The sequence below is a fragment of the Arachis hypogaea genome, chromosome 1, assembly GCF_003086295.3.
Source record: "Arachis hypogaea cultivar Tifrunner chromosome 1, arahy.Tifrunner.gnm2.J5K5, whole genome shotgun sequence".
Classification (NCBI taxonomy): domain Eukaryota; kingdom Viridiplantae; phylum Streptophyta; class Magnoliopsida; order Fabales; family Fabaceae; genus Arachis; species Arachis hypogaea.
In genome coordinates, this window is record NC_092036.1 from 7,736,492 (window position 1) to 7,808,580 (window position 72,089).

Genomic DNA, 72,089 nt, shown 5'->3' on the forward strand with positions numbered 1-72,089 from the left:
TGCATACTAAAAATTAATTCATATATTTGTGTATAAATAAATATATTGTTTAACTTATTTTTAATATGTATTTTATATTACATGTATTTTATATCAATGATTAAGGCATACTTGATATATACCTATACACACTAGTTAAGGAATAATGATCAAAAGTCTTTAAAAATTTACAAGTACATTAATTTGATCTCCAAAAGATTCACACCTCCAATTTGTGTCTAAAAACATCGGATTGATCATTCTGATGGTTAAATAACAACACATTAGCAATCAATTCAAAGCTTTTGATCTTAGATACCATTTTCACTATTAATCCATAATATATACCCAATATTCAGTGAGAAAGCAAACATAAATCGCAAAATTATACTATGCTGTGTCATAAATCATTTCATGCGACAAACAAATAGAGCAATAATAGAGTGTACCAAGCTCCAAAAGGCCAAAAGAAACTACCAATGAACGAAGACTTTCCTCAATTCCAAAATATTATTGATCAATAAATAATTCGCACATAAATGTAATTTACACTTAAAAAACAAAGGCTCTCAAATCTGAATGGTACTTCATGAGTTCAAAAATGCATATCTTCAGGTTTTAACAAAGATTTGGATAAAACTCGGATGACATTTTAAATGAAGCTGGATCTTTTATGGCTTGCAGAGTTTCAGGCAGTGCAACATCATCTTCAAACTTTGTGTTGCAGCCCCATAACCGAATGAGAAGTCGCCGACACTTCGGAGACGACTGTCTGAAATATGTCCGGTACCACTCAACAACATCTTGCTTGCTTATGTTCTTCAATTCTTCTGCTTCCTTCTTTGATATATCAAAGATATACCTGAAAATCAATATTATTTGTTATCATTTTCTTCAAGGTTGGTCTTCCTTACTCATCATCCACAAACTTATTATATAACTAAATGTAAAATAACCTTTTATCAACAATCTGACTCCACAATCGATTGCTTTCGTAGTTAAGCGAATGATCTTTCTCGAGCAGTTTTGCCATTAACCCACTTTTGTAATTCTCAAAGGAATCATCATCAAGCCCATCCTGCAGTCAGATAAATTCCTTAGAACACAGGTCTTTTAATTTGGAAAATAGTGGGGTGTGTTTACAATTTCTTGAGCACCCAAATCATGTCAAATTTAATGCAATTCATGAGGGAGCCATTAGTCTTAGAACAATGAGATAGAAGGAACCAGGAATACTAACCAACAATTCTTCAACGCCATCTATGAAGTTGTCAATTCTACCTTGCACATAAATTGGGTCGTACTCAGATGATTGAACACAGAAACAAAACCCAAAAATACGGTACGTTAACCGTAGGCTACATTCGACAACATAACCAAGCTGCTCTTTTGTCCTGTATCCAGATACACACAAATAAATAAACAAATGAAGATAAATAAAGAAACAAATATAAATACAACCCATAAAAAGCCATGGAAAGTGAAAGCATATTTTCGTTAACAAATGTTAGACGGTCAAATGCAAGAAACTAAAATAGCATTCAATAGTCACCTCAGCTGATTGAAAAGCGGCTCATCCACAATTTCTTCAAAAAGATCAATTAAAGCTTTCAATTTGATTGATCCCAACCCAAGATCTTGCTCAATTTGAAAATATAGCTGCATGAATACCAAATTAAGAAACAGGAGAAGTTTGTTAGAAATTTCAAAAAACAATTATCCATGAAAAACGACAAACAAAAATAATCCAACTGAAATTACCTCAACCACAGAATTCTTTTCTGACTTGTTCTTTACACTAACATCTCTAACTAGATTGGCACTGGATGGAAGGCAAATAACGCGTTCAGCGTGCCTCAGCTCAATGGGAAGTGGATTTACTATAAAGTTCGTCTTAAATATATTTGATATGTTAATTGCTTCTTCTTCTGAAATATTTCCATGGCATAGACCCTCAATGTATAGCTGTCCAAAGTTGATGTAAAGGAATAAATTTCAAACAATTTATTGATATAAACTAGAGAACTATAATATATCATGGAACTCATGTTTAAAAACCAAGTAATTAAAAACTAATAAACAAAGAACAAGCTACCAAGAAGTAGCTATTTTCTTGTAAATGTAAGCATTATCAAGCTGAGACATGAGATTCTCATACACACAAACAGAACAAGTGCATCAAACAAAGTAGTTATATTAAGTTTAGGGTTTAGGGTTTAAGGATATAATAACACTTCCCATGCATGTATTTTTTGAAAACATTATTCTTTTTTACAAGAAATAAAATAAAATAAAACTAGACAATAAAAGACTGTAAAATAGTCCAAACAATAACATATAAGATTAAATACTTCATGCCTACCTCGGAGCGAAGTTCAGGGATAAATGCAATCAAATCATCAAGAAATAAATCATTTAGATGATGCAGCTTCTCCTCAATGTCATAAAAGCTCTGGCACAAAACTTGCAATCTCAAATATGCCGAATGACTTAAAGGCTTCATGTTGGTATTCTTCAAAGTTCTCTTCATGTCTTCTTTTATAACCTGAACAATAATGATTGGTTCATTATAATCAACAAAGCAAACAGAACTATGAAACAGGGCAAAAAGGATAACATAGACATTTTGATAAGAGATAAAAGGAAATATGTGATGTACCTCAAATCGATCGCCAGTAGGAATAAAGGATCTAGCTACTGATAAAACTTTAGATAAGAGAATGGGAAGCTTCTCATTGAAACCATAGACCTTCAGTTCCAGTTTGTCGCCAACATAGGAGACAGAAGTTTCTAACTTTGCAATACTAGCCTGCACACATAGACACGTGTTGTATAAAGTCCTTTAAAAATAAGATTGAAGTAACTACATTCACCAACAGTTTCTTAGATTGCCTAAGATGATTTAATTTTAACTCGAGCCAACTCTTATGATACAAAATTTGCACATATAAACTAGCAGATGATATTTTGGAAAGCTGGAATGAAAAAAAAAAAAAAACAAAGTAATTAGTTAGGAGTTTGAATAGTCAGTTAAGAGTGGAAGCCTCTCTCTTATAAAGATACCTTTTTCTCAATTAATCAGTTTACATGCTTAAGGTATGAAGCTATGTAGTAAATAGAATTACCTAGTGAATCTATTCAGAAACAAAAACGTACAAAGGACAGAAATCCTCCAAACAAGAGAGAAGTAAACAAATAACCGAAACAACAGAAAATTTCTGAATGAGCAACATGTTTTGATGGAGGATATATAATATAGACGAATGGCTCTACTTTTAGTGTCAAGCAAGACAGACGATTAACCTGATATATGACTTCATTCAACTCATCTTTAAGAAGAAGAATGAACAATTCAGACAATACACAACTCCGGGCATTAGCATATCCACCCTTCAAGTTAATCCGAAAATATGTATTGGCACGAGGAACTTTGAAAGTACTATCCAACTTGTACCAGAATTTGATCAATGCTTCATCAACTATACATCTAGGAGAAGTTGAATTTGCAAACTCATCACATGTGTCACCAGAACGTATAGAAAAATCACTTGGAATGAACTCATTTTTTGATGGAAGATGTAGTGAGGCCTCAATTTCTGGAGGATTTCTCCATAACTCCATTAAATCTTGAGCAATGTCTTCTTCAACATAACGTGAACCAAACCAAGGTTCACATTGGACATCTGCAAAGTAGCACCATCAAGTTGTTCAATCATCATGATGGAAATATAACTTCCAGATATATTTTGTTAACAATTGAGTTTAGTTATCAATTCCCAATGGTTCAACATAACAGATTAACAGTGAAAGAAATAAATAGAAGTGCCAACTAGCCACAGGTGAAAAGATAACTCACCTTCCGACTTGAGGAACAACTTCGAAACAACATCTACTCTCATGTTTTCTGGAATGAAGAAACCAAGAAGTTGCTTTATCAATTGTTCGTCCCAAGTCTGGTAAACATATTCACCATATATGACATGCTCTGGCGGATAAAAGAGTAAATTTTCTGCACAAAAAAAAATTCAAATAAGCCAGAAAAATATAACAAATCTGCATAGGAAGTATCTAAACTTTCAAAATATATTGTAATTGGGTTGAAAGCATAACAAATAAATATTCAGTTTTTGCTATAAACAAAAACTGACAGCAATTTTTTTTAATCTTCTATCATATGTTGCATTTTCTCTATATCCTATTGATTAACAAACGACTTAAGAAAACAACTCCAAGCAGATAAATTAGAAACCTGAGAGTTCAGCAGCATAATCATCTTGTGGTTGCTCTTCTGCAAATCTAAAATCCATTTTTCCAATGCTTTGAAGTTCTTTGAATATCCATTCTTGTGGAGGAATTTGATGCAATAACTTCAGGTATTGATAGACAAAGCCAATGATATCAAAGATCTGGGAAGTGAAATCAAAGTTAAGCCATATTGAAGAGAAGTAATTTGTAGAAACTGGAAAGCATAAGCTGATCTGAATGATCACACAAGTTAATTTACTCATCAACTGGTCAATACTGTTTTCACACTAGTCTATTGACTGAAAAATTTTAATCCAATATAATAATAATAATAAAGCTGAAATTGAAATAAATCTTATGTTTGAGGGCCCACTAAACACACTACTTGCTCTTACTCTCTTCTATCTGAAAGGCCATACAAGTGATGAGATTATGATCACCTTTTCAACACCAGAGTCAGTGAGGTTTATGGACACAACAAAGATATAAGCTATAGTTGACCGATAAGTTCCTTCATCCCCAACACCGGCAGAGAGAGATGTAGCCCAACCTTTAGCCTTGAGAAAGGAAAGCAAGCTTCCCTTGCCCTCTGAAAGGTTGATTATGTTATTGTTAATGAAAGCCGCACAAGAAAATGTCCAGACTTAGATTTTAGATAAAAATATAGATTGACAAAATGAGAAGTAAAACTTCCATTGGAAAACAAAAGTAGAGACCATAAAAAGGAAATTGTGATGAAAGAATGAGAAAAACATATCATCAAAATCATATACCAAAACCACTTTCCATTGCATGTAAAGTGGTTAAGCTCTTAAACATAGTAACTTCTACAGATATGAAAAAAATCCTATTGCAGAAAACAAATTTTCATAATAATTTTAAGTTGGAACAAAAACTGATGAAGATGTATATACACAAACAGAAGACTGGCTTTTGCTTAAGATGCAAAAAAAATACATGACAACAGATACAAGCATATACAAAGTTATAAAGTATGCAGTCTTAACTGTCAAGTATCACTGTATCAGCTATTCATCCATAATGAGATATCTTACCATGCCCAAGAAGATGAGCTAAATAATCCTGCGGTTTCTTCAAATACTCCTGGTGTAGACAGGGAAGTGTCCACAATAAGTCGAGGATATGAACATCTTTGACAGCTTCTAGCCAGTAAACTTTACCAGATTTCCAAATAGGACCTTCTGCACTGAACTTGGGGTTCACTTGAGGACCCTTTCTGATAGCACCAAATAATTCCGCAACCCAACTCTCAAGCACATCAAGAGGGTCTACACATTTATACATAAAGCACATCACTATAAAGAATAAACATACCAGCATATATTGGTCTCAATCCTAATCCTGGCGTGAGTTGTTAAAACAAATAAATCTCATTTTTGTAGAAGATAAATCTATGATGAATCTAATCTTGAGACTAGTATAATTATTTCTCAACTATTAATAAATGGATAAGTGGGAATGGAAAAAAAAAAAAACTAAGCACCTTATTATTGCTGGAAGAAAAACATTACTAAAATAAAATTGTAAAACTTTAAATTGAATAATGGTGTAGGTAAGTAGGAATTCACCTCCACCAATAACAACAAGCTTCATTAATCCACCATGGTAATAATCTTTGTATAGTTTGAATATTTGCTCCCGCAAATTAACACCCTTCTCCATAGCATCAACCAAGCTCTTCTTATTGCCTTCATGTACATGGAAAAGAAATGAAATAGTAATTTACTTATACAAAGAAATCTAAATATCTAATTGACCATGTAATAGATGAACAACACTTTTACGGCATACCCCAAAAGAATCTGTTTAAAGGATGACCAACAGCAGAAGTATGGCATTGAAGTTGTTGAAGACGGCAAGCATCGCTTTGCAAAGCCTGGTTAAATTCTATGTTCAGTTTTGTATACCATTATGGTATACCAAACACATTATCAGCAAATTGCAGATAAGGAAATCTGAGCGCTTTCTAGAATCATAATTAAAGTGAAAATCTGCATAATTGGATTATAATGAGACATACCTGAATCTACTGCCTGTACTTCTCGCTCCATGGCCTCCATTTTTACAAGAGGTGAAATAAAGAACTGAGAAAATCTGATAAGAGAAGAAAGACCAAAAGAAAAGTTTAAAAAGAAGTCTAGCATACCTATCAAGAGGATTGAAAATTCCAAGGACCTCATAAAATTATCAAAATTGAATCATTAGATTCATTTAGCTATGTTTAAGTGCAATAAAAACAACGAATATTGATAATAAAAATATTATAACCCAAATCACCAGAAAATGTTTTACCAAGAAAAATGAGATGAATAAAATCATCAGTATGTAGAATAAAGATCACTAGATTTTATGTCTATAGTCTTGTATTTTAACAAACATTGAGGAGGGATATCGATTCTTATGTCCGTCTATAGCAAGTCTTGTGGGATAGGATTAGGTGTTTTGTTTAGAGGGGTAATCTCTTTGATATGTAGAGAGTAGAGTAGAGAACTTTGTACTTTTGATGCACTCTGTTAATCTCAATTTTTTCATTGAGGATATCTTGTCCTCTACCCTCTATGTAATGTTTTGTTTTATGTTTTCAAACAAATGATGTCAACAATTTGATAGGATTTGAATCCTCTAAATTTTGGATTTTACTTTAGAGGGTAAAGTGTGATCTCTCATCATTTATTTCATAGGTGGGACAAAGAGAAAATATGAGAGAGAAACTATTCAAGGGTGAAAGATCACACTTTATTCTCTAAAGTGAAAATTCAAAATTTAGAGGATCCAAATTCAATTTGATAAATAGTAGAGGATTCTTTAACAGAAATGTCCTGTTAACTTCTATTAAACTGCATTTGCTAAAAGCTATGCATGATCAACAGATACAATATGGATTCACGCACAGTTCACAACCAATGCATGATCAACATATACAATATGGATTTACATACAATTCACAACCAGCATCACAAGATGAAATTCAAGTTCAAATTTTAAGGTAAGAATTGGGAAGAGCCTTTATGCAAAAATGGATGCATAACAAAGTGCAATAGACAGGACTTTTCATGTCCTCACAACAGAAAGCAAGATTTACCTTCTCAAGGCACCCTTCAAAAACTCTGGCTTTACTTCAAAATGGTAGCATGTATGTTCAGTCTCTGTATATGCATTTGAGGAGCCACCGTGCTTGGATAAATAGCTATCATACTAGCAATAAAAACAGTCAAGCTGCTAGGCAAATTAACTGCACGTTGTAGTCTTGGAACAAATTACAAGGTGTACGCTTACGTTACATTCAAAGAAATGAATCAAATTAATGCTAATTAATTTTGGCCTTTTTAAGTTTGATGAAAGTACAAAAAAGGGACTATGCTACGTGTCACCAAAATCAGCCACTAAAGTCAGTCACCAGTATAAAATACATGCCGGAATACAAATACAGGTTGAAAATAAATTAAATCACAGATGTATTTATACACAAATACATTGGTGGCTAATTTTAGTGGCTGATTTTGGTGTATGAATAGCATTTTTGAAAAAAAAGAAGCTAAGATTAAAAACACTTCATGGATAGCCTTTTTTGGGATTGTTTTTTTTCTCTTATAATGAGGATTTTTTATTTATTCATCATCCTGTCTTAATGATATTCTTCATTTATTAAAAATAAATAAATGAAGTTGGCTGAGCTGGGCCAAGTTGCAAAAAATGCTTGAGGGATCATTTAGACCAAAAACATGAGGGATAGAATATATTGAAGCTTGAGGGATCACTTAGACAAAAAAGAAAAAAAAAACATGAGGGGAAAAAGCCCCAAAGGACATAATTTTGAATTTCACACGAATTTTTTATTTATTCGTTGATGCTTTGGAAAGAACCCTAACAGACAATGTGGTATTCATTTAATTAATGCGACAATTGCTTACAGCCAAAATCCTGCATGCCCTGATATATATATATACAATACATTCTTCCACCCAAGGCTTCATATAAGCGCAAAATAAAGGGAAAATAAAAAAGGACATTATAATGCAAAATTAACATTAATTCTACAATATTATGTCATAACAGGCAACAACAAGTCTTTACGCTACAGTTCTATCTCCTCTAAACCAATTTTCTTAACCAACACAAACATATTCTAGATAAAATTATTTGATCCTTTAGTTCGGCAAAATCATAAATGCATACTTCCCCAAATATAGGGAGGAAACGAGATAAATTCAAATGCATGACAAGACAAGACCCAAACTGACCTCGTTTTCATCCGGGAATTCTTCACTCCCCATGAAGAGCATGTGCTCTGTAAACCAATTACAGAAATGGTAACTTCAAGAAATCAAAAAGCTTCCTCTTAGGAGCTAGGACGTCTCTAGAAGGAACTGGTTAAAAGAATGAAATGTTTTACAAATATAATGTAAAATATAACTTCCAAACCTAGAAAATGTGCCAGTCCCTGTGCTTCAAAAGGATCCGAAAAGCTGCCAATTCCTACACACATGGCTGCTGCCGCCTGCTACAACAAAAATCACAAGTCTTACCGCATTCATATTGAAGTACAAAACCATGATATACACAAGTAACACAACTCAGCATCATATCAAGCGATAAAAGTGCTTATTTTTTAGAGTAAAAGAGCATTGCAACAAACTCGACCATAAACTTTTACACAAGTATGCATGCCACAATCTCAATTGATAATCCATCCTTCAAATAACCTTTAATCTAGAGTTCTAGACCCTTTGGTATTAAGCATTATAGATCATAATCAGATATTTCACACATAAATCATACCCTAACCTTGCCAACTACTTTCCCTATATAAAGTAAAAAGTAACAATCCACTAACCTAGTTCAAGAACCAAGCAATAAAATTGAAATAGGAAGGACAATGAAAATTTCAAAAGTTGCAGCAATTTTCAACTTCATATAAGCAAAAACCTTTTTAGTCTGAGCAGCAGCATCCTTATTCCCATCTATATCCATTCCAGTTTCTTCTCCTTCCTCTTCTTCTTCTTCTTCTTCATCATCTTCTTCGTCTTCTTCATCTTCATCATCATCATCATCTTCTTCTTCATCTTCATCTTCTTCATCATCTGCTTCATCTTCATCTTGGAGAGGACCTTGAGGGAAAATCTCGGGATCGTGAACAATCAAAGCTTGAAGTCCGTTAGAGAGGTGTAAGAGGCGGTAAAAACGACGGTCGTTAGGGGACTTGAAAACGACGTCGTCAGAAGAGAAAGTTACAAGAGCAGGATTAGAAGCTTCGATGACCATTGTATGAATGTTGGTGGTTCGTGGTTTGAGTTGGTTGGAATTGGAACAGAAAGAACGAAGAAAGGAAGAAGCAGTGTGAAATGGTGAGAGTGAAAGAGAAGTAGTCTTTAAGCTCAGAACCCGCAACTCGCAACCCCAAAATGTGTTATAAGCCAGTGCAGCGGCTCTTGGGCTTCTCTTTTTTCCCTCTACTCGGTGTTAATAGGCCTGAGGCACCAAGCAAGGCCATGTTTGGATAATTATATCCTAATCCTAAATCCTAAATTTTTTAATTTGGATGCCAAAACTATACCCAATTACTTGTATGATATGAAAATTCTAAGTAATAATTTAATTAAAAACTAAAATAGATAATTAATTTAATATGAAAAACCAATCTTTTTGTCATTTTGAGCTTTTTTTTATTACAAATTAGTAGTAAATCTATGCATTTATACGATTTCAAAACAGATCTCTTTTTTCAATTTAAAGAATAACTATAGTATTATTGTAATCAATTTATATTTTATATGTAACAAATCTAATTAGTGTGCAAATAGCATTGTTTCAATTCACTTTTTTCTATAAAAATTAGTTAAATCAAATTAGAGATATTTAACCTTTGCAATTCAAATGGGAGAAGGAATCCATCTTTTGCATATATACTATTATATCTTGAGTAAAATATTTCTCACATAATAAAAATAATAATATAATTAAACTTAAACTATTGTATTTTTTCAAGATAACTTTAATCCTTTTTACTATTTCAAAGTATTTAAAGAGATTGAAAACAAAAAAAGCATAAAAAATTTAAAACGGAAAAATAAATTTCTTAATATCTTTACACGATAATTTGACTGTTTCTAAAAACATATATAATTGTTTACATATTATCTTTAACTATTGCACATTGTGGTAGTGTTTGTTTTGAGGTATTGAGACAGAAATTGGGAGACTGAGACTCAGTATCATGCTTGTTGGTTCAGAGACTTGTACTAAAATTTCTGTCTCCGTCTTCAAAATTTCAATATTTCAGTACCTTCAAAAAATAGAAACGTATGAGACTAAAATTTTTAGAGATGGAGACTAAAACTTTAATAATATTTTATACCTAAAATACCTTCATTTCAATTAATTAATTTCAATTTTACCCTTTGTACAAATTAAATTAGAATTTCATTCTTATTTTAATTTATGTCTCCTATTTTACACCAAATATAATACTGATATTTATTTCAATCTCTGTCTTTTAGGTAGCGTTTGTTTTGAGGTACTGGGACAGAGACTGAGAGACGGAGACTCAGTATCATGTTTGTTGACTTAGAAATTGGTACTAAAATTTCTATCTCTGTACCTAAAATTTCAGTATTTCACTACCTCCAAAAAGTGAGGACACAGGAGAGTGAAATTTTTAGAGACAGAAACTGAAATTTTAATAACATTTTATACCTAAAATACCCTCATCTCAATTAATTAATTCCAAATTTACCTTTTGTATAAATTAAATTAGAGTTTTATTCTTGTTTTCATATCTATCTCTCACTTTGCACCAAACAGAATATTGAAATTTATTTATGTCTCTGTCTCTTAGTCTCTGTCTCTCAGTCTTAGTCTTTTACTCTCTATCTTTCCACCAAACGCTACCTTAATCTCTGTCTTTCAGTCTCAGTTTTTTCGTCTCTGTCTCTCCACCAAACGCTACCTGTAAGTTGTTTTTTACTAAATTAAATTATAATTATTGTCTTTCATATACTTTAAACTTTTTTTAAACATGATACGGTCAATAAAAGTTAAATATTAAGCACTACATTTATCCATATGCTCATCCGAAATACTATTCAAATATTTTCTAGAAGCAAGTTGTAGCTCATGTCTAATTGTATAAACACTTGATATTCTTTTAAATAACATCCTGCATAATATCAAAAAATGAAACTAACAACCATACAATGGACCTAAGCAAGATTATAAATATAAATTAATATAATATCTTTTATTTATTACACAATTTTATATGGATCACATTCAACTCTGAATCTTTCATACATGTAGTATGAATTCTTAAACTACTAATAAAATTCTGTATTTTTTTTAAAATTAATAACATTAATATAGTTACACAACATCTTTATAGTAATACAAATGGGGAGCTCATTTGCTGACGTGGCGCTCATACGTTGAGTCTGGGAGTTTATTTGCTTACGTGTCGTCATTAGAAATTTTTAGATTTATATTTATAAATTATAAATTATTATTTGCTTAGGTTGTTATTTTCAAATTTTAAGTTTGGGTTGTTTTACTTAGGTGGTTATTTTTTAAATTTTAAATTGTTTTATTTGTTTGGGTTGTTTTACTTAGGTTGTTGTTTTTTAAATTTTAAATTAAAGTCAACCAAATTTAAAAAAATTTAGTTATGATGCAACTATAAAAGGATAAATTATGAGAGATGTAAAGCACCACAATTTAAAGTACATCAATCCTACAATCGACAATTTGTGTGTACGTATACGAGTGATACAGTTATGGACACTATCAAATTACGGAAATTCTCCATTGCCATACTCAATTGAGATGGTTTGGCTCGATGAAGACACGAGTTTTCTACTAATATCCTTTTATCCATGACTCCAAGGTTATTTATTTATTTTTTTAAATTAAAGTCTATGTACATTTGATTAGATATTGAATAAGTCTATATTTAACTTTTTTTTATGTTATTTTCTTTTTTAAGCAGGTATCGAATAAAGCTTGGTGTCATTGATGGTTCTAACGTGCATGTTATGTAGTCTTTGACAAAGAGGTAAAACAAGTTTTGGGAAAGAGCTGTGTAGAGATACTTGATCCACTCCTATTGGTAAGATCTAACCAATATTTATTTCTAAAAGCATTAGTAAAGATATTTTTATTGGTACTTTTTATATTATTTATTATTAATATATTATGTAATACCCTGCAGAAAGGAGATCTATCGGATACACCTACACTTTTACTCAACCTAATTGATAAGATCTTTCTCTTCATCGTTGAAGTTCAAATATCTGATAATCCACATTTTTCCCCTTCTTATAAAGTTAAGAAGATAACTGATAATGTGGATCTCATAAATAAATTCAAAGAGGCTCACCGTATTCAAATTGTGAGTATATATAAGTGTACTTTCTATTAAAAATTAATTTATTTTTTGCTTTCTTGGTCATTAGTAGTATCTAATTTATAAATAATAATTAATTATAATTTTAGGAAGTTGACTACACCGGTGGTTTGCTTCCAATTTCAAAGACATCCTCAATCATTGAAGGGGAGAAAGTAAAAGGTGCTAAGGTATTTGTTCAAAAAATATATATTTTTTTGTTCTCTCAAAATTAGATCTTAATTTTATTCAAAATATATTAGTGAGATAAAATCAAAGGTTAGAAAGAAGTCTTTAATTTAACGTAGTTTTTTGTACAGAATTTGTTGATTGAATTCTCCAATGAAGTTACGGCCAATGATGAATCCGAATTATTGGAAAATGCTATTACACCAACTAAGCGACTATCCTCGGAGTCGGAAGATTCGAAGGTGGAAGGAGATACCTCAACTTGCAAGAAGATCAAGATTGAGAAAGAAATTTGAGAATTTGGATGCACATGTTTTGGAATCTCTTTTAGAGTCTATCTAATAGAATAATGCCAAACATATGTTTGTTTTGGTGGAAACATTGTCTTTTCTTGAGTTATTATTTTTCTTTTGGTTCTTTTCGATTTTTATGTTTGGAATTTAGAATGTTTTTAAATATAAATAGAAGTTATTTGGTTATTACTTGTGATTTTATTTTTAATTTGATTCTCACTGTTGATATTCTGATAATTTTTAATTTAATATTTAATGTCATAAAGTTATAAATTTTTTCTTTGAATTATTGTTGATACAATTAAGTTAGTTATTAATTTTTAATGTGTACTTATTTAAAAAAATCTAATTATAATTTTTAATTAAAGTATTATGTTTATAATTTTAAATTTAAATTCAAATATACTTTTTTTTTGAATTTTTACGTAAGCAATTCGGTTTGAGAATATTTTTTAAAAATTTATATAATTTATAAGTTACTATACTAATTACAAAGAATTATAATAAAATAAATAGAATTATCAATCTTATTAAGATGTGAAATTATTTATACTATTTAAAAAAAATGTAATACTGTTTAAATTTTAGAAAAAGTATAATAAAGTTAATATTGTTTATGATGAAACTAAAAAAATTATTTTTAAATTAACAAATTTCTATATTCTTAATGGACAACGGACGTTTGATTAGAAAATTTTATTTAAAAATTTAAAATTTATACTAGCTAATTAGAAAATTCTATTTTAAAAATTTTAAATTTGAATTTCTAATACTAATTTCTAATTAAGTAAGTTTTTAACCATTTCAATTTTTAAATTTAAATTTTTTTCTTGCCACATTTATAAATTTTTATTATTATTTTTTTAGATTGTCTCTCCACAGTAGAAATACTTTCATCTTTTTTCTCTCTTTTTAAGTATTTTTTCTAAATTTACGTAATTTATAAGGTTATTAATTTTTAGATTGTATTTAATTTTATTTATTTTTATCGATAAATAATAGGATTGATACTATTTATGACGAAACTAATAAAAAATATTTTTAAATTAACAAATTCCTATATTCTTAATGAATAACAAACGTTTAATTAAAAAAAGTTTATTTAAAAATTTTAAATTTACACTAGCTAATTAGAAAATTCTATTTAAAAATTTGAAATTTAAAACTCTAATACTAATTCCTAATTAAGTGACTTCTTAGCCGTTTTGATTTTTAAATTTAAATTTTTTTTATTTGTCACATTTATAATTTTTTTCTATTTACTTCGTTTACATTGTTATTTTTTAGATTATAACAATAGAGGTACTTTTATCTTTTTCTCTCCTTTTACTTATAAGTTGTTCATTTTCAATCTCTTTAACTATAAGTTGAATATAAGTTGAATTTATTGATCGTGAGATTAAACTTATATTTATTTGAAAAATATACTTTTGTAAAAAAATATATATTATTTTCTGTAAAATATGTTTACGTAACTAAATAAATGAGAATAAAAAAGAAATTAAAGCAGCCATCGAAAATAAAATATGTGCAATTTTACATAGACATAAGAAGACATTAATTTCATATTCTATTTGGTAAGTTAGACATGAGAAAAAATTGTAAAAAAATTAGTGTCTCAAGTTAAAAATTAGTGTTTTCGCATTTTAGAGAGACACAAAATACATGTTTTTAATGGGTGTTTGTGTACGACTATGTCTTTCATATTTTTGTCTCAGTAAACAAACAACATACATGTACTCCTGTGTCTATATTTTAATGGACATGTATACCAAAAACAGACGCTGTCATATGTGTACTACTTTATTTTTTTTAATAATATAAAAAATTTGATAATAAAAATGTATTATGTATAATGTATATATATTTTTAATTGGTTAAAAAATTTATTTATTTGATATTTTTAGGTATATATTGAAAGATACAAGAAGTCCAAAGAGAAGTAAGATTATATTGAAGAGAAGATTGATATTAAAAGACAAAGAAAATACAAAGCAAAGCACAATTTAAGGTAGATTTCATATAAAAAAATAAATTAATTATTTTATCATTTTTGTTTTTAGGTTAGAATAATATATTTTTTTATTTGGTATTTTTAAGTATGTCAGTTCTATATATTTAGTTTTTATTGGGTATACAAAATAACTAACATGTCATGAGTATTTTGGCCGAATGAAAGCCCATAAAATACAATATTTTCTATATATTATTTAGCTATTGACAAGTAATAAATTATTAATTTACATTGTCTTCGTAATATGTTACTAAATTTGTTTATGAAAAAAATATAGGAAATTCGAGTGATAGTTCTAATGGTGTGCATTTTCAATCGGTGTTGTCGAACATTACAAATAGCATTAATACAGATTTATTTTTGGATGATTTTTTTTAGAACTTGCTTATGGGAATGTACATGCACTTTATGTATTTTGATTTTCCTACTATTTATTCAATTATAAACTTTAACAGAAAATATGTTCAAAACTAATATCTCGAGTTATCTTATTAGGTAATAACCCAACACCACATTGATCAAGGTCTCCAATTACTAATCTACACTATGTAGATAAAAAAAAATAATGTTCCAATATTAGTGATATTTGTAATTCGGGTATCACACATGAAGCATATGATAGTCCATGTCATCAGACAAGTCAACAACATCTTCAACAAACATCAAATAATATCTACCAGTTACTATATTAATATGTTTTTATTATTTAAAGACCAAACATTTAACTTTTTAATTGGTCTATTAAAAACAATCATTGGTATATGCTAAATAATTATTATAGATTCATTGGAGTACACAAATCGAATTAGATTGCAAAGGGATGTAAGACTGAATAGGAAGACTATGCTACTTCAAAAGAGACATGGTAAGATAAACATGATAGATTATAATTATCACAAAACTAAAATTTTACTTTTTTTATCTTTAATACTACCTTCATAATATATATTCATAATTCAGCTAATTCAAACATTTAACATATATTCATTTTTCTTTTTTTATAATATAAAATACTTGATGTATTATCTCTAATGATTACAGGAGCAAGTACATTTAATTCAAATTTAGATACTAAAAAAAGAATTAGAAGAAGTGTGCATAGCTGAAAAAAAGACACCTGATACAAAGAGAAACATTTTTGAAGGAATTGACTACAAATCTTTCAAAAAATTTTCAAGAAGTTGATAATATTACTGAAAATACGACTATTTTAGATGATTCTGTGCAAATTTAATACCCAGCCATATTCGATGTTGCTGAGAATACAGGTAATTTAAGAGGTAGCAATATCAGCACTTTATTATTTACTATTGTTATGCTTTTTATAAACAAAAAATTATCGTTTAGTGTTCAAGTTTTAAAATTCAAACTAAGATATGGTTATATATTATAATTTTTGTATTTGAACATTGATTTATTGTAAAACTTAAATCTTGAGGTTGGCACAATGAAATTGTATTATATGATCTCATCTTTTTAATCCATAAATTGCATTCTTCGGTAATCTTTTATAAATATTATTTTTATACTAAACATGGTGAAAGAAAGGTATATTTTTATATAAATTATTTGTTGCAGATATAACTAAAACAATTTATTATCTTGGTGATTATTAGATGTGATAGATATTGATGACTCATAATTTTTTGTCGGCATTGCGACGCCATGATATGGTATGAGGAGAGATCAGAGAAGTCCAAAACAGGATCCAATTTTGAGTTCTCAATATGTTGTATGCGAGGGAAGGTACAACTGCCGTTTTGAAGCACTTGATCAGACGCTCAGGAATCTTATGTCAGTTACCGATCAACATAAGACACATAAACCATTTGGTGGTAAGATTGTTGTTCTAGGAGGTGATTTCAGACAGATACTTCCGGTGATTCCGAAAGGAATTAGACACGATATATTAGCATCCGCTATTAACTCATCCCAGCTGTGGTCATTTTGTAAGGTTCTGAAACTGCATACGAATATGAGGCTTCTAATGTCTTCTTTGGATCAAGATGAAGGTGAAATGAAGATATTTGCTAATTGGATACTTGATGTTGGAAATGGAAATATTATCTCTGTTGTTGGTGATGAATCAGAAGTTGAAATTCCAGATGATCTATTGATTACAACTACTGATGATCCTTTCTCTCATTTGGTAGACTTTTCATATCCAAATTTGTTGTAAAACATGTCAGATTACAGGTATTTTCAGAGTAGAGCAATTCTTGCACCCACACTTAATAGTGTCGAGAAGGTAAACGATTTTGTCTTGACAATCTTTCCAGGGATGGAAAAGGAGTATTTGAGCTCTGACACAACATGTCAAGCTGATGAGAATGAAGATGTAAAACAAGAGTGGTTCACACCAGAGTTTCTAAATGACATCAAATGTTCGGGACTACTCAATCACAAGTTGACTTTGAAGCCAGGAGTCGCTGTAATGCTACTGCGAAACATAGACCAGACTTCAGGTTTATGCAACAGGACAAGATTAATAGTTAACAAACTTGGCAGCAACGTAATTGGAGCGACGGTAGTGACCGGTAGAAATATTGGAGATAAAGTGTACATTCCAAGAATGAACTTGATCCCTTCAGATTCAGGATTGCCATTTAAGTTCCAACGGAGACAATTTTCATTAACAGTATGCTTTGCAATGACCATTAACATGAGTCAGGATCAATCATTATCACATGTACGGCTTTATTTGCCAAAATCAATGTTCATCTATGGACAACTTTATGTTGCTTTGTCAAGAATTAAGAGTCGCAGTGGCCTCAGAGTTTTAATTCTAAACGAAGACGGCAATCCAAAGTCATCAACAACAAATGTCGTGTTCAAAGAGGTTTTTAATAATATTTAGGTAAGAATAATATTATTTTCATTTTAATAGCATGTTATGATTTACACTTTTGTACAAATCTTTACTATAGATATAACTAATTTATCTATAACTTTTTTTCAAATTTGAAATGAAATGTGTAATAAGGAGCACAACATCCAATGATTTTCTAATGAAGTTAGTAAGATATTAGGTTGTTGATAAATTTTTATTAGCTTTTTGATATAAAATTTAGGGTAAAATTAACATGCTATTATTACAGTTATATATGTTCTTATTTTTTTATCTCCCTCCTTATGGTTCAAGAATATTATAAACTTCGAATTCTTCTATTCATATTTTACTTTGAATAAAGATAAAATAACATATTTAACACGTTTATTATATAACGATGATGATAGTATTATACTAAATTTAAAAAATATATGATTATAAAATATTATTTTTAATTTAATTTATCAAATTTAAATATAAGCCCGTGCATCGCACGGGTTTAACACTAGTAATTAATACACATTAAAAGAATTCAAAATCTCAAACCATACAAACAATAAATATATTAAGATTTTATATAAAAAAGAAAAATATGAAAGCTTTGTTTTAATTAGTATACCAATGATTTAATCTTTCAAGAATCATCTTCTCTCATGAGATGTCTTAGCTTTCAAGGCAAATTTAATGAATTCTAATATATTTCAATCCTTAGTATCTGTATGTTTTTTTTTTTGGAATGACTTTTTTTATATATAATTAAAATCATCAAATTCTCAAACAGTATACAAATTCTATATTCTGCATCACAGTATAATCTCTAACCACTTTTTAAAATAAAACTATCCAAATTAAAACAAACAAAAACAACAACATAAATAACAATAAAATCAATAACAAATTAGCTATATTATAGGATTCTACCTATCTCTTCCACCCCATTTGCTTGGATTTCTCTTTCCTTTTCCCATGCATCTCGCCAATATAACACCTCATTCTTCATCTCATCAAAGTTTAAAATCTTATTTTGAAAAATAATGCTATTTCTTGTTCTTGATATAGTCCATATTGTTACAAAAATAGAGACTCTCATACCTTTTTTTCTCTTTGCTATACCCGCCACTGGCCAAACTTCAAAGCATTATTTAGTTGTTCCTGACTATATCCAAATTTGTCTCTAAACTCCAATAATGCAGTCCATAAATTTCACGCTAACCTGCAAGAAAAGAAAAGCGGTGCATGTTCTCCGTCTATCTCCTTGGATCATTCGAATCCCTCTCTACTCTCTTTTTTACTAAGTATCCATCCTCAAGCCATTGCATCCTTATTTCGTGTCTGTCTCTCCTTTTTCCATACTTGACTCTACTATTTTATTTCCCATATCAACTCCTCAAGTTTTATATTTTTCCCCCTAAATATCAAGTTATTGTTGTTGTTAGGAGACAACCTCCCATGAAATAATTGAAATTACCCGCAAGCAATAAAAGTATAGAACCTTTCGAATTTCAACCATCAAGTGTGAGAGAAGAGTCCATACATTCTCTAGGGGTGAGCTATGTATGGATTCAAAATCTTTGTGCACATAGATCTAGATAATTTTTCTCCCCATTTTAATCACATACCAAACTCATCCTAAAGATAGCAATAAGATTAATGGTACCACATATAGAATGAAAATTATACCAAAGAGTCTTTGATTGTCTCCACAAGTAAAGCTTGAAAAGAAGTGATTGTCTTCTTTCTTCAAATTTTCACCTGCACCCTTTTCATTTCCAGCTCCTCTCTTTCTTTCCTTTTTCGAAGCTCCCATTCTCTCTCCCTCAACGTATCATGTAAATATTTTGAATATAATTAACATGTCAAAAAAGCTTTTCAAAAGTGAACGCTAGGATACAACTAAAGTAATAAATCAACACAAATAATAGATGCAGAGAATCAGCTACATTATTAAAAAAAAAAGTCATCTCTGAGATGTATCACAAAAGTGCTAGAGAAACACATTTATACCGGCCGCTCCTTCCTTTTGGCTTTGTTCTCTCATTTTGCAGCATGTTCAGCAGCTTTTAATTCAGATATATACTTATTGAACAAAATCTCCCTATCCTTGTGTCTCACATATTTATATTTTGGGTCATTTCTTAAACAACAAATTTTTCTTTCTGACTAAAAATGCTGTAATCACCGCTGCATTGCAACAAAACCTACAGTTCCTATTTTCTAATCCTCAAAACGGGTTATGATTTCGTTTTTAGTTAGGTTCTGGCTTAAACTGCTTCTTTGGAGGTGAACTTGCGATTCCAGTGATTTTGCATCTTTGCTGAGTAATTTTACACAAACGAACAACACTCTTTAAAAGGAAGGCAAAAGTGGATGAACATAATGTGCACATTTAATAGTTCAAAAAGTTTACACTTGATACACTGAGACCCAATATTCTTATTTTTCAGCTTGATATATTGATTAAAAAGATCAAAAGTAGAAGAAAACTTTTCTAATTTAATAGGAACATATAACCTATCATAGCTCCATCACTATTAATATCACTATGGTTCTTTTACCATTGCTATCATCACCATTCACCAATTTCACGGTAATGTCTTTTACTGCTACATTTTCTTAATCATGTAATCTCAATGTTAAAATTTAAAACTATGTTATAATAGCAATGATATTTATCATTATTAGATTAACAAATATAAATTTCAATTATATTAAGGACATAAGACTCTATATTCTAAATCAATTATGAAAATAAGAATGAACACTATAAGATAAGCCATATGAACAACTAATATGAATCACCATAATCATTAATTTGAGTATAGAACCATGCAAATAAGAGTAAAATTATTACTGCTATCATGCAAATTTAAATATTCATCAAACAGAGATAGAAATACCAAAGTGTGTAAAAGTGAAAAAGTTTATAAACAAACATGAACATAGAACCATAATAGAAAGGTATAAGTGAAAAATGTAGAGTATATATTCTTTTGTTATATAAAATGATTTTTACACTAAATGAAATGAAGCAAGAGATGACGACATCAACAACAACATAAGCATAAAAGAACAAAACTTGCATTACATATTTTACATAAAGTGTAGTCTTTTTTTCTTTTTTTTCTTTTTAGTTTATGTCATAGTTGTCGACTTGGTCACTATTTAAACAATGGTATTTTGAGCTTTGACCTGAATCTATGGTTTTGAATGTATAGAAGTAGAAAATTACTGATTTGACATCTATATATTAACAGTTGATTTTTATGTATCTTATCTAAATCTAACTTCATTTTCTTATACTTGTTTATTAAGGTTGCTAATAACTTAGTAACTATTGATAACTATTTTTGGTATAGAGAAGAGTGAAAAAAAAAAGTGAAAGAGAAAGTGGAGTAAGCCACAAGTAAAATAAGTGTATCACCTACTTCGTTGACTCATATGTACTCATTGACTCACTTACTCTTCTTGACTAAAATTTCTTGATATTTTCTCACACCAATGACATAAACAACAATAAAATTCAGCAAACAATGTACCTAACCAATGACATCAGGTTAACAATTTTCAAGTTTAACTTTTATTAGAATCAATGTCGCAACTATAAGAAATAACTAATTATGTTAGTTTTAGGCAAAATAACAATGATGCACAATATCTAATACAAATTAAGCATAAGATGGTGATGAAAAGCTTACAAAATTAAAGCAACATTAATAATTGGATGAGACAGAAAAAGTTGACTCATTAGAAGATGACATTGTTTTCCACTAATCTACAAATATACTCAGCTGCTGACCTGCCAAAGTCATCTTCCAAAGCCATATTATATAAAAAAATGTCTGAGTGAAATACATTTACATTCACCTACTTTAAAATTGTCCCACCAAATGGAGATGATTTTGTAAATCAAACAGCACAAATTTTTTTAAATTATATTGATACATATACATATTTTTTTTCTTTTTTTTTGTAATATTTTAAGTTATTGATAAAGCATATTAATTTCAACAACAAACAATGCTCAGATATAAAGTATAATCACAAAAACTATAAAAATTCAAAGGTTATCTTTTTATGCTTACAAATTACAATGGCTTCCATTCTTCCTGTCCAAAATGAATGAAAAAAATACATAAAAATGCCACAAATCTGAACTAACTCAAAGAAAAAAGAACATAAAAGAGATTGTTGCAATAAATAAATTTCTATTTTACAACCCTCAAAAACTGCAAAGATATTTTATACCGTTTTCATGGGCTAGCATCAATGTCCACACTCCAACTATAACAAAATTTACCACTATTTTCTTAAAATTTACCCGCAGTGAATTTTATTGATTTAGGACATACAACTAATCTAGTCAATTGAACCTAAGAGCATAAAAGTCCTTTGAAAGTGCACATTATGAAGATTAAAAGTTTCCACCACAGAAACAGTGATATAGTGAAGAAGAAACATAAAAGCATAAAAAGAAAAAGAGCACCACATATGTTAATTCTTAGTTCAGTATCTAACCAAAATTAACTAAAAAAGATTAAATTCCATCAAACTCAGGCAACCCAAATCGCTTTGCCTTGTAAATTGTAATTGTACTTTTTGTATCATGCTCCCTTTTTCAGCTAGTAAAATTATGCAAGCAACACATTTTTTCACAAAAAATACACCGAAAACCATGAATTAACAAAAATATCATACCTTTTAACAATAAGTTGAAACTCTTGATTCTGGCCCAGTTATTGAAACCCCTCATAAGTATCACTAACACTTTTAATAAATATTGATCATTGGAAGTTGGAGGGGCACAATGAAAAAAATAAAAAAATAATAAAATTTTGAAAAAAATCAAGGATCAGAGAAGTAAGAAATCAAATCAAATTTGAATAACATATGAAATTGGTGGTATCATAAGAAAGTTAAGATGGGTTCAATTCCTCTACCTTCGTGCCGCGCCAAGGTGGATTTGATTCCTCACTGTAATCACGTCCTGCCCAAGATGGTTCGACTCCTCTCTCCTATCGCGCTGCTCAGATGGGTTTCTTTTTCTTTTGTTTAGCGCTGCCAAAGTTAGAGAAGTGAATTGGAATTGGTTGCAATAGAATTTAATGGAGGCAGAAGAGAATGTTAAAGAAGCAGGAGATGCTACTGTAGCTGACTTGTGCAGATTCTTCAGTTGAGGAACATACTCATCATTTGAATGAATTGATTCCTCTTGCAGAAACTCAAAATCCAAAGAAGGATATTTGAGTTTTTTAATAAAAAAATTAAAAATAAAAGAAGAAAGAAAGGATAAGAAAGTAACAGAAATAGAAAAAAGAGTAAAATAGAGAACAAATTTTTACCAATTCTTTTTAACTATTCTCAAATTATTTACTTTTTGAATTTTTAAAGTAAAATTCATTTTTAAAAAAAATTTAAAATGCTAAGAAAATAACACATCAGCATTAACTCTTCTAAGTTTACTAGTATAAAAGATTTATAGCCCCTATATCTTAGTAGAGTTTAAGTTTTGGAATAGTAACATTTAAATCAAGTAAAAGAGAAATTTGGAGTAAGATATCAACTATCAACGTTTTCTGCCATTAAAATAAAAGTATTTGTCGTCTAAAGAACATAACTTCGTGGCTCTAAAAGAAAACCCAGTTAATATAAGATTCGTCTCTCACTTCTTACCTTTTTATCACTTCGTGGGATACTAGCATATTTGGAATATTAATTTCAATTTATTTATAGTTATTGCATTATGGTTCGTGTTAGATGAGTTTGACTCTTTGCATTTTAGCGTTGTTTAAATACTTAAGTGAAGAGATTTGGATATTTTATAAATTTTGAATTTCCTTTCATTTTTATTTTACCCGTCATTTGATTCTTTTTGTGGTAGGATTTAGGGTTGTTTAGTTAAGAATGAGTTGTTGGTTTGGTTAGGATTATTAAGTTTGTAATGTTTGGTGTTATCTCTGTTTTTTAAAGTAGATGACTACAATACATATTGGAGTAAATATCTATAGTCATCCGTGAGATTTGTGCAAATATTCAATATAATCATCAAGATTTCAATTTTTTCATTGTAGTCTTTCAGATAGAACTCCGAGCATTTAAAGTGGTCTCTCAGCATATTTTTTGTGATGCGGAGCACTGACGTGACACCCTCCTTCCTTTTTCTCGCAAAATATCCCAATCTTTTCTCTTCTGTTTTCTTTCTCCATCGAACCTCTCATTTCTTTTCTTTTCATCACTGTAAAATCCTCCAAGCGTAACCACTCTCTCTCCCAAAGACCGCAGCTCAATGGCGGAGGAAGAAGTTGTTGCACCTTCTGCCAGCCCTCTTCCCTCCAATTGCAAACGCAAGTTCGAAGATCTCGATTCTGAGCCTACCGAATCTAATGCCAAATCCAACCCTGACGATAACAACGTCGATGCCGCGGTTCCCGACGACGGCGACAACAAGCGCCCTCGCCTTGACAACGACCTAGGTACTTTATTCCTCTCTTTATCTCGCGCCTCACACATTTTTCATACAGTGATGCCAACTTCGACTTTGCATCTGTATAATTGATGATGTAATTATCATTTCAGCTAAATTATCCTTTAAAAAATTGTTGATTTTGTTAATGACGTGGAGAAGAACAATGTTTCTGTGTTTTTTAACAGCTAGGGCAAATGCAAATGAGCATTAGGAGGAGCAGTCTCACAAGCCTGTGGAAGAAACAGAGTTGATTTAGAAAGTGCTGTTTTAAAGGATGGTGAACCTGCTGAGCCCAAGAATGATTCAAAGACGAGTGCAAATGAACAAGGTTCTGGTGAAGTTGCCGAGCCAGCTGAGTCCCAGGATGTGCCATCCGAGGGCCAGGAGGTGCCTGCTGAGGATGCACATGAAAAGGTAGAGAAACCTCCTGAAGAACCGGCTAAGGACTCAGCCGAGCAAGACCTACCACCAGGGATAAGGAACCACATTTAGTTGATAATGCTTTAGAGAATGTGGAGATTCCCTCTGATAAGGTGTGGATTATAAAGCTGCTTTATTTTGTGAGACTAGTAATACATGTTGTGGAGAAAAACATTGTAATTGCTTTTACGTATCTGTATTTCATTCTAAAGGGCTTTGTTTTCTTTGTTTGGATTTTGTTTTACTTGCTTTTAGCAAGATGCTTCTCCTGGCCAAAATCAACTTACACCTGCCACTAAGACCACGACACGGAGAATTGATGTTCCTAACAATAAGGTATTCCAATTCATGTAGATAGATGCATACATTTGGCTCATTTACATATTAGATTTGTATTTCATGTTTTATGTCCAAAATCCAGTTTGGCTATCCTTTATGCTTTCTGGCATTGAGTCTGTGGCTTTTCTTTTGATAAGTTTTAGGTCATTTACCATAATGATGAGTGATCAAAATTCACAACCTTCTTTACTTATTATTTTTGAATAATTTTCTTTGCATTATATCTTTGACATTAATTATGCCTTATCCAAAGCTTTTGGGGAAAGTTGATGATGATGATACACTGATATAGACGCCCATCTCTTTTCATATGTCCTCACCGGAACCCATCTTCTGTTATTTGGAATTGACATTCTAATAATTAATATAACTATTTGGAAAGCAGTTTCCTTGATAAGATATATTACCTTTGTGTTAAGGTTGGCGTACTTATTGGAAAGGCTGGAGATACAATAAAATACCTGCAATATAATTATGGTGCCAAGATTCATATAACTAGGGATGCTTATGCAGACCCTCAAGACATGAGTAACAGCCCCAGATGGAAGAATGAGTAGAGAGCGATGAATAAGAAGAAGAGATGAAGCTTATGAAAATTTGGGGATTTAGGGTTAGTTATAATGGGAGGGACCAACGTGGGTACAAATTGAAAATTAGCCAGCTCAGCTAGCCGTTGGACCCTTCCAGCCTGGCAAACCGAAGCCGCGTCAGCACTCCGGTGATGACTCATCACCAGAAATATGCCCAGGGACCACTTTGAGTGCTCGGAACTTTATCTGGGGAACTACAATGGGAAAATCGGGATCTTGAAAATTACATTGAGTATTTGCACGAATCTCAGGGACGACTATGGGTATTTACTCTGACCGTGATGGTGATCCTTCACAAAAAAAAGTTTGAAAAAGAAAAAGATGGAAGGATGAAGTACGTAGGAATAGAAGTATGAGGATTATACATTGAACCGATTTTTCATCCAAGACTTGTTGAAATATATAGTATACTAACGTTTCTAAATTTTACAGGTTGAACCTAGAAACAAAGTTGATGAAAATTTGAAGATGCTTAGGATAGATATAGACATAGTTTGGGCTGAATATGGATTGGATAATATCCACACATTTGTAGTATTTATCCGATCGACAAATTGTGGATATTATCCGACCTGCACAGTCATCAGATTGAATCTTATCCGATCCACACTCTAAAAGAATCGGATTGTGAATATTGCACTTGTATCCGCAAATCTGCACACTTAATAAATAAATAATATAAATAGTTAAGTTTAGAAATCAAACACCCTGACCCTAAACATTCATTTTGGCGCTGCACATCTCCCCCTCTCCCCCTCTCCCCCTCTCCCTTCTCCCTCTTCTCATTTCTCAAACCCACATCTAAAGTCTCATCCTCTAATATACTCATCAGTGACCATCACCGCCGTTCACCTCTTCTCAAATCTCATTCGTTTGCCATCTCGCATCCCGTGGCCTTCCATCTCGCATCCCGTCGCCTTTCTGTCTCGCATCCGTCTTCTCTTCCTCACCACCTCGTCGTTTTCTCTTCTCTTTTTTTTCTCAACGGCGCTCCTCTCTCCTTGGATTAGCGGTGGTGTCGCTCTTTTTGTCCTCGACAGTCGCGTTCATACCTTCATCGTGGTTCTTCTCTGCCTCGCCTCTGTTCTTTGCCAATGTCATCATCATCGTTATTTTACGTCTGTTGGGCATTTTAGTCACTATTTTGTTTTTGCTTCTGCTCCAATTTTTTGTCTGCTTGACTCATTCAGTTCTAAGTATCTTCTACTGGTTCCTTTGATGTTTTTTTGTTTTAAAAAAATTAAATAAGAATAAATTTTATGCTCTATAACTTCTTGATTTGTGGCTCTTTTGTATTTTTTTTTTAAATTTCCATGCTATTAGGGTTTGATTCAGGTTTTTTATTTTTGTAAACCTGTTGGTGATCTGTTATGATTTGATTGTAGTTATTTTTCTTTTAAATTCTAGATTTTTTTGGTATGTTATTTTTTGTATTTTAGAGTTAAGATATTAATATAATTTTATTTTTGAATTTTTTGAATTTTAAAGTATATTTTTATTTTTTGTTTTTTGATTGGATATATCCGATATCTGATCTTATCCGTAAATATCAAATCTGATCGGATCTGAGTATAAAATGTGCAGATATTAGATTCGATTCAATGAATTTAATACGAAAAATTTTGGCCATATCCGATCCGATCTGTATGCCGCCCTGACATAGTCATGATTTATGAGGTTGCTTTTATTAATGAGAGGAGGATAGAAGTTTATTGTGAGCATCCAATAAACATCCCACAAATTTTTTATGATGGTGTAGAAAGGAGAGACTATGTCCATAAAATTCCAACTAACGATGTAGTGACTAGTTGTGCAAAGAAAACTCCTACTCGGACTAAGATGAAAAAGGTATAAGGGGTATTGTTAGTGAAGGAGTTAGGACCCAAACTGGTGTACAAGTTCAAGCCCAAGGTCAAATCCAAGAAATCACTATTTCAGCCCATAAAAACCATAATATCCAACCCATAACCCAACTCCCAACCTCCAGAAACTCTCTCCCACGTAGAAACTCTTTCCTCATAGTAATGCATATGCACCAATAAGCCAAATATGATTCGAAGTTGGGATGGAGTTCCCTTACATGGATTATTTCAAAAAGGTTGTGCGGAAATTTAACATCTATCTTGGGAGAAGTGTTTTTTTTTTTTTTTTTTTCAAAGGTGGATCCAAATAAGGTAAGTGTCATTCGCTATGATGAGAACTGTCTATAGACAATATATTTTGCAAGAGGGAACCATCCTGCAAGTTATCAACTTCACCTTCACCAATGAATACATATGTCCGAAAAACTGAAATTGCAACTCGGCTGACGGCAAATGGGTAGTTGATGAACTTGAGGAGAGGCCGAGGACATGTTAGAACTTAGAATATAATTAGAATCAATTTTTTTAACTTTTGATTTATGAAAAGTAGTTTTTTTAAGGAAAGGTTCAAAAGTAATTTTTTTTTTTTTACTTTTGACTTATAAAAAGTAGTAGTATTAATATTTGGTACAATTTTTAAAATTAAATTGCGTCTTTTTAAGAAGTTATTTAGGAGTTTATAGAGATGTTAAAAAAAATAACTTCTCTCATAATACAACTACTTTTTATCATATTTCTATAAAATAAGCACTTTTAGAACTAAAAATTCAAATACAAAATAACTTATTTACAAGCTACTTTTAATATAGTCATTTATTGTTTAAGTTTTTTTTCAAAAATAACTTAATTAAACTGTTTATCCAAACTGGACCTAAGTGCAAAGGAGGCGCATCACAGGCTAACTTTTGTGCCTTAGCTCAATTGGCATATCTCCCCTCTCCACCTCAAAGGTGTGTTGTGTACCTAAAATTGTGTTGTGTACCTAAAATTAGAAGTTGTTCAATTTATTGGGATACCTAAAATTGAAAGTTGTCCAATCTACTGACAAAAAAAAAGACAACACCTTAATTTTTCATGATTAATTTTAGTACTTTAGTCAGCTTGGATAATATATATTTAAAGGAAAAGTATAAGTAGAAGATAATTAGATTTTGACTTTTGAGAAAAAATTAATAGTTAAAAGTTTTAAATTATAAAATTTAAAATTTAGATGAAATATAAACTAATCAATTCAAAATTTCAAACTACAATAGTTTGAATCGGGTGAAGTTAAAAATAAATAAATTTAAAATGATACAATGTCATAATCATTTTAATCAAATTGGATTAAGTTGAAAACTAAAATCAAAGCAATAAAACCTAAATCGTAGTAAGTTATGTTGGTTTTATCCAATAAATCAAACTAAACCATTAAACACACTTTTTAGAAAAATACTAGGGGATCATTATTATTATTATTTTTAATTTATTGTCATGTTACTCATATGCTTTATTTGTAAATTTATATTGGTTAAGTTTTTTAATGTAGCTTCTATTCTTTCTCAAGATCAAGAAACTATCGTTCTTAAATTCATATAAATGTACTAATCTCTAAATTATAACTTTATATATGAGTAAATAATTATGTTTTTCTGAAATAGCTTCTATAATAATCATATAAATTGTATCTAGAGTAAAGTATTGTTTTTGTCCCTAACGTTTGGGGTAAGTGCTAAAGTTGTCCCTAACATTTCAGTCGTTCTATTTAAGTCTCTAACGTTTAAAAATTGACTCAATGTTGTCCTGCCATTAGGGATCCGTTAATAGAATTGATGGCGGGACAAAATTGAGACGATTTTAAAACGTTAGGGACTTAAATAGGACGAAAACATTAGGGACAAAAAAATACATAAAAATAAATTTTAATTTAATTTTATCTTTCAATAAAATTAATTTTTTACTATACATAGTATTCAATTATTTTTTAATTACATCTAAATAAAGTACACTTAATCACATTACTTTTATTTTAAATAAATTTATTTTTTTATAATTTTAAAGAATTTGGATACATTAGAGACAAAAGGTATAATTTATATTTTATTGTATATATATATTCTTTTCTGTAAGTTTATATACTAGTCATTCTACAAATATTTCATAATAACTAAAAATCTTTAAGAGTCAAATTATAAAAAAATAATTTATTTAAAATGAAAGTAATATGATTAAGTGTAATTTGCTTAAATGTGATTAAAAAATAATTGAATACTATGTATAGTAAAAAATTGATATTATTGAAGGATAAAATTAAAATTTATTTCTATGTATCATTTTTGTCCTCAACGTTTTCGTCCTATTTAAATCCGTAACATTTTAAAATTGTCTCAATTTTGTCCCGCCGTCAATTCTGTTAACAGATCCCTAACGGTAGGATAATATTGAGTCAATTTTGAAATGTTAGGAATAACTTTGAGACTTATCCCAAACGTTAAGGACAAAATGATACTTTACTCTTGTATCTATCTATCTTTAATTTTTATTCTATTTATTGTGTTTTTTTATTAGAAGCTTCATTTACAACCTTTTTCTTCTTTACGGTATTGTAAATCAAACCAAATCGTTAAACATGTTTTTTTATCCAAATTGGAGTGGTGGATGAAGGGGAGGTGAGGAGGGTGGCGGTGGTGGGGTTGAGAAGATATGATTGATGGTGATGACAATGGAATGGTGGGAGGTTTAAATATTGAGGAGAAAAAAGAAGAGGAGGAGGAGTAAAACAATATCGTTTAGGCTCAAAAAGCAAAACAATGTTGTTTAATCGTGTCATGTCATTTTTTTTATGACGAAAATGGATGGAAGGACCAACTTGAATTATGTCTTAAAATTTCGGAGTATAATTTGGGTTAATTGAAAATTAGAGGATTAAATTGAGTCGATGTCAAATTTCAGGTGTAATTTTGAGTATTAACTCGTAAGGCACTTCTCCCCTATACTAAATGCTTCCTTATTCATTCTAATTCTACGTCTCCCTCAGTTCACGTTAAAATCCGGAGAAAGTCTATCGCAACAGCATCAACCACAATAAAAAAAAGACTAAAACATATTTTTGTTTATTCCATCGAACTAAAACAAGAGCGAAAAATCAACAGTAAAGTCCAGAATTGGATCCGAAGCTATAGATCACCAAATTACGACGTCAATTACATCAAACCTTTTGAAGCACTAGTAGAGGTAAATTTTAGAGAAACTCCAACAGATGAGTTTTCAAACGTTCTAGTTTCACTTTTTCTGTCAAAAGGGGGACCAACTATTGGAAGAGAGAGATGGACAATCTCCACACACATTTCGAGAGAAGAGAGTTCTTCTTTAAAAAATTTTTGAATGTTCAATAATAACTTGTCACGTGACAAGTTATTTTAAAAATAAATAATTATTAAATTATAATTAATTTATTATTAATTATATTAAATCATAATTAATATAAATAATTATATTAAATTAATATTGAGCATTGTTTATATTATTATATTAAATTATAATTAATTAAAGATTTAATTATTTTGTTGCTCTTTATAATTTTATCAAATTTTTAATTAAGTTCTTATACTTTTTTTTCTTTTCAATTGAATCTTTATACTACTTTTAATTTTGTAATTAGGTCTTTTTCATACCAAAAACATTATAATTAACAGGATTTTCTCTCAAAATACATGCGATCAAAGATCTAGTTAGGTTTTTAATTATGAATACCTTTAATTTGCGAAGAAAAATTCAGTTAACTCTAACATTTTTACACTAAAAAAGGATCTAATTATAAAATTAAAAGTAGCGTAAGGACCCTATTGAAAGAAAAAAAGTATAGAGACCTAATTAAAAATTTGGCAAAACTATAGGAACCAACAGAATAATTAAACATTAATTAAATTTATTTACATAAAAGATAAATTTAATTTTTACCCATTACAAAATAATTTTTAGTTAAATTTTTTGAATTTATATATATATGACCGTTGTATGTATATTATATAATATATATATATATTAATAAAAATATATGACCGTTATCATTATTATTAATAAATTAATATTTTATTATTCTATACATACTATTTATATACATTTTTATTCTCATAATTTCTTCTACTCTTTTTCACCTTTTTTTAAATTTACGAAATCAAAGTTTTACTGATATTATTTTTTGTTCAAAAAAATAGATCTAAACTAATTCAACTCTTTTTTCAATACTTACAAAATTTTTCTCAAATATCAAATACCCAACAATTTTAAATTTTAAACTTTCAAATTCCAAATCAAAATTTTACATACACTACCAAATACATTTCAAAATCCAAATCTACAAAATCTTCATAATTTCAATTTTAAAACTCATTATAATAATCAATTTTCGATTTTTCAACCACATAATCAAAATTCACAAACACCACATTTTTTATTTTCAACTATATTTAATCTCTCTATCGAAAATTTACTCCAACCTCTTTCCAGCTCAATTCAGTGCACCAAAACATCACTCATCTGGTATTAGTAGCTTTTCTAACCCATCCTTTCAAACTCCAATACAATCTAGTCCAAATTCGTAATATTTAGATTTTTCCAATCTTCGTAGATTATATGATATTGACTTCAATGGTGTTGATATTGAAAATAGTAGGCAAGATAGTATTCAATATTGACAATAGAAAGAGGATGAGATGTTGATCAGTGCATGGTTAAATGTTTCAACTGATCCTATGATTGGTATCGACCAAAAAGGCGAAATATTTTGAAATCAAATTCACAGCTATTGTGTAGAATTTAGCGTCGACATGAAAATGGGGTAGTTGCATATAAGAAATGATGATATAAGATCAACAAGGCAGTTACACAATTTGTTGGTTGCTACAATCAACCTAGTCAAAACATAAGGAGTGCTTCGAACGCTGATGATATAAAAGAGTTGGCCTATAAATTTTATTCCACAAATTATAGTTAAAAATTCACTTTTGAGAGACATTTAAATATAATTCGTTTGGAACAAAAATAGAGAAGCCAACTACCTACACAAAGTGGAGGCTTAAAGAAAAACAAGGTCAATGCAACCGGAGCATACTCATCATCATCAAATTCAAAAATACTGTTAATTGAGAAAACTAGTGTAGCCTCTCCCGTTCGCCCACAAAGATCAAACAAGAGCAAGAGAAAAGGAAAGGGAAAAACACAAATGGCAAAAGATCGTAACTTTACTGGCATATTAGGTAGCATTGACTGCATGCATTGACAATGAAAAAATTGTCCAAACACGTGGGAAGGTATGTACATGAGTAGTTATCATGGGGTTGCAAGCATAGTACTTGAGTTAGTAGCATATTCAGACTTTTGGATATGATATGCACTCTTTGGAGTTTCTGGTTCAAATAACGATATCAACGTGTTAGATCGTTCACCAGTGTTTGATGATATTCTAAATGACCGTGTTCTGGAGGTAAATTATACCATCAATGATAATAATTATACTATATGATACTATTTAACAGATGTTATTTTTATCCTGAATGGGCCACATTTATCAAATCAATATTAAAGTTACAAAGGGAGAAATGCAAGTTATTTACACAATACTAAGAAGGACAAAGAAAAGATGTAGAGCGAGCATTCAGAGTGTTGCAAGCACGCTTTGTAATTATACGTGATTCAGCGCGCTCTTGGGAAAAGAAGAAGCTTGCAAACATAATGAGAACTTGTATTATATTACATAATATAATTGTTGAGGATAAAAGAGACACTTATGCAGGAAATTTTGGTCAAGACCTAGAGTGTGACAATGTCAAAAATGGCTTATCATACCTTCAATTGGGAGTGGAAGATTTTAAACCGTACCATCAATTTTTCTAAAAAAATACCCAACTTCAGAATAGGCAACAGCATCGACAATTGAAAGAGAACTTGATTGAACACATATAGCAATTTCACAATATTTGTCGTCAACTATATAGATTAACTATGTTTTTTTATATTAAGTAATTTTACAAATCAGTTTAATCTCGAATTATGTGTTGTGTATTATTGTAATTCATGAAGTTATTAATATTTTTTAATATTAATATTTTGTTAATAGTGAATTACTTTTTGAATTTTATAAATTTTAATAACATTATTGTAAAAAAATAATAACTATATTAATTTTAATTACTTTAATTAATTTAGTAGGACTACAATAAGGACTAAATTTAGTTCCTCCTAATGAAAAAGAGAGATACTTTAAGTTCTTATTTATTGTTTATCATGCAAAAGCTTATATGAAATTATTTTTTATGATAAATGGACCCTAAATAGGAATTGAAATAAGTTTCCTACTGGAGATGGTCTTATGCCTAACAATGATGCTGAGTAAAACGCGAAGTGTTTGAATTTTGATAACTTCTACGCGAGAAAGAGGGACCACCCTCTAAGCCTAAGTATTCTTCAATGACCAATAGGGTACAAATATCATGAGGAAAAGGGGAAAATAATTCGATCCGTCCCATAAGGGAGAGTGCAATAGAGAACCTGAGATTCGGGCGAACAAAATTGAGGAGCTTAGAGCTTTTACTTGATATTCTATTAGAAAGCGCAATTACTGTAATAATCGCGTATTAGGGGTGTATATGAGTTGGGTGAAATTGGGTTCGTCTTAATCCGAATCCAACTCTAAATAATTATCGGGTCTACTTTTGAGATCCTTACCCGGCTTTAAATATGGTAAAATCATATTATTTTCTGGTCACACTAAAACCGGGTCTAAATAGGTGAAGTTCAGACCTTGATAAACTTTATGTCAAAAAATTATGATGAATTTATTAATAAAGAAGAAAAAAAACATACTTGTTGCCGAAAAGTTGATATCCATATTTGAACTTGAATTTGTCTATAAATTTTGATTCCATGCTTTTTTGATCTATTTTCTAATTCAACTAAGTGTGATTAAAAATAGAATAATAAGCTTATAATTAATATAACATAATATTAGAATTAATTTAAAACATATATACCTTTTTTAGTCTCCTTACGTTGCACATAGAACCGAGTGAGACAGAATTCGCCTTGATTCAGACCTGACTCTAAATAACGATCGAATCTATTTTTGAAATCCTTACACAGTCCTAAACCCGATAAAATCATATTAAATTAGTTTCTAAATATTCGGGTCCAAACTGGACTTTTAGATTGAGTCAGAACATGTACACCCCTATCGCATATCTTTTGTATTATGGGTCAGCGAAAAAATGGGAATCGCGGCTTAAGTCATTAAATGTAGGCGCTTTTCAAGAAATAGTATTATATTATTGAATAAATTTCTGTTTAGGTAATATTTTAAAAAAATTAATTATTAAATTAAAAGTTTATATTTTATAGATTATTTTTAAAAAAAATGTATATTTGGAATTATTTGTTAGATTTTTAATTATAATTGAAAATCAATATAATATATTTTTTTCAAAATATACACAAACCAAAGTGGCAATTACTCCAGTACCCTTCAGAAATTAGATGGCAAATTAAATGTTCTTATACATTATCGCATAATAATCTTAATTATACATATATTTAATACATGAAATAAATTTAAATATATTGTATTGTGTTTGATTTAAACTCTAAATAATTAATTTATTATATTATTTTTACGTTCATAGGACTATAAATTATAAAGTTTAAAAAATACTTACACAATTTTATAATATAAGAAAAAATACAGGTAGACAATTAAAATATTAAACAACGTGAACAATGGATATATCGAATATTTAATTTACTAGATGTGCAGATGATTATCCTAATATTAAGATTTAAGTGGATAATTTAAGGTGTAGTGTGTTTTTATTTTATTGGACTAATTTTAAAATCTATTATTTATATTATTCACAAAAATTATTGTTTGCCTGACAAAATTCTATATTTAATGTAATTTTCAAAAGTTTTTTTTTTGGTCTAATTTCTAAATTTGTGTTGGATTAGTTATATTATACCATTTTCTTTTTGTCCGGAAGAAAATGAAGAGAGAGAAAATCCACAGAAATTTTTTTCTGCTTTTCACAACCAAAAAACCACTTTGTTAGCATTAAAGACAATGCTACTCTTTAAGTAAACCACTTTGCTATATATGTTTTATTTTCATTCTTTTTATTTTCTTTCTTATTTTTTCCATAACCAAATAAAGAAAGAAAAACATACCTTTTTATTTTCTCATTTTCTCCAAATAAAGCAAAAATGTACTAAAAGCGTGTAAAACAAATTTATTATGCCAACAAAAACAACCCTTCATCACCCTTGTAGCCTATGAGAACATATATAACAATAAGTGAGAGCAACCTAATAATCATCAGAAATATTTGCAGACATGGTTATAAATGAATTTGATAATGTCAATAGTTTTGTTATTTTTTTTAGGTTTATAATGTTTGGATTTAAAATATTTAAAACATATATAAGTGCTGCATTACAAAATGTACTCTCATTTTTTAGTCAAATTGTAACAAACGATCTAAAAAACTAATAAATCTTTGTTCTCGTCTTTTATACTAAAATATATTATAAGGTCAATAAATTATTTGATATTTTATTATCAATCTCTTAACTTAAAAAGAGAGTAGTTCTCTGTAAAAGTCGATTGATCAGAATAAAATTTTATCATTTTAAGAGCTATAATTATTCATTTTATAAGTTATACTTTACACAAATCTAAGTATACAATTATTGATCAAGCTAAAAAATAAAGTATAGAGTAATGTAACATGATCTATAGAATTTATCATTTTCGATTCGACGTTTAACCAAAAATATTATTTTTATACCTAATATCCAAAAAATATGATATTAGCTAAACCTTAAACTTTAAATTCTAAATCCTAGATCATAAGTATAAAAATAAGGTTTCGATTCAAAGTATTGGCTAACATTAATACAAAAATATTATACCAAATATTTCTCTATATGATATGAGAACAAGTTTTTATTTGTTAAAAAATTCTATTTATTATTAATTATTTATTACAAACGGTATATATTAGAATAAAAATAATCCATAAATATAAAAAATCGATTACCAATCCAACTATCATGTATATATTTATTATTTTTCAAGATTAGTTTAACAAAATTAATTAATTATCAGAATAATTAAACTTAACATAATACAATAATCAAACATTTTATGAAAATATAATTAACTTTTTTTATAAATACCAAATATATATATGAAAAATGAGTTATGCTATGTGTACACTAAAATCAGCCACTAAAGTCAGTCACAGTATAAAATACATGTTGAAATACAAATACACATTGAAAATAAATTAAACCACACATGTATTTATAAATAAATACATTGCATTGGTGGCTGATTTAGTGGTTGATTTTAATGTACAAATAGCATTTTTGATAAAAAAAAATACTAGGAGATCAACACTTTTAGGAGAAAAAAAAAAGAAAAAATGGTTAATATTAGTTTAAATTAAATGTAAGACAAAAAAATTTATGTTTTTAATTTAAACTAATATATGTTTTTAATTTTATAGTGGCGAATGTGTCAAATATTCTATTTTATATCTTTGTAAATTTTCATTGTCCAAAAAGTAAAATTTTTCGGTTTCCTTCTGTATTTCTTTAGTCCGGTAGGCAAAAAAAAAATCTGCTGCGGATCGGAGTTCTATTTAAAGGTTTGTCACTGACTAATAGATTGCTATGTATACAACACGGTATTTGAATATCCGATCCGATACTTGTTTAAGCGGACTCGTGAGCTAAGCACTAGACCAATCCAACTTGGTTAGAACACTATTTTTTATATACTTAAGCACTCATTAAACAGGAAAGTGAAGAAAATGTACAAATAAAAAGATCCAAGAACACTAATAGAACTTCATTGAATACCTCACAAATGATAATTCTTCTTACCACCAATACATTTCATAAGAAAAAAGTACACTTAACTTGTGCAAAAGAAAAAAAACATGCATAAATTCAAAATTACTAAACTATGATGGTGTAAGAAAGGGACATCTAATAATAATAATAATGACAAACATAACATTAAAATCAACCAACATGGGACAAACTCATCATTGCACACCCACTAAGCATGGTTGGTTGGTTTGTTTATTTTTCAAGGATCGAATGGGGCTGGGCGATAATCATTTTGGAAATTATTAGCAGCATCCACAAATGAAAACACACCACCATCGATGATATTGTCCACTTGAGCTTGCTCTTCGTTGATGGTTGCTACTCCATTATTATTGCTACTAGCCCCTTCTTGTCCTTGAAGCTTGCTAATTTGCTTGTCGACCTCCTTGATATTTTGATCAATGATCCATGCAAGATCATTGAGATCAATCATGGTGGCATTGTCAAGGGATTGATAGCCAGCTAAGGATTGAAACATGAGATTGTTCATTTCTTTCTTTCTATTCTCATTTTTTAGTTTTTTTAGTTGATCTTGGCCTTTTTGAATCCTTTGTCTCAAGAAGCTTTCTTGAGACATCATTTTCTTGCTTTGTTCTAATTCAGGCATCTCCTTAAATCTAGAGATCACTCGGTTCACCTCTGATGGCGACGGCCATACCTCTGGCCGTGGATCATCAGAGGTATAGATTATAGCACAAGCATCAACCCCGCAAAGAGTGCTAATTTCATCAACCTTTTTTATTAGACCACTTTTCCTTTTCCTTAGTGTTGCCCTCCTCTTTGAGTCATTTGTTATGTATTTGAGCTCCACTTTCTTTCTAGCCATAATGATGATATGGTAATCAGAAAGATGGAAAATCAAGAATGAAAAGTTATTGATTTTTATTGACTCAATGTCTACTATTGCTCTATTTATGTTGTTTATATAGGATAAATTTTAGATATGCATACAAGTTGAATATCTTAGGTAGCATGTATGTGCATTATCGCCATTGTACAAAAATTCCTGATTTAATTAGAGGGAATTTAAAATAGATTTTAATTAAATGCATTGCCATATGTGGATGGTATAAAAAATCCAAATCTTTTAATGTTTTGTAACAAATAAAATAAACGGAAATATTTAGTAATAAAAAATATTAATAAAAAACAACTAAAACTTGTCTTATTTAGTATTTATTAATTGTTAACAATTAATGTATGCTAAATTAAATAAGATAATTTCTGACTTTTTTTTATCTTTCTACCATTATTGTAAAATAAACTTGGGTAAAATACTGTTTTGGTCCCTAACATTTGGTGTGAATTCTATTTTGTTGTCTAATGTTTTAATCGTCCTCTTTTTATCCCAAAACGTTTAAAATGAAATCAATGTTATCCCACCGTCAAATCCCTCACTAACAACTAACAGAATTAATATACTGCTAATAATATTTTTGTTAAAGTTATGTTTGCTCAACCCTCTTCTTCTACTACCTTCACCCTCTAAAAAGTTCAAATCCCATTTTTCTATTCCTTTCTTCCTCTCCCTTTTACACTATTAATTCTTCAAGAGGGGTATGAGGAGGAAGAAAAAGAGAGTAGGAGAATGGAGTTTGAATTTGTTGAGAGGGAGAAGGTAAAAAAAGGGGTTGGGTAAATGTAGCTTTAACAAAAGCATTATTAATAGTACATCAATTTCGCTAAATGTTAGTGAAGGAATATTTAACGGTGGGATAACATTGATGTCATTAAACATTTTGTGATAAAAATAAGACAATTAAAAAATTAGGATCCAAAATAAGATTAACCCCAAATATTGGGGATTAAAACAATACTTTATCTAATAAACTTTTAAAGCTTTACAATACAAGTCAATAAGGTGTACTGGTGTAGACTTTTAGTCAGAAACAACTAATGTTTATCAAAATTAAAAAATCTAATACATCCTTATATATATATTAATAAATATCCAAACTTACTCTTATGTTTATAAGAGTGGTAGACTTTTTAAATTTTAAAAATTATTTTATACTTATTAAAAGTTATTTTTAATTTAATGTATTAAACATAAATACAATAGCTTTTAGAAAATTATCTTTTAAAAGCCAAATTTAATATGCTACAGTAAAAAAACACCAAATAAACAATTTTATAAAGAATATAGAAAAAAATAAATATTTTATAAGACCAAGAACTTATTTAAACCAAATATTTAATAGTTTGTGATATCGAAATAGGCTTTCGATAAATCATATAAAATGGTAACTACTGGTTTTTTTTCATACTACTCTTTCGATATAGAATTGAATGCTTTTTGAGAAAAAATTAATGCCGAACTCGAAGTGCCATGCTATTATTGCTTAATATTTATTTGGCGAAGACATAGTCTTTTTTTTTTAAGGACTTGTTGGTACTAAGCGTGAGAAAATGCTACACGTTTGGTAATTTCTCCACCTTCCAAAAGAAAAGATCCCATTTTATTAAAGTAGCTTCTCATGTATATCGTCTGTATAACAAGTCATACAAATTGCATAGTATCATAATTTGCTATTCCGGATATTATTCATCGCTTGGAAAATTTATAAACAGATACAAATCTTTCTTGTCCTTCATACTAAGATATATTATAAGGCCAACAACTTGATTCAATATTTCACTATCAACCTCTTAGCCTAAAAAAAAGAGTCGTTCTCTATAAAGTCGGTTGATAATAAAGGATTACCATATGTTCATAACACGCAGCAGAAGAAAAGAAAGTAATCCTAAAGATCTATTTTGTTTTTGAACTTTATTCGAATAATATATAGATCAGATCTAAATATCTTAGGACGTTTTAGTAAAAACTTTATTCTTTGTTGTACGATGACTCTATGCGCATCCACACCGAGATCAACCTTTGCTGTTAACTCCTTGATCAACGGATATCTGATCTAAATTGAGAAACCTCTTTGCAACTCTTTACACACCATAAAATTCTTCTCCAAAAATCATACTCACATACATTTATGAAGGAATAAAACTCTTGTGTTGGTTTTCGTCTCTTTCCTCCACTCTTGGCATATATATATATATATTATGAGATTTATTACTGATTTCATATTTGAATCTTTCAAATTTATGAATCATATCATAACTCAATTTGAAACAAAATCAGTTAAGATCTAATCCAAACTTAGAATTCAAATTTAGAAATAGAATAGCTAATTATTCTCAATTCTCATTTAATATTCTCAATTAGCATATTATTATTATATTTTTGGTGTTAGCATAAAATATAATAATATTCTATTTGAATTAATATAATTATTTATTTGATCGAATCAAAATAATAATTAAATAATTTTACAGCAAAGGGTAGAACACTCGTTAGTGTGTGATTCCATAAGTTCAATACTAAGCGGGTAGTAATTAGTAAATTAGTCATACTCAATTTACTAATTAAGGTTGGCATCTAGCAACACTTCTTAACGACTCGATAGTATGAAGTAATATATTTTTACTAAGAGCCTAAGAAGAACAAAGTATAATTCCTTCCATCTTTCCAACTCTTGATTAACCCTTAAAGTATGGTTTAATTATCAAAATTCTAACTTGTTACTATTATTATAATGAATTGTGAATAACTTAAGAAACTCATTTCTTCATTCATTCAATTTCCTTAGCCAAGATTTTATTCATCTCATTCATTATAATCATAGAGCTCAAACTCTTTACCGAGAGTTGACAGATTTCTTATTGACTAATCATTAATTCTACAAGTATTTAAATCATACCTAATATATCCATTAAACTAGCACCCTAAGGTATTAGGTGCCCAAAATTAAAGTATAATAAATAAATTATTAATTATGATGACAGTCGCTGGTCAAAGGAAACTCTATTATTATATTCATCTTGAGAATATCCTATTGACAAATATGTGATAATTATAACCATTAGAAATTTTTGAAGTGAGTCAGTTTAATGGCCATATCTATATATGCACCATCTATATATATAATTTAATAAATGAGATCTATTAATCTTCATCTAATGAAGACGATTATATATATATATTGATCTTTTTGGATTATTAATGTTCGTTTAATAATCTTAGGTTTAATTACTCTGTTGGTCCCTATAGTTTCGCGAAATTTTCAATTAGGTTCCTATACTTTTTTTCCTTTTAATTGAGTCATTGCACCAATTTTTTTTAATTGGGTCCCTACACTGTTTTTTCCTTTTATTTAGGTTCCTATACCAATTCTTTTTTTTAGTTGGGTCTCTATAAAATTAAGCCAATTACTACTAAGAGGGACTTAATTGAAAAAAAAATTAGTGTAGGGACCAATTAAAAAAAAAGTATAGGGACCTAATTGAAAATTTTACGAAACTATAGAGACCAACAAAGTAACTAAACCATAATCTTATGACCAAGAACATTTTAGAGTAAATTATAAAAGATTTATTTTTCAATATTATGATCATTATCATAATGATAAATCTAAAAATTTAATCAAAGATCTTATTATATTAACCCTTTAATATAATACCAATAACAAATTATTTGACACATGATAGATTGATAAATTGAATTGTGGTTATACTACTTATTCCCAACAAATTAGGATAATATTTTATTTTTTAAGAGCAGTAATTATTCATTTTATAAGTTATACTTTACACAAATCTAAGCATACAATTATTGATCAAGCTAACAAATAAATGATAGAGTAATGTTACATGATCAATAGAATTTATCATTTTCGGTCAATGGATAACCAACAATAATATTTTTATACCTAATATCCAAAAAATATGGTATTAACTAAATTTAAACCCTAAACTCTAAACCTTAGATCCTAAGTATAAAAATAAAGTTTTGATTCAAAGTATTGGCTAACACTAATACAAAAATATTATACCTAATATTTCTCTATGTGGTGTGAGAACAAGTTTTCATTTGTTAAAAAATTCTATTTATTATTAATTATTTATTACAAACGGGTATATGTTAGAATAAAAATCATCCAAAAATATAAAAAAGTCGATCACCAATAATCCAACTATCATGTATATATTTATTATTTTTGTACATTAGTTTAACAAAATTAATTAATCATTATCAGAATAATTAAACTTAACATAATAGAATAATCAAACATTTTATGAAAATATAATTAACTTTTTTTTATAAACACTAAATATGTATGAAAAATACTAGGAGACCAACACTTCTAGGAGAAAAAAAAAAAGAAAAGATGGTTAATATTAGTTTAAATTAAATGTAAGACACACAAAAAAAATATTGACTACCTAATACTTAGGCTTGTAAGGATGATGAGCATTGTTATTTGTAAGATATTATAAAAATGGGAACCAAAGTATTGGATGGAGATATAAGTTTCCCTCTTGAAAAGAATTGGAATAGAGACGAAGACTATGCCTAAGTATTATAGACTATAGAGTGAGTTATTGAAAAGGATTACACACAAGAGAAGTCTTCAAATGAATTTTCTCATTATGGTGAATGTATGTCATCACTTCCGTGAAATATATGTTTTTAATTTTATAGTGGCAAATGTGTCAAATATCCTATTTTATATCTTTGTAAATTTTCATGGTCCAAAAAGTAAATTAGAAAAGAAAAAAGTAGAGGAAAAAAGAAAGAACACTTTTTTTTCAGTTTCTTGCGGTATTTTTTTTAGTCCGGTAGGCTAAGAATTAATCTATCGTGAATCAAAGTTCTATTTAAGGATTTGCAGCTGGGCCATAGATTGATGCATGTATAAGACGAGATTTGAATATCCGATACTTATTTAAGCAGACTAGTGAGCTAACCACTAGCTAGATCAATTCAACTTGGTTAGAATACTTTTTTTATTTATACTTAAGCACTCATTAAGCAGGAAAATGAAGAAAATGTACATCAAATTAAAAGATCCAAAAACACTAATATAACTTCATCAAATACCCCACAAATGATAATACTTCTTACCACCAATACATTTCATAAGAAAAAGTACACTCTGAGTTGTGCAAAAGAAAAAAAAACATGCATAAAAAATTCAAAACTACTAAACTATGATGGTGTAAGAAAGAGACATCTAATAATAATAATGACAAACATAACATTAAAATCAACCGACATGGGACAAACTCATCATTGCACACCCCACTAAGCATGGTTGGTTGGTTTGTTTGTTTTTCAAGGATTGAATGGGGTTGGGCAATAATCATTTTGGAAATTATTAGCAGCATCCACAAATGGAAATACACCACCATTGATGATATTGTCCACTTGAGCTTGCTCTCCATTGATGGTTGCTACTCCATTATTATTGCTACTAGTCCCTTCTTGCCCTTGAAGCTTGCTCATTTGCTTGTTGACCTCGTTGATATTTTGATTAATGATCCATGCAAGATCATTGAGATCAATCATGGTGGCATTGTCAAGGGATTGGTACCCACCTAAGGATTGAAACATGAGATTGTTCATTTCTTTCTTTCTATTCTCATTCTTTAATTTCTTTAGTTGATCTTGGCCTTTTTGGATTCTTTGTCTCAAGAAGCTTTCTTGAGACATCATTTTCTTGTTTTGTTCTAATTCAGGCATCTCCTTAAATCTAGAGATCACTCGGTTCACCCCTGATGGCGACGGCCATACTTCTGGTTGTGGATCATCAGAGCTATAGATTATAGCACATGCATCAACCCCACAAAGAGTGCTAATCTCATCAACCTTTTTTATCAGACCACTTTTCCTTTTCTTTTGTGTTGCCCTCCTCTTTGAGTCATTTGCTATATATTTGAGCTCTACTTTCTTTCTAGCCATAAGGATGATATGGTGATCAGAAAGATGGAAAATCAAGAATGAAAAGTTATTGATTTTTATTGTGACTCAATTTTTGCTATTGCTCTATTTATGTTGTTTATATAGGATAAATTTTTGATACGCATACAAGTTGAATATCTTAGGTAGCATGTATGTGCATGGTTGCCATTGTACAAAAATTCCTTATTTAATTAGAGGGAATTTAAAATAGATTTTCTTTAAATGCATTGCCATATGTGGACGATATCAGAAATCTAAATCCTTTAATGTTTCGTAACAAACAAAATAAATGGAAATGTTTGATAATAAAAAATATTAGTCAAAAACAGTTAAAGTTTGTCTTATTTAACATTTATTAATTGTTAACAATTAATATATGCTAAATTAAATAAGATAAGTTATGACCTTTTTTTATCTCCTTACCAATATCGCAAAATAAACTTGGGTAAAATACTGTTTTGGTCCCCAACGTTTAGGGTGAATTTTATTTTGGTCTCTAATGTTTTAATCATCCTATTGTTATCCCAAAACGTTTAAAATGACGTCAATGTTATCCTATCATCAAATCCTTCACTAAAAACTAATGGAATTGACATACTGCTAATAATGTTTTTGTTAAAAGTATGTTTGCTCAACCCTCTTCTCCTACCTTCATTCTCTTAACAAGCCCAAATCTCATTTTTCTATTCGTTTTTTTCTCTCCCTTTTACATTATTAATTCTTCAAGAGGAGTTTGAGGAGGAAGAAAAAGAGAGTAGGAGAATGGAGTTTGGACTTGTTGATAGGGTGGAGGAGGAAAAGGGGGTTGGACAAATGTAGCTTTAATAAAAGCATTATTAATAGTACATCAATTTCGTTAAGTGTTAGTGAAGGATTTGACAGTGGGATAACATTGATGCCATTAAACATTTTGTAATAAAAATAAGATGATTAAAATGTTAGAGACCAAAATAGGATTCACCCCAAATGTTAGGGATAAAAATAGTACTTTACCCAATAAACTTTTGAGTAAATTACCAATTCTGTCCTCGGATTATCAGAACGGTGACAAAAATAACCTCCACTCGTATTAACAACAAAAATACACCAAAAATATTGAAAAACACTACAAAAATATCCGCTCGTAAATAAAAATATAATCTGTTAACAGAGTTGGCTGAGCTATCAAATGGATTTCGTTACACTTATTCTTCTGCTTCTCCTTCATTCTCCCTCACTTCCTCCCTCCCCCAAACCTCCCAAAAAGAGCTTATGCCTCACCCTCTTCACTCTCACACCCGCTTTCCGTTCCTTTTTTCTTCTCCCTTCTTTTCACTTTTACTTCTCCAACACACAGAACAGTTGCTCATCAACCCATGCCACTTTCTCTTTTTCTTTGTCTTCAACGGCAGAACCTCATTGTCGCCACTACTGCTTGCTTGCCTCCCCTTCGTTGTCATAGTTCCTTACCTTCTTCACTGTCCCAGTAAATCTCTCGATCTTTCCTCTTAGATTCGTGGTAGCGCAAAATTGTGAACAATACTTTTCACAACTCTCATAATCCCCGGTCATGAACCCCAAAAACTTGGTGTTCAATACCATGGCATTAACACAACTTCGCACAACTAACCAGCAAGTGCACTGGGTCGTCCAAGTAATAAACCTTACGCGAGTAAGGGTCGATCCCACGGAGATTGTTAGTATGAAGCAAGCTATGGTCATCTTGTAAATCTTAGTCAGGCAAACTCAAATGGATATGGTGATGAACGCATAAAAACACAAAGATAAAGATAGAGATACTCATATAATTCATTGGTAGGAACTTCAGATAAGCGCATGAAGATGCCTTCCCTTCCGTCTCTCTGCTTTCCTACTGTCTTCATCCAATCCTTCTTACTCCTTTCCATGGCAAGCTTATGCAAGGGTTTCACCGTTGTCAGTGGCTACCTCCCATCCTCTCAGTGAAAATGTTCCTATGCTCTGTCACAGCATGGCTAATCATCTGTCGGTTCTCGGTCAGGCCGGAATAGAATCCAGTGATTCTTTTGCGTCTGTCACTAACGCCCCGCCTGCTAGGAGTTTGAAGCACGTCACAGTCATTCAATCATTGAATCCTACTCAGAATACCACAGACAAGGTTAGACCTTCCGGATTCTCTTGAATGCCGCCATCAGTTCTAGCCTATACCACGAAGACTCTGATCTCACGGAATGGTTGGCTCGGTTGTCAGGCGAGCACTCGGTTGTCAGGCGATCAACCATGCATCGTGCAATCAGGAATCCAAGAGATATTCACCCAATCGAAGGTAGAACGGAGGTGGTTGTCAGTCACACGTTCATAGGTGAGAATGATGATGAGTGTCACGGATCATCACATTCATCAAGTTGAAGAATAAGTGATATCTTAGAACAAGAACAAGCGGAATTGAATGGAAGAACAATAGTAATTGCATTAATACTCGAGGTACAACAGAGCTCCACACCTTAATCTATGGTGTGTAGAAACTCCACCGTTGAAAATACATAAGAACAAGGTCTAGGCATGGCCGAATGGCCAGCCTCCCAATGATCTAAGATAGCATCAGAACAAAGATAACTACCCCTCGATGTCTCAATACAATAGTAAAAGGTCCTACTTATAGAAAACTAGTAGCCTAAGGTTTACAGAAATGAGTAAATGACATAAAAATCCACTTCCGGGCCCACTTGGTGTGTGCTTGGGCTGAGCAATGAAGCATTTTCGTGCAGAGACTTCTCTTGGAGTTAAACGCCAGCTTTTATGCCAGTTTGGGCGTTTAACTCCCATTTTGGTGCCAGTTCCAGCGTTTAACGCTGGGATTTCTGAGGGTGACTTTGAACGCCGGTTTGGGCCATCAAATCTTGGGCAAAGTATGGACTATCATATATTGCTGGAAAGCCCAGGATGTCTACTTTCCAACGCCGTTGAGAGCGCGCCAATTGGGCTTCTGTAGCTCCATAAAATCCACTTCGAGTGCAGGGAGTTCAGAATCCAACAGCATCTGCAGTCCTTTTTAGTCTCTGAATCAGATTTTTGCTCAGGTCCCTCAATTTCAGCCAGAAAATACCTGAAATCACAGAAAAACACACAATCTCATAGTGAAGTCCAGAAAAGTGAATTTTAACTAAAAACTAATAAAAATATACTAAAAACTAACTAGATCATACTAAAAACATGCTAAAAACAATGCCAAAAAGCGTACAAATTATCCGCTCATCAATTCGCCATCGCCATCGCTGTTTTCTTGCCACCCCTCCATCGTTGTCAGGAACCTGTCTTGTAGCGCCTTACTCTTCTCTCTCGTAGTAAGCCAGTAGCGGATAGTCCCTCTCTCTCGAGGGCGGTGAGGAGCTCTCTCTCCAGCTCTTCTCTTTTGTCATTCTTTCTCTTTAGATTCTATTTTTATTATATTATTAAAAAAAGCATAATGAAAAATTATGAAATTGCTGATTATGGATGATTATTACTGATTATGGTTGATTATTACTGTGGATGAGATGAAGAGGGTGAGGTGTTAAGTCTATTCTGGGAGGTTTGGAGGAGGGAGGGAATCATTGAGATGTTGCTTATAGTTGTTGTAATTGCTTTGGGGAGTGAGAGAGGACGGGAGGAGAGGGTAGCATCACTGCAGGCGCCATCGTTGAGGAGAGAGAACCAGAACAACAAGTAGAGAGAAAGATAGAGGTGGCGACAGAGATGAATCAAAGAAGGAGAAGTGGATGAGCAAGATGACACTGGCATAGAGCAAGACCATTGTTGTACTTGAGGGAGAGAAACTGTGGAAGAAGAGGCGACATCGTATTTGATGAGAGAAATAGTGAGGAAGATGTTGTTGTTGCAGGAGCTTCTGCTAGGAAGATGATATTGTTGTCGTTGTTGTAATTTTGGGATGACTGAGATATGTTGTTGTTGTTGAAGCTTGTAGCGGCTTCTGGGAGGTTTAGGGGAGGGAACGAGTGACTGAGATGTTGTTTATTGTTGTTGTAGTTGCTTTGGGGAGGGAGTGAGTGAGGGAGAATGAAGGAGAAGCAGAAGAAAGGGTGTAACGGACTCCGTTTGACAGCTCAGCCAACTCTGTTAACGGAATAGATTTTTATTTATGGCCGGGTATTTTATAGCATTTTCTAATATTTTAGGTGTATTTTTGTCGTTAATAAAGGTGAAAGTTATTTTTATCAGCATTCTAATAATTCGAGGGTGAAATCGGTAATTTACTCTAAACTTTTAAAACTTTACAATACAAGTCAATAAGGTGTACTAGTGTAGACTTTAAGTAAAAAACAACTAATATTGTTATGATTAATTTTGTAGTTTTTCCTTGTTGGAAAGCAATTCTGTTTTATTACTTTTTTCCTATTTTTTTATGTTTTCTAAGAAAATTCACTCTATTTCTAGAAAGATGAACTAACCTCCTATCCTAGGGTCTCTTTTTTTTCGGTTTTCTACGGTATTTCTTTAAGATGGTAGATTAAAAACTAATCCGTCATGGATCAAAGTTCCATTTAAGTGTTTGTCGCTGGTCAATAGATTGCTGCATGTACAAGATGATATTCGAATTCCCGATACTTATTTAAAAGGACTAGTGAGCTAACCACTAGTCCAATTCAACTTGATTAAAATGCTTTTTTTAATACTTATGCACTCATTAAAGTTCCAAAACAGGAAAATGAAGAAAATGTACATCAAATAAAAAGATCCAAGAACACTAATAGAACTTTATCGAATACCTCACAAATGATAATTCTTCTTACCACCAATACATTTCATAAGAAAAAAAGTACACTTGTTGCAAAAGAAAAATAAAACATGCATAAAAAATTCAAAGCTACTAAACTATGATGGTGTAAGAAAGACACATCTAATAATAATAATAATAATAATAATAATAATGACAAACATAACATTAAATCAAACAACATGAGACAAACTCATCATTGCACCCCACTAAGCATGGTTGGTTGGTTTGTTTGTTTTCAAGGATTAAATGGAGTTGGGCCATAATCATTTTGGAAATTATTAGCAGTATCCACAAATGGAAACACACCACTGTTGATGAGATTGTCCACTTGAGCTTGCTCATCATTGATGGTTGCTACTCTATTATTATTATTACTAGTCCCTTCTTGCCCTTGAAGCTTGCTAATTTGCTTGTTGACCTCCTTGATATTTTGATCAATGATCCATGCAAGATCATTGAGATCAATCATGGTGGCGTTGTCAAGGGATTGGTAGCCACCTAAGGATTGAAACATGAGATTGTTCATCTCTTTCTTTCTATTCTCATTTTTTAGTTTCTTTAGTTGATCTTGGCCTTTCTGGATCTTTTGTCTCAAGAAGCTCTCTTGAGACATCATTTTCTTACTTTGTTCTAATACAGGCATTTCGTTAAATCTAGAGATCACTCGGTTCACTCCTAATGGCGATGGCCATACCTCTGGCCGTGGTTCATCAGGGGTATAAATTATAGCACAAGCATCAACTCCGCAAAGAGTGCTAATCTCATCAACCTTTTTTATCATACCACTTTTCCTTTTCTTTTGTGTTGCCCTCCTCTTTGAGTCATTTGCTATGTATTTGAACTCCACTTTCTTTCTAGCCATAGTGATGGTATGGTGATAAGAAAGATGGAAAATGAAGAATGAAAAGTTATTGATTTTTATTGTGACTCAATTTCTGTTGCTCTATTTATGTTGTTTATATAGGATAAATTTTTTATATGCATACAATTGAATATCTTAGGTAGCATGTATGTGCATTGTTGCCATTGTACAAAAATTCCTGATTTAATTAGAGGGAATTTAAAATAGATTTTGTTTAAATGCATTGCCATATGTGGAGGATATCTGGAATCTAAATCTTTTAATGTTTCGTAACAAATAAAATAAACGAAAATATTTGATAACAAAAAAATATTAGTAAAAAATAACCAGAATTTACTTTATTTAGCATTCATTAATTGTTAATAATTATTAAATGCTAAATTAAATAAGACAAGTTATACCTATTTTTTTATTTTCCTAACATTATCATATAATAAACTTTTAAAGCTTTACAATACAAGTCAATAAGATGTATTGGTGTAGACTTTGAGTCAGAAACAGCTAATGTTGTTATGTTCGTTGATTATATTTTGTAGTTTTTCCTTTTTGGAAAGTAATTCTCTTTTATCACTTTTTTCCCCTTTTTTTTAATTGTTTTCTAAGAAGATTCACTCCATTTCTAGAAAGATGAACTAACCTCTCACCCTAGAGTGTCTTTGTAAGGATAATTTGTGAAGAAATCAAAATCAATTTTGATTCGTCAATACGATGAAAATGAATGTGCATAAATTAAATTAAATAAATATTAAGTTGCAATGATGATAATCTTAATTATTGAAGAATATAGTAAAATCACAAACCAAAGTTACAAGTGTCTAATTACAAGAATCATATTATAATATAGTTAAAAATATTGACTAATTCTTATATTATGATCATTATGACAAGTAATATACATCTTGTTTACAAGTTGCATAGTTGAATGTCTTTTTGCCTACACGAAAATAATATAAAGAGGTAGTTTGATCTCAAATTTATATATCATTTTATTAAGAGTTATAAGTCAGTTAGTGAGTGTTAAAGAACAAATTATTAGATATTTTTTTGTATTTTTATATTTGTTTTGTGTATAAAATCATTAGTTATTCTTTTGGTTAGATATAATTGATTTTGTACTTTTGGATATTCCTTTTGTATTTGGGTTGTGTATTTACACTATTTAATTTAGTATTTTCGATATAATTGAGACTTGATTTTAGGTGAAGTATGATAAGTTACCACTTTAATTTGTATCTCTGTATTAGAAATTTAGTTAGCATAGAGTGATTATCCGATTTTATAACTCTACTATATTTTATATATTTCTTTAGTAGAATTTTTGGTGTTCTTTTTTGTGTCAATCGTGTAAATTTTACGTTTTTGCTTGCACGAACTATTTTCTATCACAAATTTTTTTGAATAAATGTTATGAACATTGTATTGTTTTGGAAATCAATTTTTTATATTTGCATTGTAAATGAATGAGAATTGAATTGATTTAACTGTAGAATTTTACATTTTTATTCTCTATTCTCTAATATATTACAAAATCTACCACCACTATAGAAGTTTTCCTGGTCACTACTAAATTGTCGAGATCATTCGAGGTCATCCAATGGTTGACCAACCTTGTCCATCGGTTTCGTGTTTGTCACCTACGTTGGTTGGGCAGTTACTTGGGATCATCTAGTTGATAGTTGGGATCATTTGGGAGTTAGCCAAATAGTTGGTCGAGGTTTAACTGAGATTGACTGGCTAGTTAGCCAAGGTTCGATTGATGTTGTTGCTTTAACTTGTTTATTTTTTTCGTTCTTACTTTTTTTTTTTTTGGAAAGTGAAGAATTAAATTGATGTTGTTGCTGTTATATTTGGGGATTTTGATGAGTTTATTAATCCTAGTGAAGGAAGTAGTAGGAGTATTAGTAAGAGAGGAATAGAATAGTTTAAATAAACAATAGATGAAGGGGATGGAAGTAATGAATATACTATTAAGTGGTAGAAAATTTACATGGAGAAAGAGAATGTGTGCCAACAAAATTGATAAATTTTATATCTGTCCAAATTGGGGAAGATTTTCAAGTTTAAAGGTTGAAGTAGTGTAATACTCAAAATATATCGTGTACCACTTATACTTGAAGAGAAGAAGGTTGATTGACCATTCAAGGTTCTAGATGTTTGGTTCTCTCACCCATAATTTAAAAAAGATGTTTGATAAGGAATGTATGAATATAAAAGGGAATTTGATTGTTGAAAAATTGAAAAATATGGAAAAGAAAAACATTGGAAAAATAGAATATATAAAAGTTCGAGAAATTAAAGAAATAAAGTGTTTTGAAGAGAAAATTGCGAGATATATGAATGCATGGAGAATAGAGCCAATCAAGAAGAGAATATGAGTAAATGAGAAGTGTTGAATACTCAATAGTCAATATTGAAGTATGACATGAAAGAAGAGTAAAATAGTAAAAGCAACAATCAAGGACTAAATGCATTAAAAATGTTGACAAAAACACAAAGTAATTTCATGTGAATCAAACAATTAGATAAAAACAGAAGAAGCTAGATTGAGGTAGTGCCAGTGATAGGAAGAAATGTTAGAATACCAAGAAAAATTAAGCAAATTGCTATGAGTAATTTTCACTAGAAGAAAACGCTGAGTACTATCTGATTTATCATCAGAAAAACGAATAAAATCCGATGATAATTTAATTATAGTCAAATTTACCATCGAAAACAACCAGACGGTATAAACCTCGCTAACAAATCTTTACCCACGAAATTTTCTCATTCGATGGTAATTATCATCGGATTTTGCGACGGATTATCAGCTTAGAAAACCAATTAGTTACAGGCAGATTTTTCTGACGGTATTGTTGACGCCAAAAAATGTTGTTCGCACACTATTACCATCGGATTATTCCTACAGTAATTCCGATAGTAATGTCAATTTTTTTTCAATTTGAAATAGATGGTCAATTTTAAATTTATTTTTTTCGCACAATTAGTTGTCCATTCATAAATAATGAAAAACTTTTATTTAAAATAAATAATACAATATTCAAATAAATTGAAAGTCAAGTACATCAAATAATAAAATGAAACAATAAAATAAAAAACTAATAACTACAAATCCAGGTAGTCGTTGTTGTTGGTCCGATGGCCCTAAGTCGACGGTGTAGAAGGCGATGATGTCCATCTACCACTAGTAGGACCGCTGCCACCAGTAGCGGTGCTGCCACCAGTAAGGTTGATAAAAGCGGTGCGCATCTTGGCCTGATACACCTCCATCTGAGCCTCCATATGTTGCATCCGCTCCAGCGACTCCCTCCACTCCAGCCTGAGCTCATCCGTAGATGTCACGTGGTTGAAGATCTCCTGATGCCTCTCCAGATAATCGTTAAGCTCCTGAGCATGCTGCTGAAGGCTGTGTTGAAGCTCCTACACTTGTAGCCTCAAATCCACGCCTTCCTGGGGCTCAACGGCTCAACTGGTGGTGGAGCCTGACGACGACCTCAACATAGATGTGTGATGGCTACTGGCGAAGAACAACCCCATCCCGTATACGCGGTTCTTATATGGTGATAAGGCGATCTCGCACCAAACAGCATCAGAATCGACGATTGAAGCTGCAGAGCCATTGGTGGTGTCCTCCCTACGTTTCGGAGACTACTGAGTCGCGACCTCTAGTCTCTGTGTATAAGACTCCTGTGTAAGTAACACAATTTATTGTGATTAATAAAACAGATATACAGTTAATCTCTAATAATTTTATAGCGAAAGATAATTAGATGTATGTTTACTCACATAATGGTGCTGAGACCGCTGATAAGCAAATGTCTCTATGTTCTCCTTCAGCGTGTAAGTGTACTTGAACATCTTTGCCAACGTCGTCTCACGATCCAACGACTTCGACTACACATGTTACATTGAAACAATATGATTAGGATCCCTAGTAATGACATGCAGGAGAATATGACTAAGTTATTAACAAAATTAAAGTCACTTTACATACCAGCTTGGCCTTGGTCTTCATGAAGGTCGCTGAGTCGCTAGTATACTTGGACAACCTGACCAATGCCCTGTTAGCTCTGTTGGTGAGACGCTGATGCCCAAACCCCTCATCAGTTTCTCAATGAATAAATAGAGCCTTCTATATGTCTGGTCTAAGCTAGGTCATTCAGTGGTCCCGTCCCTGACGAAAATCATCCAGCATCTGCTGGAGCCGCTGACCCATTCTATGGTTTAATATCTTCCTGATGGTAAGGTCGTGCTCAGCGTCCCACCTAAAGTGCAGCTGCAACAAAGAAATTTTAAAATTAGTTAAGTAAGATAGAAGATATAAACTAGCTAAGTACACATGTTGTTGTTCGGCACAAACCTAACATCCCACAAGCAAGAATAATCAACCTAAATCCACTAAACAGGAATCATAATCATTGAAACTTAAAACAATAACAAGGTAATCAAATCAACCTAAATCCACTAGACATGAATCAATTTTCACTAAATTTCAGCAACAAAGTTAATCATAATCATTGAAACTTAAAAACACTAATAAGCCAACCAAATCAACATAAATTCACTAAATAGGAACCAATTTTCAAGAACTTTCAGCAACAACCATAATCATTGAAACTTAAAACAATAACCAGACAATCAAATCAACCTAAATCCACTAGACATGAATCAATTTTCACTAAATTTCAACATAAAACTTAAAAAAACTAAACAGCCAACCAAAGCAAACTAAATTCGCTAAATAGGAATCAATTTTCAAGAACTTTTAGCAACAGCCATAATTATTAAAAATTAAAACAATAACCAAAAAACCAAATCAATCTAAATTCACTAGATAGGAATCAATTTTCACTAAATTTTAGCAACAAAGTTAATCATAATCATTAAAACATAAAAATACTAACCAGTATTCAAACCTAAATCCGCTAAATTAGAATCAATTTTCAGACACTTTCAGCAATAATAATAAACATGAAATACACGAGACTCAATGTGATACTTACCCCGTGCCGCCATCAGGCCAAATCTTCAACTGTACGATGGGAGGTGATGGAGGGGCATCAGTTGCTGCCTCACTTGCATGGCTGGACTCCGGGGCCATGGCATCCGTCGCTGGAGGCAGCGTCGATGTGGATGCGGGCTGCTGAGCAGTAGGAGGCGGCTTCGTCACCATAGACGAAGGCACGTAGTTAGAGTAAAGCGAGAGGATATAGAAGTCTTGGGGGGGTACCGGAAGAAACCCTCCCTCTACCTCGACCACGGCTACGACCACCACCACCACCAGCAGCCTGATCCACAACACCTCTACCTGTCAACATGTTTGCAAATACCAAATTATCAAACAATTTCAGCAAAACAATGATCAACGCTGCAATTAACACAATTAAACTATTCCAAACACTTCAACAATTCAAAACCTAATGTATTGAATCTAACCTAACTTAATCAAACCTAAAATCACTAAGATTAGAAAACTAAACTAAACTAACTTTGAAACTGATTTAAAATTAAAATTGAAATTCTAATCAAACCTAAACTAAATTAAACTTGATGAGTTTGAAAAACTCCAAATTAAATTGATGATGATCAAACATTATTAATATAATTAATTACAAAATTATTAATGTGAATTTTAATTCATATTTGCTAATTAATAATTTTGTCACTTGCAGAATTTTTACTTTGGGCCGAAAAGAAATTGCAAGCCCAGTGTGTTGAAGAAATCCAGCCTTGGTTACAAAAATGTTTTAAAAATTATGGCTGAAGTATAACTATATTGGTTGGGCCAGATTTAATCATTATTGTATTAGCCCAAATTAATTTTGAAAGACCAACTAGCTTGGTCCAAAATTAAAAGATGAAAGAAAGCAAAGCTTCATGCTTTCTACAGATAACACTCCCCACTTTTGGTTGGAATTCAAATTTTATAAATTAGCTTTAAATGACTTGGTAAATGGAAAGAGAAAATTTGATTTGATGGCATTTAATGAGTTATGCACGTTACAAAGCAAAAGCATGGGAAATGGGTTTCAATTTATTTTAATTGATTATAATAGATATCACTCATTACTTCCAAAGCTTTTTCTTTTACTTCTCTTTCTTTTCTCTCTTTGTATTCGGTCACCTCACTGTCAGAGAAGAAAATGGTAGAAGCAAGTAAAGGAAGCAGAGACTAGACATGAGTAAGTAAACTTAACTCATTTTCATTTTCTTCCTTAGTTACATAGCAAGCTTTTCTCTGTTCTCTCTCCTCTCTCTTTCAGTCTTGTCTCACAAGAAAGGAAGGATGAAGCAAGCTATCAGTAAAATCACAAAAAAGCTAGGAGTAAGGAAGAGGCCATTGTGATGATGGCATCAAGAAAAAGAAAATCTGAAGTGTGGTGTGGCTAAGATCTTTACCACAAAAGGCAAGATGTGGTGAAGTAATCTTAAGCTCTCTATACCCTAAAAAGGAAGAAGATGATCTCGGTCAGAGGAAGAAGATCCTTGGAGGCATGGCTCGTCTCAGCTTTTGATCAACCACCACAGGAGGTAGTTACTGTAGCTACGTGGATGAAGAGGCAGAAGTTTGAGCAGATGGAGCTGTCATCATCAAGGACTCATCAAGGGCTAGGAATCCTTCTTGGAGTGCAAGTCAAGATGGAAGGCCCGGATTGATGAAGATTGATGACTGATGAGCGGATAATTTATACGCTTTTTGGCATTGTTTTTAGTATGTTTTTAGTATGTTTTTAGTATGTTTTAGTTAGTTTTTACTATATTTTTATTAGTTTTTAGTTAAAATTAACTTTTCTGGACTTTACTATGAGTTTGTGTGTTTTTCTGTGATTTCAGGTATTTTCTGGCTGAAATTGAGGGTCCTGAGCAAAAATCTGATCCAGAGGCTGAAAAGGAATGCAGATGCTGTTGGATTCTGACCTCCCTGCACTCGAAGTGGATTTTTTGGAGCTACAGAAGCCCAATTGGCGCGCTCTCAACGGCGTTGGAAAGTAGACATCCTGGGCTTTCTAGCAATGTATAATAGTCCATGCTTTGCCCAAGATTTGATGGCCCAAACCGGCGTTGCAAATCAGCTCAAAACTGCTCAGCGTTAAACGCCGGAACTGGCACAAGAATGGGAGTTAAACACCCAAACTGGCATAAAAGCTGGTGTTTAACTCCAAGAAGAGTCTCTACACGAAAATGCTTCAATGCTCAGCCCAAGCACACACCAAGTGGGCCCGGAAGTGGATTTTTATGACATTTACTCATCTTTATAAACCTTAGGCTACTAGTTCTCTATAAGTAGGACATTTTGCTATTGTATTTTCATCTTTAGATCTTTGAATCTTTTGATAACGTTTTGGGGGCTGGCCTCTCGGCCATGCCTAGACCTTGTTCTTATGTATTTTCAACGGTGGAGTTTCTACACACCATAGATTAAGGTGTGGAGCTCTGCTGTACCTCATGACACTTTACACGTTTCTCATTGTATCTTCTACGGCATGAGTCTCTAAACCCCATGGCTGGGGGTGAGGAGCTCTGCTGTGTCTTGATGGATTAATGCAATTACTACTGTTTTTCATTCAATCATGCTTGCTTCCATTCTAAGATATCACTTGTTCCTAAACTTGATAAATGTGATGATCCGTGACACTCATCATCATTCTCAACTATGAACGTGTGCCTGACAACCACCTCTGTTCTACCTTAGATTGAGTAGATATCTCTTGGATTCCTTAATCAGAATCTTCGTGGTATAAGCTAGAATTGATGACGGCATTCAAGAGAATCCGGAAGGTCTAAACCTTGTCTGTGGTATTCTGAGTAGGATTCAAGGATTGAATGACTGTGACGAGCTTCAAACTCCTGAGGGCTGGGCGTTAGTGACAGACGCAAAAGAATCACTGGATTCTATTCCAACCCGATTGAAAACCGACAGATGATTAGCCGTGCTGTGACAGAGCGCGTTGAACATTTTCACTGAGAGGATGGGAGGTAGCCATTGACAACAGTGAAACCCTACATACAGCTTGCCATGGAAGGAGCCTTGCGTGCTTGAAGAAGAAGACAGTAGGAAAGCAGAGGTTCAGAAGATAGAGAATCTCCAAAACCTCAACCTGTTCCCCATTACTGCAAAACAAGTACTTATTTCATGTTCTTTTGCTTTTTACAATCAACCCTGATAATTATTGATATCCTGACTAAGAGTTACAAGATAACTATAGCTTGCTTCAAGCCGACAATCTCCGTGGGATCGACCCTTACTCACGTAAGGTATTACTTGGACGACCCAGTGCACTTGCTGGTTAGTTGTGCGGAATTGCAAAAGTGTGATTGCAATTTCGTGCACCAATGACTAAGGAAGACACAGAGGTAATTGCATGTTGGGTTTTACATTCGGTTATCTCTCCTCTCTCTCTCTCTGGCCGAACTGGTTTTGCATGAAGAAGAAGAAATTTAGCTTGGTTCAACAGTTTCAACCGTGGAGGCTTCCCCTTCTATAAATAAGGGAGAATAGCCAGGACTTGAAGCAAGGAAAAGAGTGAAAGCACAATGTTCCTATAGCTACCCCAACTAACAGAAGTTCTTCTCCTTCAATGTTCTTCATTTTGTAGTTTTCTGTTTAATTTTGTCTGTCTTGAGTCTCATGAAAAAAGACAAACAGTGAGGTTTGTAAGAAAAAGCCATAGAGCGGAAAAAGGCAGAGTGCACAAAATTAAAAGAAAAAGCCATAGAAGTCCTTAGAGGTCCTTTGTACATCTGTATTGTGTTTTATGATTCTGTGGGAATTTCCTTGCAAGTTGGGTTAGCACTTAGCAGTTGAAAGCTTGGTAGTGACCAAGTCAAGTTCAGGATTGGGGATTAGATTCTGGACTTGTCCCGGATAGGAAGGGTAGTTCCTAGGGAGAATTGGTGTTTGTAATCAAGGATGATTATAGTGAAATTCCATCATTGTTGTCATGGAGACTGGATGTAGACTGCATTGCACTTTGCAGCTAAACCAGGATATATCTGTGTATAATTTTATCACTCTTCTACTCCATTTCTTATTCTGCTGCACAGGAGACAAAACTGAAAAATATCTCCTGGCTAGTCACGAGACAAAACGAAAAAGTCTATTGACTAGGCACGATACAAAAACAAAAATATCTCCTGAAGTGTTCTAAAGAACAACAAGAGTTACTAAGCGAAAAAGGTGCTAAGATTCAACCCCCATTCTCTTAGCCACTGATAAACCATCAAAACTAAAATTAAATGATGATTGGATTTTTGACGGTTTAGAATTTCACTAATGAAATCTCGTTGTAAAGTATAGTTTCTAAACCAAACAATAATCCTTTCATACAAAAGATTGTTTGTCACAAGTAACAAACCCCTAAATTTATAAACCGAAGTATTGAACCTCGGGTCGTTCTCCCTAGGATTTACAATAAAGTGTCTTGTTATTGGTTGTGAGTTATTTTTGGGGTTTTGATAAGAAACATGGAAGTTAAATGCTAAAAAGTAAACTAATGGCTAAAAAGGTCTTGGCAAGGGTTGGTGGTCAAGAATCTCTATCCTAATTACTAACCACAATATGAGAATTGGTAAGGATTAATCTCACTAAGTCATCCTCTAACTAGTAGTAAAGGAAATTCAAATGAGCTATATCAATCCTAGTCCATAAGTCCTAACTCTCCACTAATTCAATTAGTGAGAACTAGAGTCAATGGATCCCAATCATCAATTACTTGGACATTAGTAACTCAAGAGTAGTTCCTAAGTTACCTTTCCAAGCCAAGAGTCTAAAATTCTACTCTAAAATCCAACCAAGCATTTCATCAAAAACTTGGAAGGCATAAAAGGAAAGCATAGTAAGATTGCAAGAAAAGTAAATCTACACTACTCAATTGCAAGGAATTAAACAACAACAAATCAAACGAACACAATTATTATGAATTACCTCTAATTGAATTGAAAGGGAATAGGAGGAACAAAAGTAGATCTACAACAAAGTATAAGAGCAACATAAAGGAAATTACAACAAAAGAATAGAGGAAGATGAATGTAACTACGAGGAATTGAGAAGATAGAAGTAGAAGAAGATGAATTAAAATCTAAATCTAAGAACTAAACCTAATCCTAATCCTAATTCTAGAGAGAAGTGAGAGCTTCTCTCTCTAGAAACTAACTCTAACTACTAAAACTAAACTAATGGTAACTAACATGTGTTTCCCTCTTCATTCCTTGGGTTAAATAGCATCAGAAATGAGTTGGATTGGGCCCACAAGGCTTTAGAATTCGTTGGCCACGTTTTGCTTTAAGTGGGTCATGTGCCACCATCGGCGCGTGCGCGCCCCTATGCGCGATACAACTATGGTAAATCTTATATCGTTTCGAAGCCCCGGATGTTAGCTTTCCAACCCAACTAGAACCGCATCATTTGGACCTCTGTAGCTCAAGTTATGGTTGTTTAAGTGCGAAGAGGTCGGCTTGATAGCTTTCCGGTTCTTTCATTTCTTCATGAGTTCTCCAACTTTACATGCTTTTTTCTTCATTCCCTTGATCCAATCTTTGCCTCCTAAATCTGAAATCACTTAACAAACATATCAAGGCATCTAATGGAATCAAGGTAAATTACATTTATCTATTTTAAGACCTAAAAAGCATGTTTTCACTCTTAAGCACAATTAAAGGAGAATATACAAAACCATGCTATTTCATTGAATAAATGTGGGTAAAAGGTGATAAAATCCCCTAAAATCAATACAAGATAAACCCTACAAATGGGGTTTATCAACCTCCCCACACTTAAACCAAGCATGTCCTCATGCTTAAGCCAAGAGAAAGCAAAGGGTATCAACATTTATTCAAAGCAAAGAAACTATATGCATGCAACTAAATGCAAAATGATTCTACCTACTTGGTTAAAAATAAATCAATCTCCAAGACATACATGCACAAGTAGGGCTTAAGATCATATAACGATTCATGAGTCCTACCAATTGAAGTATAAACATGAAGTTCACATAGACTTGCAAGAAGAACGCTCGTGAAAGCCGGGAATCAAGGATTTGAGCATTGAACCCTCACTGGAAGTGTTTGCACTCTAGTCGCTCGGTGTTTGGGGTTTATTCACTCAATTCTCCCCTAATCATGCTTTCCAAGATTTGTTTTTCATCTAACAATCAACAATTATTCAATGCATACATACATGTATCATGAGGTCTTTTCTTTAGGTTGTAATGGGGCTAGGGTCAAGGTAGGATGCATATTTGGTCAAGTGAGCTTGAAGTTTGAATCTTTGATAGGCTTAGACTTTCCACCTAACCTATGACATCCTATACAATTAAGTTCTAACCTAACTACCCATTCTTCACTTTTCCACATACTCATGCATTCTCTTTTTCATTTCACAACACATATGCATTGACTTTTATTTGAGCTTTACTTTGGGGCATTTTGTCCCCTTTTTTTATTTCTTTCTTTTTCTTCTTTTTTTTTCTTTCTTTTTTCTATATTTTTTTCATATTGTTTTTTTTCTTTTTCTTTTCTTTTTCTCATTTTTTTTATATACAAGAGCATCAATGCATAAGGTTTTACATTTGATCAATACATGAGTATGTACCAATTCCCAATATTTACACTAAAAGTACAAAATACACCCTTTTATTCACCCAATGTCCCAAGATTCCCACACTTGAATGATACTCACACACACTAACCTAAGCCAATCAAAGATCCAAATTAAGGATATTTATTGTTTTTCGCTTTAAGGCTTGTAATGTGCTAAATTAAGAACAAAGTGGGTTAATCATAGGCTCAAATTTGGCTAACAAAGGAAGATAAAAGGTAAGGCCATTTGGGTAAGTGAGCTAATGAAGTGATGGCCTCAATCATATAAATGCATGAATACAAGGAATAAATGGACATATAGAATCAAGCAAATTAAAGATTACAATCATAGAAAGAGAATAATTGCACACAAGAAGAAAAAAAAAGTGGTTATAAGATGTAACCACACAATTAGGCTCAAATCTCACAAGCTTGTGTTCTTAGCTCAAAAACCATGTTCCAAAATAAATTCTTTCAAGCAAGTTCCATAAATTTTCTTTTTTCAAATTGGTAGGGTGCCCTAAAACAGTTTCTTGGAAAGGAAATCATCACCCTAACCAAGTAGTCCTAATAAGAAAGAAATGGTAAAAATATGTACAAATTCTAACTGACATGCAACCTATCATGCAATGCAATAGCTAATCTAACAAAGAAAATAAAAAATTTGGTGTTGAAAAGGAAATTTTTACCCACGGAGATCGGTCGAACGACCTCCCCACACTTGAAGATTGCACCGTCCTCGGCGCATGCAAAGAAGAGTAGGGTGGACGGGTTGCTACAATTGATGAGCTCCTCAAATGGTTGTGCAGATGACTTGTTTGTTGTCCCATTTAACAGCTTTTGCTTTCTCCCTTTCTTGGTGGCCAACCTAAAAGGATAGAAAAGGAAAGAAAATTAAGCCTATGACAAAGATATCAAGGCAATTAGAACATAGGCGGGGGCTAATGCCAAATAAGAGTATGATTCCTTACTACATGTTAGCTAAGCATGTGAGTGAGAAATCAATATAAGCAAAAGGCATATCAACTGATACTTGATGCAAGAGTAAGGTCAAAGCATGAAGAGCATGATAAGCATCAAGTTCGAACAAGAGAGAGTGGGCCATGAAAGACAATATAAGGTCATATCAATGCACAAAGAACACAAGTGCATAAAAGATTGAGCATTGATTTGAAGAAAAACATCACCCAACAATATGAAACAAGTCAAGAGGCACCAAAGTAATGCAAGGAATCCTCAACAATTGAGTAGGAAGATGCAACACCATTATTAAAACGACTTAAAAAAAACGAAAACATGCTGCAAAAACTAAATGAAAATGGGAAGAGTAGAGTATGCGAATGTGATAAGCAAAAGAAAATGGAAGGGGAGAAAAAAAACTCTTTTTTTTTTTACCGACGCGTGCGCGTCATGCACGTTTATGCGTCAATGGGTATATTGGTCGAAGGACGCGTACGCGCACGAGTTAGGCGAGAGGCTTAGTGTTGGCCCAAAAGTGGCACAACTCTTTGGTAAAAGTACCAGGAGTGTGGATCGTGCAATCGACGCGCGCGCGCACAGCGTGCGTGCGCGTGCATTGCGAACTTAAGATCGTGTGCACGTACGCGCCAGGTGCGCGCACGCGTGCACAGACTTGTGCCTTAGGCCCAATGTTCGCACAGTGCAGGCCTAACTCTCGAGTTTTTGGCTGGAGGTGAAATTTTGCATCCACGCGTACGCATACAGTGCGCGTCCGCGTGGATGGTCGAAAAATGCTCAGGTGCGCGTACGCGTTATATGCGCGCACGCGTGGATGGTGTTCTGTTTTTTTCAAAAAAAAAATTTTCAAGTTCTTGCACCAATCCAAGCCTTTCAATCCTCCAAATAGCTACCAAAACACCCTAAAATCTTATTTATCATATTATACTTCTAACTAGACTTAATAAAACAATAAAAACAAGAAATTAAACTAATTCTACCAATATTTACAAAAGATAAAAATGAAAATGAGACTCTACCTACAATGGCAACTCAATTCACTTATTAACAAAACTAAAAGAGTATGGAAAAAGTTTACCATCGTAGGGTGTCTCCCACCTAGCACTTTTAGTTTAAGTCCTTAAGTTGGACTTATGGGGAGCTTCTTATCAAGGTGGCTTGTGCTTGTACTCATCTTGGAACTTCCACCAATGCTTGAATCGCCAAGAAGCTCCATTCTTCAATTTCAATATCTTCAAGCTTTGATGGAGTTCTCCACAAACCATGAGCTCCCAAATTTGATTTTCATTGTGCGATCCGGGATCCCACACTTTGTTTTGACACCCGTCCTTAAATTGATCGTCATTATTCCATCCGGGTGGTATGGCCTTGGAATTCTCAAAGAAGCTCCCAAACAACTTCCTAGACCCATGCCATTTGGTTCCACACCAACCATTGCTCTTGAATTTTGAGCTTACAACCGTCATGAGCTTAGAATGATGTTTCCAACCACTACACAACTCTCTTAAACTTTTAACTCCACAAAGAGCTCTAAGTTGACCATCATTTTCAATTAAACCATATTCAAGTGAGAAAGTAAAGCTTAGGGATAAGAGTTTTACCCACTTGAATGTTGTGTTGGATGGTGACTTGGGGAGGGGGACCTCCCCACACTTAGACAATGCAAGGTCTACTTCTTTAGGCTCTTCTTTGGTTGTTTCTACCTCTTCGCAAGCTTCTTCAATTTCAACCTTTTCCCTTTTTCCACTTGGCTTGGTGTTGTCTTCAAGAACTTCATCTTGCCCAATGGGAGGTGAGTCAATCTTGGTAGCTCTCTTTTGATTCACTCTCTTCTTCATTGTTCACCAAGGGTATGGGAGGTTGTGCACACTCTTTTGTAACTTCAACTTTATGTCCAATGGGAGAGGATTCCATTGTAAAGAGAAATTCATCCATGATTGAATCCATCTCTTGATAAGCCTCTTCCAAGTCTTCAACGATGATATGCTTTGGAGGTTGCGCACCCTCCTCAACATCAATATCAAGCTTCCTGGGAGAGTGCTCCATGATGCTACATTCCCTTGGACTTTCAACATCTCCTAAATCTTCAACCACCTCTTCCTTTTCTTCAATGATCATAGGCTCCTCCAATTGTTCTAACACAAAATTTGACTCCTCCTTTTCTACCGGATTGTCCAATTTCTCCTTCATACTTTGCTCTTCTTTTGACCTTTCACATGTGGTCACGGAAGTACCTTGAGTATTCAAACATTGGTGGGCTAAAGTGTGCACCACCTTGGTCAAATTGGTCACAAACTCAAGTGTATCCTGCTTCATGGCTTCTTGTCCTTGAAGTAACAAAGTGAGAGGATCGTCTATTGGGGCTTGGGGTGGATAAGAGGGTTCATCATTTTGGAGAGAGGGTTCATAGTAGGAAGGTGATTCTTCTTGGTAAAATTGTGGAGGTGGTGTGCATTGAGGTGGTTCTTGGTAGTAATCTTGATAGGGTTGTGGTGGTTCTAAGGGTTCTTGCCCATAATTGTCATAAGAGTATGGTATGGGGGTTTGGTCATATGATGGATATGGTTCATAGGACAGCGTTTGGTAATGAAAGGCTTGTGAGAATGGTTGAGGTTCATGTTGAGGATGAGATTCATAGGCATATGATGGTGGTTGTTGATTGTCATAAAAGGAGTCAACATAACCATTGAATTGACATGCATTAGGATGAGAATTATACCTATAAGTGTCCGAAGGTTGATGCCAATAGGAGTGATCAATTCCTTGAGGCTTCTCCCATCTTTGTTGGTTCCATCCATAATGAGTGTCATCATTGAGGTGCACATTTCCTACAACAAAATTAGAACTAAACTCATAGCCATAGGGAGAATTCATTATGGAAAGATAAAATAAAACTAACAAAATCTAGTAAACAAACAAAAGACAAGCTATTTACAATATTCACATATGTACAATAACCAAAAACATAACACCATTGCAAATCCCCGGCAACGTCGCCATTTTGATGATTGGATTTTTGACGGTTTAGAATTTCACTAATGAAATCTCGTTGTAAAGTATAGTTTCTAAACCAAACAATAATCCTTTCATACAAAAGATTGTTTGTCACAAGTAACAAACCCCTAAATTTATAAACCGAAGTATTGAACCTCGGGTCGTTCTCCCTAGGATTTACAATAAAGTGTCTTGTTATTGGTTGTGAGTTATTTTTGGGGTTTTGATAAGAAACATGGAAGTTAAATGCTAAAAAGTAAACTAATGGCTAAAAAGGTCTTGGCAAGGGTTGGTGGTCAAGAATCTCTATCCTAATTACTAACCACAATATGAGAATTGGCAAGGATTAATCTCACTAAGTCATCCTCTAACTAGTAGTAAAGGAAAGTCAAATGAGCTATATCAATCCTAGTCCATAAGTCCTAACTCTCCACTAATTCAATTAGTGAGAACTAGAGTCAATGGATCCCAATCATCAATTACTTGGACATTAGTAACTCAAGAGTTCCTAAGTTACCTTTCCAAGCGAAGAGTCTAAAATTCTACTCTAAAATTCAACCAAGCATTTCATCAAACACTTGGAAGGCATAAAAGGAAAGCATAGTAAGATTGCAAGAAAAGTAAATCTACACTACTCAATTGCAAGGAATTAAACAACAACAAATCAAATGAACACAATTATTATGAATTACCTCTAATTGAATTGAAAGGGAATATGAGGAACAAAAGTAGATCTACAACAAAGTATAAGAGCAACATAAAGAAAATTACAACAAAAGAATAGAGGAAGATGAATGTAACTACGAGGAATTGAGAAGATAGAAGTAGAAGAAGATGAATTAAAATCTAAATCTAAGAACTAAACCTAATCCTAATCCTAATTCTAGAAACTAACTCTAACTACTAAAACTAAACTAATGGTAACTAACATGTGTTTCCCTCTTCATTCCTTGGGTTAAATAGCATCAGAAATGAGTTGGATTGGGCCCACAAGGCTTTAGAATTCGTTGGCCACGTTTTGTTTTAAGTGGGTCATGTGCCACCATCGGCACGTCCGCGTACCGTGCGTGTGCGCGCCCCTATGCGCGATGAAACTATGGCAAATCTTATATCGTTTCGAAGCCCCGGATGTTAGCTTTCCAACCCAACTGGAACCGTATCATTTGGACCTCTGTAGCTCAAGTTATGGTCATTTAACTGCGAAGAGGTCGGCTTGACAGCTTTCCGGTTCTTTCATTTCTTCATGAGTTCTCCAACTTTACATGCTTTTTTCTTCATTCTCTTGATCCAATCTTTGCCTCCTAAATCTGAAATCACTTAACAAACATATCAAGGCATCTAATGGAATCAAGGTAAATTACATTTATCTATTTTAAGACCTAAAAAGCATGTTTTCACTCTTAAGCACAATTAAAGGAGAATATACAAAACCATGCTATTTCATTGAATAAATGTGGGTAAAAGGTGATAAAATCCCCTAAAATCAATACAAGGTAAACCCTACAAATGGGGTTTATCATTAAACAATTATCAAACAATCTCAACAATAATTTCTCAGTAAAACCGTCATCAATGCAACAATTAATACAATTAGACAATTTCAAACACTTCAACAAATCAAAACCTAATGTATTGAATCTAACATAATTTAATCAACCTAAATCCACTAAAATTAGAAAACTAAACTGAACTAATTTTGAAATTGATTCAAAATTAAAATTAAAATTCTAATCAAACCTAAAATAAATTAAACTTAAAATTAAACAATCTCAGCAATAATTTCTCAACAAAAAGTCATCAACGCAGCAATTAATACAATTAGAAAATTTCAAATGCTTCAACAATTCAAAATCTAATGTATTAAATGTAACCTAGCTTAATCAACCTAAATCCACTAAGTTTAGAAATCTAAACTGAACCAACTTTGAAACTGATTCAAAATTAAAATTGAAATTCTAATCAAATCTAAATTAAATTAAACTAAAATTAAACAATTAGCAAACAATTTCAGCAATAATTTCTCAGCAAAACAGTTATCAACACAGGAAATAACAAAATTAGAGAATTCCAAACATTTCAACAATTCAAAACCTAATGTATTAAATCTAACCTAAATCCATTAAGATTAGAAAATTAAACTGAACTAACTTTGAAACTGATTCAAAATTAAAATTGAAATTCAACTCAAACCTAGACTAAATTAAACTAAAATTAAAGGAATTGGAAAAGAGTTGCTCAAAAACCTGTAATGAAGAACAAAGCAAGAAATAAGGGAAGAGGTGAAATTGAGTTATTGTCGAATTTTTCCGATGATAAACTCGACAGTAAAGGATGTGCCAGTCTAATTTATTTTCCCTCCAAATATTACCAGCAGATTTACTGTTGGAAAATAAAATTCATTGGTAATTACTTAACCTTACAAATTTGACGTGGTTATCGCCAATAAATTTGCCGTTATTCTGTAATGTTAAATCTGATGGCACTCAGCCTTTTTCTTGTAGTGTTTAAAGACGTGTAGTAAAAAAGATACAAGACAAGATGTTCTTCTAAGATGGAATGGTATTGAAGATATTTAAAGAACAAACAAATCGATTGGATATAATACTAAATGCTAGAGAGATCAAAGAAGGAATATGGTCATGTGAATCTACAAGAGTTTTAGAATTGGATGGTAACAATATGGGATATATGAAAAAGACTTGGGAGACAGTGGGAGCAGAACTTATTGATATGGTTGGAAATTTAATTTCTTTGTAAAACACATAATGCCAAAAAGTGATTAACATGATTTGGGTGACTCTAGCAATGAAGCCGGGAAGAGAAACAATATAAAAGATACGAGGCCTAAAATAACAAGATCAAAGGCATATATAAGGTGTTATCTAAAATAACGATTGTGAGAAGGTTGGTAGGTGAAAAACTAATGGCATTTGTTCAAAATAAGCAATAGTAGTCACTAGATAGTGCATTAAAAACATGTGAAACAGTAATTTGAATTAAGAAAACTAATAAAATTAATGTCGTGATAAAATTAGACTTCGAAAAGGCATACGAATTATTGAGATGGAAGTTTGTTCACTATATGCTTTGCAGGATTGAATTTGGACAGGTTTAGAGAAAATTGATACAATAAATTTTTGAGAAAACAAGCATGTTAGTTGTGGTAGATGTCTCACTGTCTAAGATATTTCAAATGCAATGTGGACTAAGACAAAACGATCTAATTTCACATTTTTTCTTTGTCCTAGTTGCTAAATTACTTATAAAACTGATGACAAAAGCAATACAACTACGATTGGTGCGAGAGTTAAAGATTAGCAAGAAAAAGAATAAAAAATTTCATTAACTTACCTACAAATTTTACATATGTCTGTCAAATTTCCAAATGTCAAAGAGTTATAAAAGAACCATTAAGTGTTTTCAAATGATTTCAGGATTTACTATCAACTTTGACAAATCTGTCATCATCTCGGTAGATTGGGTATAAATGTAGAGACTTATTTTAGATGAGAAGAGTGTTAGAGATAGCTAATTTTATAATTTATAGTCATTAATTAGTTATTATTATTATTTTTAATAGTGTGAGATTTTATTTAATGATGTGAGATTACTCATTTTTTTTATTAGTTAAATGCTGGACAAATTTTACTAAAAGTGCTGGCTCCCTAAACTTTTTTTATGGATTTTTTTATTTAAATTAAAAAAATATAATATTTACCGATTTAAATAAAAGTAACCAAAATACATTTAGAGTCATATCTTGGATACATTGGGGGAAAAATTCAAAACAAACATATCTTAAGTGCACCGACCCCATTCTGTGATATGGGACGCGTTGGTCATATCCCGGGTGCACCCGAGATATGAACAACAGAGCATCTTGAATACAATGCATCCGAGATATGTTTATATTCTGACATGGACCAGTGCATCCGAGATACGTGCAAGGAAGTAAGACAAGAGAATTACATCCGAGATATAGTCAAGATCCATTTTTTTTTTATGAAAATATTGTAATGTTGTAGATGAAAAATGGTTCCACAACAATCGAAGGTAGATATAGTCAAGATCCAATTTTTTTTTTATGAAAATATTGTAATGTTGTAGATGAAAAATAATCCCATAACAATCTAAGGTAGTAGTTATACAGAAATTATACTTCATTACACATTAAACACATTTAATAACAATCAGTACGTCAAAGTAACAACATTAGAACAAAAAGACCTAAACCCTAAACTGCATGCCCCTGTCTTGTTTCCTTGCACGTATTTTAAATGCACTGGTCCATGTTAAAATTTGAGCATATTCCGGATATGATGTATCCGAGATGCTCTTTTGTTCATATCTCGGGTATACCCAGGATATGACCAGCGCATTATATATCAAAGAATGGGTCAGTACACTTATGATATGTTCGTTTTGTGATTTTTTTCGTCGTATCTAAAATATGACCCTAAATATATTTTGATAAATATTTATACGTTTATTTAAAGTGGTAAATATTATATTTTTTAATTTAAATAAAAAAAACCTTTCTCTATAGGTAATACAAAGAAAAAGTTAAACAGTTGAAAAATTTATTATTAAAAACAAAAAGGTTAATCATAGTCATATTAGTAATAAGAATCCACTCTTGACTAATTTCATATTTATTATTGTCACACATATTTGATAAAAAAAAAAGAAGAGAGATTAATAGATGATATGTATTAATTTGGATGAAATCAAGTCATTCTAATGAAATTTTATATTTGAAAAATTATTTTTAGAAATAAAATTATCTAAAATCATCGAATAAATTAATGATAAAAATAAAAATAAATACTTTTTAAATTTAATTAAAAATCATTTAAAAAATAAGTAAATAAATTTTTTTTATCTAAACCAAGAAACAAATATTAAAATGAAAAATTTGTAAGAATAAAAAATTAATAACATAAAAAATTTTAATTATCATTAAATTTATAATTTTATTATATATAAATTTTATTATTATTATTATTATTATTATTATTATTATTGTCGTCGTTAAATTTTTGTATCAAATTATTATTATTATTATTATTATTATTATTATTATTATTATTATTATTAATTTTCCAGTTCTTCCCCAAATCTTCCCGTACGAGGTGCGCTGAGTTTTCCACTGAATCCAAACAGACAATGGACCCTGACATTGCGCGGTGGGTTGCGGAATTCCACCTCCGGAGTTCCGCCCCCGACTCCCTCGTCTCCAAGATCCTTAAGGTCCTTAATCTCTCTGCCGCCGATCCCAACCTTAAGAAAACCCTACTCCTCCGCACCCTCCGATCCCAACTCTGCAATGCCTCAATCACCGAAACCGCTCTCGAGATACTGGAGCAAATCGAAGCGATTGACCGAAACGACGCCGTTCCGATCATCGATTCCATGCGCAGGGCCTACTGCGCCGTCGCCGTCGAGTGCACCGTCAAGTACCTCGCCGCCTCCTACGACGGCACCACCAGCGGTAAGTACTTATCCGCGGTGACGCGTATCTGGCGCCGCCGCGTGGAGGAGTTGGAGCAGCGCCAGAGCGAGCTGTTCTTCGACGAGACTGCGCGATGGAGGGACGACATTGAGGCCGCACTTTTTGACACTAGGGTTTCTGATAGGTTGAAGGAGTTGAATACCCGAAACGACGCGTTTACTGAAGTTAGGTTTTATCTGCAGGAAGTGTGGGAAACAATGGGTCCTTCTTTTCTTGAATCAGTAGCAGAAATGACAAAGAACAAGGGAAAGACGAAGGGCAAGGGGAAAGGATTGCCGAATGTGATTTTGAATCCGGCACCGGTGACTATAGTGCCAGGGTATACGACAGGTGTTTGCAGAAATGCCTCTGGTGCTGAGCAGGCAAGGGATCATGGTGTTGATGACAATGGTGACGGAGGCAATGATGGTTCACGTTGCATGGACGGTGTGGAGGTGAAGAGAGCTGAAGGTTCTGTTGATGGAACCCAGGAGCATGCAAAGAAGAAGAAAGGTTTGTTCTATTTAGCGGATTTTGATGTTAATGATTTTTCTTTAATTGTCTTGGACCTGTTCCTTGCAAATTTTGTGTGTTTTGGTTATTAGTGTACCAGTACAATGCACAATAGTTCTAGATGTTTTATTGTTTCAAGTCCTAATGGTGTATGGTATGGCATATGGAGTGCAGTTCAAGTAGTTTTTCTTAAGTCAATTGTGAAACTGAATTTTCGTGCAGGGCAGTGCCAACCCTATCTAGTAAGCTAAAGCTCGATTGATGTACAGTTTTGGTGTCCCTTCTTGCAGGAGTTTTTAAAATGTTTATGTTAATTCGTTTGTTATTGCTTGTTTAAATAAGGATACACATAGATATTTAGTGCTCTAGAAATGATAATTTAGCCACTCGCTCTCTCCAATTGAAGAGAAACTTGTGAATTGGCCTAAATATGAAGTTATAAATGTGAATTGGCGCAAATGCTTCCCTTACTTGGTTTATGCTTTTACCTTTTCCGGTGTTGTTATAACCAAGTGGGACTACGTTGTTATCTGTTTTTACTCATTTACTCTTGCTTACCACTTACCAGAGGACTATTTTCAATCAGGGTCAGTTTGAACTTAA

At 32.0% G+C, this 72,089-nt stretch overlaps 5 protein-coding genes and 1 long non-coding RNA gene across 12 annotated transcripts in view; 2 read left to right on the forward strand and 4 right to left on the reverse strand.

Annotated features, from left to right (window-relative positions):
• Positions 1 to 470: 470 nt before the first annotated feature.
• Positions 471 to 9,730, reverse strand: LOC112793976 (nardilysin-like). Of its 4 annotated transcripts, none has more exons than XM_025836259.3 (19): positions 9,172 to 9,730; positions 8,668 to 8,743; positions 8,487 to 8,533; positions 7,328 to 7,440; positions 6,266 to 6,339; positions 6,037 to 6,132; positions 5,814 to 5,933; positions 5,280 to 5,513; positions 4,665 to 4,813; positions 4,229 to 4,385; positions 3,836 to 3,988; positions 3,283 to 3,662; positions 2,639 to 2,788; positions 2,342 to 2,524; positions 1,741 to 1,944; positions 1,532 to 1,638; positions 1,220 to 1,373; positions 936 to 1,057; positions 471 to 841 (listed from the first exon to the last, which is right to left on the reverse strand). In XM_025836259.3, the coding sequence occupies exons 1-19, from the start codon at positions 9,505 to 9,507 to the stop codon at positions 598 to 600; spliced, it is 3,099 nt and encodes a 1,032-aa protein (XP_025692044.1). In that variant the 5' UTR covers positions 9,508 to 9,730; the 3' UTR covers positions 471 to 597. The 4 variants fall into 4 exon arrangements, with proteins under 4 accessions (XP_025692044.1, XP_072092680.1, XP_025692043.1 ...); XM_072236579.1 differs by having other exon boundaries at positions 7,328 to 7,432; positions 8,668 to 8,746; XM_025836258.3 differs by having other exon boundaries at positions 8,668 to 8,746.
• Positions 9,731 to 23,746: 14,016 nt separating this feature from the next.
• LOC112794002 (uncharacterized) lies at positions 23,747 to 28,261 on the forward strand. The gene is made up of 4 exons (XR_003198689.3): positions 23,747 to 24,415; positions 24,594 to 24,941; positions 25,084 to 25,164; positions 25,587 to 28,261. It is a non-coding gene; the product is annotated as an uncharacterized lncRNA (long non-coding RNA).
• A 9,481-nt stretch (positions 28,262 to 37,742) lies between these two features.
• LOC112700850 (agamous-like MADS-box protein AGL80) lies at positions 37,743 to 38,369 on the reverse strand. The gene has a single exon (XM_025751987.3). It carries the CDS (start codon positions 38,367 to 38,369, stop codon positions 37,743 to 37,745), a length of 627 nt encoding a protein of 208 aa, XP_025607772.1.
• Positions 38,370 to 43,712: 5,343 nt separating this feature from the next.
• On the reverse strand, positions 43,713 to 44,339 carry LOC112797176 (agamous-like MADS-box protein AGL80). Its single transcript, XM_025840014.1, has one exon. The coding sequence runs from the start codon at positions 44,337 to 44,339 to the stop codon at positions 43,713 to 43,715; it is 627 nt and encodes a 208-aa protein (XP_025695799.1).
• A 4,970-nt stretch (positions 44,340 to 49,309) lies between these two features.
• LOC112701745 (agamous-like MADS-box protein AGL80) lies at positions 49,310 to 49,936 on the reverse strand. The gene has a single exon (XM_025752865.3). It carries the CDS (start codon positions 49,934 to 49,936, stop codon positions 49,310 to 49,312), a length of 627 nt encoding a protein of 208 aa, XP_025608650.1.
• Positions 49,937 to 70,563: 20,627 nt separating this feature from the next.
• Positions 70,564 to 72,089, forward strand: part of LOC112794013 (uncharacterized) — a 3,752-nt gene continuing 2,226 nt past the window's right edge. For 3 of the 4 annotated variants that reach the window (XM_029297261.2, XM_072236587.1, XM_025836261.2), the window contains exon 1: positions 70,567 to 71,486. In XM_029297261.2, the coding sequence (XP_029153094.1) occupies positions 70,649 to 71,486 (838 nt within the window). In that variant the 5' untranslated portion in view covers positions 70,567 to 70,648. Of the gene's footprint in view, positions 71,487 to 72,089 lie in introns of all 4 variants that reach the window. The other variant, XM_025836260.2, reaches the window with a different exon arrangement.

Bases quoted from the DNA above. Each gene is read 5' to 3' on its own strand.
- LOC112793976 (XM_025836258.3), bottom strand. From the start codon at position 9,507: ATGGTCATCGAAGCTTCTAATCCTGCTCTTGTAACTTTCTCTTCTGAC. The intron at 6,133-6,265 runs GTATGTCTCATT...AACTGAACATAG, and splicing joins AGTACAGGCAGTAGATTCAG to AATTTAACCAGGCTTTGCAA. The intron at 1,945-2,341 runs GTAGGCATGAAG...AACTTTGGACAG, and splicing joins TCCCTGAACTTCGCTCCGAG to CTATACATTGAGGGTCTATG.
- LOC112700850 (XM_025751987.3), bottom strand. From the start codon at position 38,369: ATGGCTAGAAAGAAAGTGGAGCTCAAATACATAACAAATGACTCAAAG.
- LOC112797176 (XM_025840014.1), bottom strand. From the start codon at position 44,339: ATGGCTAGAAAGAAAGTAGAGCTCAAATATATAGCAAATGACTCAAAG.
- LOC112701745 (XM_025752865.3), bottom strand. From the start codon at position 49,936: ATGGCTAGAAAGAAAGTGGAGTTCAAATACATAGCAAATGACTCAAAG.